Genomic DNA, 57,581 nt, shown 5'->3' on the forward strand with positions numbered 1-57,581 from the left:
TTTGAAAGAGGGGTGTTGTCCACAACCACTCTGTTGGCCTCTCTTTTTCCCCGGACGTTCCCTCTTGGTTGCAACTTCATAGTGTCTAAGGCACACCTGTGCACTAATCATGGTGTCTAATCAGCATCTTGATATGGCACACCTGTGAGGTGGGATGGATTATCTCAGCAAAGGAGAAGTGCTCACTATCACAGATTTAGACTGGTTTGTGAACAATATTTGAGGGAAATGGTGATATTGTGTATGTGGAAAAAGTTTTAGATCTTTGAGTTCATCTCATACAAATAGGAGCAAAACCAAAAATGTTGCGTTTATATTTTTGTTGAGTGTACTTTAATATACACTGGTACAGTTCTGCCTTAGAATTGGTATGTATATTAGAAGATATACCTTACTGAATTTTCATGTATCTGTATCTAATGTGTTTACAAATGCTCATTCCATAAATTACAACACTAGTTGACTGTTTATTATGCTGCTTTGCAAATAGGATTTTTTTATTTTATTAATTTTATTAATTTTATTTTTTAACTGCTCGCCAATTGCACATGCTGCTGGACTTTCACCTCATGCACCTCACTATACTGAACTTTATTATTTGTTGTACTGTTCTTTATTATATAGGGTTTTACACATTTTAACCTCTTTACTGTTATTAATCTCCAGGCATCTAAATCGAGTGGCAAACCTCATCTAGCTGTACTGTACAATTGTATATTCAGTGAAGATATTATGTTCTGTTATTGTTGATGGTTACTCCTTTTATTTCAAGTACAGTCACAGGTGGTACTTTCTTTTGATGATGGGGTTAAGAACAGTTCATAAATATATCAGTTATTGTTACTTAAATGTAACTTAAATTGCAACAACAACAAAAACCCCTAAGATCTTTAACCTTTCTTTCTACACTTAAATATCATCTCACTTGTGGAACATAGTTTCTCTACTAATGCACTATGCTGTGCTTGTTCTTTAATCATTCACAAAAATCTTCACAGAACCCGTGGTTTAGATGTTTGTACAACCCCTGGTGGAGGATGTTCATTCAGTTGTTTAATTTTGTAGAAAAAAAGCAGATCACAGACATGACACAAAACTAAAGTCATTTCAAATGGCAACTTTCTAGCTTTAAGAAACACTATAAGAAATCAGGAAAAATAGTTGTGGCAGTCAGTAACGGTTACTTTTTTAGACCAAGCAGAGAGAAAAAAATATGGAATCACTCAATTCTGAGGAAAAAATTATGGAATCACCCTGTAAATTTTCATCCCCAAAACTAACACCTGCATCAAATCAGATCTGCTCATTAGTCTGCATCTAAAAAGGAGTGATCACACTTGGAGAGCTGTTGCACCAAGTGGACTTACATGAATCATGGCTCCAACATGAGAGATGTCAATTGAAACAAAGGAGAGGATTATCAAACTCTTAAAAGAGGGTAAATCATCACGCAATGTTGCAAAAGATTGGTTGTTCACAGTCAGCTGTGTCTAAACTCTGGACCAAATACAAACAACATGGGAAGGTTGCTAAAGGCAAACATACTGGTAGACCAAGGAAGACATCAAAGCGTCAAGACAGAAAACTTAAAGCAATATGTCTCAAAAATCGAAAAATGCACAACAAAACAAATGCGGAATGAATGGGAGGAAACTGGAGTCAACGTCTGTGACCGAACTGTAAGAAACCGCCTAAAGGAAATGGGATTTACATACAGAAAAGCTAAACAAAAGCCATCATTAACACCTAAACAGAAAAAAAACCAAGGTTACAATGGGCTAAGGAAAAGCAATCGTGGACTGTGGATGACTGGATGAAAGTCATATTCAGTGATGAATCTCGAATCTGCATTGGGCAAGGTGATGATGCTGGAACCTTTGTTTGGTGCCGTTCCAATGAGATTTATAAAGATGACTGCCTGAAGAGAACATGTAAATTTCCACAGTCATTGATGATATGGGGCTGCATGTCAGGTAAAGGCACTGGGGAGATGGCTGTCATTACATCATCAATAAATGCACAAGTTTACGTTGATATTTTGGACAATTGAAAGGATGTTTGGGGATGATGAAATCATTTTTCAAGATGATAATGCATCTTGCCATAGAGCAAAAACTGTGAAAACATTCCTTGCAAAAAGACACATAGGGTCAAAAAGCCAGAGGTGGTGCAACAAAATACTAGTGATGTGTTGGAGCGTTCCTTTATTTTTCATGATTCCATAATTTTTCCTCAGAATTGAGTGATTCCATATTTTTTTCCCTCTGCTTGGTCTAAAAAGTAACCGTTACTGACTGCCACAATTTTTTTCCTGATTTCTTATAGTGTTTCTTAAAGCCAGAAAGTTACCATTTGAAATTACTTTAGTTTTGTGTCATGTCTGTGATCTGCTTTTTTCTACAAAATTAAATAACTGAATGAACATCCTCCAAGGCCGGTGATTCCATAATTTTTGCCAGGGGTTGTAGTATTTGCCACACCCACCAGATGGTGGGAGTTAAGCAGTACATTTAACTTGAGTTGTGGATATTGGTATTGCTGTCGATACACAGTGTGTATCAAAATCGTACCAATTCCTATGCCAAGATGGCGGAAAAAGCTATCGCAATACCAGAGCCCATGTTTGCACTGGTGTGTTAGCTCTCTGTGGTTATGCGCAGAGTGATAACCACAGACATATAAAGAGTAGAAGCCGCATTCGTTGCTGGGCGCAAGAAATGCGGCCGCCATCTTGGAGCGGTCATCATAGTGATTCCATCACAAGGCACAGTGAAGGTTTGATTTTATAATCTTTTTTTTTTTTTTTTTTTATCTATCTATAATAGAGTTGCTTTGTTCTTTATTTTCTCTGTTCTGTAAAGTGTCTTTTAGCACTGTGTAAAGCGCTATATAAATATAATGCATTATTATTATTGTTAGTAATATAATAAGGTGCTGGGAGCTGCAGAGAGCTATGCAAAACACTCTTTTAGGGCTTTTAGCTGGAAAACTTTAACGAGCAAGTTTGTACATGTGTAAATATGGTTTGGGGCGGGTCGTCATGTTCTGTGTTAATTTGACAATTTACATTTACATTCATCTCATTCTCTCTCTGCTTTGTACAGCCTGGATCTCTTTCTTTCTCTGACCTGATATGAAGTATATTGATACGCTATGTGATTTATTATATATTATTTTCTGATATATAACTTTTTATACATATGTGTGTGAATTATTGATACTCTATATATGATTCATATATATATATTATAATTTTCTCTAGATATATAACTTTTATCTAATTTACACACACACACACACATATATATATATATATATATATTATATATAACACTCAACAAAATATAAACACAACACTTTTGGTTTTGCTCCCATTTGTATGAGATGAACTCAAAGATCTAAAACTTTTTCCCACATACACAATATCACCATTTCCCTCAATATTGTTCACAAACCAGTCGAAATCTGTGATAGTGAGCACTTCTCCTTTGCTGAGATAATGTTGTGAAAGTGTAGTGACACAGACCCACAACAGGGGACGTAAATGACGGGCAATGGATAAGCCAAAAATAATTTAATTTTGTGAATCGCACAACCGGAATACAGACCAAGTGGCAGTTTGAGATGTACAGTCAATTATACGAAAAGGTGACGTGTGGGCAGGCTCGAGGATAGAAGAGAACGTCTGTCCAGAGAGAGCCAGATCCCACACGGCTTCCACCGCCAACGGATCTGAAGAATACCGGAGCCGCCAAGTCCTGAGTCCCCAGGTGGCCACCGTCTCCAGCTGTCAGACCTGGTACTGCTGGCAGGAAACGAACCAGTTAATGGTGGGTGTGTGAGTACACACCCAGTAATCGCTCAATACTCAGTTCCTCCGGGAGGGAGAACCTCCACCTCCACAAACAGAAACACCCGTGCAGCTCCTGTCAGTCCGCTTCTCTGGATGGAGTGAGAGGCGAAGACGTCGCAAACCCACACTGTACACCAATCCAGCAGAAGACGTAGCCATAGGACAAACGGCTGCACACAGAACAATATTCAATAATCACAGCAGAGAAGGTTACCTGAGTGGTAACTGATTTCTCGGCGGGGAGGTGGAGTTGCAGTCCAGCTTTTATGGTGATGTGGATGATGATAGTAGAATGAGTGACAGCTGTCACTCTCTGTTGCTCCGACGCCCTCTCGTGCTTGAAGCCCACACTTCAAGCAGGGCGCCCTCTGGTGGTGGTGTGCCAGCAGTACCTTCTCTTCAGCGGCCCACACAACAGATAATCCATCCCACCTACAGGTGTGCCATATCAAGATGCTGATTAGACACATGATTAGTGCACAGGTGTGCCTTAGACTGCCCACAATAAAAGGCCACTCTGAAAGGTGCAGTTTTATCACACAGCACAATGCCACAGATGTCGCAAGATTTGAGGGAGCGTGCAATTGGCATGCTGTCAGCAGGAATGTCCAACCAGAGCTGTTGCTCGTGTATTGATGTTCATTTCTCTACCATAAGCCATCTCCAAAGGCGTTTCAGAGAATTTGGCAGTACATCCAACCAGCCTCACAAACCGCAGACCACGTGTAACCACACCAGCCCAGGACCTCCACATCCAGCATGTTCACCTCCAAGATCGTCTGAGACCAGCCACTCGGACAGCTGCTGAAACAATCGGTTGCATAACCAAAGAATTTCTGCACAAACTGTCAGAAACCATCTCAGGGAAGCTCATCTGCATGCTCGTCATCCTCATCGGGGTCTCGACCTGACTCCAGTTCGTCGTTGTAACCGACTTGAGTGGGCAAATGCTCACATTCGCTGGCGTTTGGCACTTGGAGAGGTGTTCTCTTCACGGATGAATCCCGGTTCAACACTGTTCAGGGCAGATGGCAGACAGCGTGTGTGGCGTCGTGTGGGTGAGGCGGTTTTCTGATGTCAGTGTTGTGGATCGAGTGCCCATGGTGGCCGTGGGGTTATGGTATGGGCAGAGCATCTGTTATGGACGAAGAACACAGGTACATTTTATTGATGGCATTTTGAATGCACAGAGATACCGTGACGAAATCCTGAGGCCCATTGTTGTGCCAACATCCAAGAACATCACCTCATGTTGCAGCAGGATAATGCACGGCCCCATGTTGCAAGGATCTGTACACATTCTTGGAAGCTGAAAATGTCCCAGTTCTTGCATGGCCGGCATACTCACCGGACATGTCACCCATTGAGCATGTTTGGGATGCTCTGGACCGGCGTATACGACAGCGTGTACCAGTTCCTGCCAATATCCAGCAACTTCGCACAGCCATTGAAGAGGAGTGGACCAACATTCCACAGGCCACAATTGACAACCTGATCAACTCTATGCGAAGGAGATGTGTTGCACTGCATGAGGCAAATGGTGGTCACACCAGATACTGACTGGTATCCCCCCCAATAAAACAAAACTGCACCTTTCAGAGGTGGCTTTTATTGTGGGCAGTCTAAGGCACACCTGTGCACTGATCATGGTGTCTAATCAGCATCTTGGTATGGCACACCTGTGAGGTGGGATGGATTATCTCAGCAAAGGAGAAGTGCTCACTATCACAGATTTAGACTGGTGTGTGAACAATATTTGAGGGAAATGGTGATATTGTGTATGTGGAAAAAGTTGTAGATCTTTGAGTTCATCTCATACAAATGGGAGCAAAAACCAAAAGTGTTGCGTTTATATTTTGTTGAGTGTATATATATATATATATATATATATATATATTATATATATATATATATATATATATATATATATATAGATATATATATATATATTTGTATCTTCAAATTACTAAAATAGTTGACTTAACTGCCACTATCTGTTTTCTCTATCATATATTAGTGTGTGTAAATAAATTACAGACTGCGTGAAAAATCAGTTTAATATTCAGAGTTACGTTGGGTTAAATGCGCTGACACTTCATTGTGCTGCCAAACAGCACTGAGTGGAGCTGGTCGGATGACCGCTCTAAGGTGGCGGCCTCGCGGCTCGTCAGCGTAAGTAGCTGTCGAAGCGGCGTCTACTCTTAGAATGTCTATGTTATAACTCTATGTCCAGGGTTATATCTAGTTGTTGTAACCATAACGTCCTATGGCAGTGTTTTCACAGCGTGTTTGTGCTTTGCGACCTTTACGACGATTCATTCAATGGCCCACGTGTCGGAAAACGGCAGTGAGAAGATGGCGGAGGTAGATAAAGATGCAGAGCTGCTCAAGGAGAAGGCGAATGAGTATTTTAAAGGTAATTAAAGATCGATGTTATACGAATGCTGTGGAGCAGAAGTAAATAATAGATAACTATCGGAGCGGTAAGTATCGTGGCAAAGTATTGTGCAGCTATGGGCTAGTTTAAGGGCACGTTGCTCGTGTTAAGTGAAGCTAGCGCTGCTAGCCTCACTGCAGAGGTTGCCTAGCTTAGCTAAAACTTGGCTTGCGAATCTTTCATTCAGTCTGCGCCACAGACATACTAAATGTATGTGTATTTAAGCTGCGTGGCTGTGGCTGCCATTGACCGGTTTGTTTTGAACGAGTGTTGCGCTTTCGTTGCATGTTGATGGTGACCGGAAGCAGTTTAAAAACACATGCTAACACGTTCCGTGCAGTGAGTGTGCCAGTGTGAAATATTTCGGAAGTGGGGCTGGACCATATTGGAATTCTTCTGCTGCGCATCACCACAGGCGGCGCTACGTCATAGCCCAGTGGTCACGTGACTACATATATGTAATGTTTATGGCAGCCAAATACAACACAACTTTTAAGCATATTTGTAGATAAATGTAAACTTTTTTTGATGAGGAAACTAGCTATCACCTGCACACGGCCGCTGCAGCGCATACATAAACAACAGAGAGCCTGTGTGTTTTCATCGGCCCTTCGGGTCGGTAGGTTATGAAAGACCCGGATGTAGTCATTTTCCCATATGTCGGCCCCCGCCTATACTTGCAAATGTTGATGAAGTGGTTGTCCAGAAGCAAAAGTAGTACAGTCACTTGCCCAGTTCCGGATCATTGCCAGTTCCGGATCACTGCTGTACTATTTGTGCTGCCGTTTCTCGTAATCAGCGCGAACAAGCTAATACTTGGTACCAATGGAAAGACTGATGTTTTGTCTACAAATGACCACAAGCTCCACCGGATCCAGCCATCCTTGTGATCAGCAGAGGAATCAAAATATCTAGTCTCTGTGGTATGCACACGTTTCTGATTCACTCATTCCTGCAAGTGTGAAAGTGACGATCTCAATTAAGTAGCAAAGGTGAGTTAGCCATTCAGTGTTTTTGGTTCTAGAGTGGGAAATACTTACTTACTTGGGTAGAAAATGTCAGTGTGTTATGTCTTGCTGTTTAATTGCTGCACGCATTTATCTCTGACACGAAAATTTGCTGGTTGTGGATCACTGAATCAGCAGCCTCGTGTCAGTACTTGTGAGTCGTGTACTTCGGGGGTCATCTCAACATCACGAATGGGCATGAATGTGAGGGCTTTTACTTTTTAATTCAGGAGAAATCTCACCTCCACACATTTAAAAACCTCCTTTGCTCTCCATCTTAACAATATAAGGTGCGAAATGATAGCAAGTTGGTGCATCTTGTGCTTTCCTGGCCCACTTCATTGAGTTAAAAGCTTAGGGGAGATGTCAGAATCCAAGAATGCTTATTACCACAAATTTTATTTTATCTTCTTTTGTTAAGGAATTCCACCCAATTTGAGTAAACACTTAATTTTTTGCTCATAAAAATGTATAACAGTGCCTTTTGAAACTAAGTAATTTCTCATTTAATAAGTATAATTTATATCATTTTGTGTTCAAAACACATTCTCGGCACAGTGTGTATCATTCTGCATTAGAAGGGCTCCAGCCTGTTGCCAGGAATGACCCCAAAGTGACAGAGTGTCGTGATCCATAACCGGGCAAAGTGATCCATTTCTGGCAAATATTTGCACCACACATACTGTGGCTTCACACTTTAAGTAGAAGGGCTACCCCATCCAGACTTCTTCAGCTGGATAACATCCAAATACCCAAAACAACAATACCCAATAAAGGATATTCAGTTGCATTATGGCTCCGTATAGTGGGACTTTCAAAAAAGTGATCCAGAACTGGGCAACTGACTGTACTGTTTAAATTTCAGAACGATTAATGCGTTTCATAAACATTAAACACATACCCTTATTCTTCTACTAACCTCAAATCAGTTGTAAGTGAAGTCACTTCACTCCAGGTGAACTCACCCCATTGTGTGCTTCTTGTGTTTGTCATTTCTGTCACCCCACTTCATTTAGCTGAGGTCACCTAAGTGTGTGTTTATTATATTTCTGTCACGGGACTGGACTTGTTTTTCCCTGATTGCAGGAGCTATTATAGTTAGCTATGATACATGTAAAAGTACCAAGTGATTTCTCAATTGTGTGTGTGTGTGTGTGGCATTGTGTTGAACACCTATAATCCAAATTATGTTATGTACTGGTATATTTGTCACTACGATTAATTATTACTCATCACAATGGTTACAAGATACACTGAAGAATTTGACAGCTTTTGGTACATATACCAGGATGTTGTTTTTGTACAACAATTATCTATGAAAGCAGCGTCAAAAAGCAGCTTTTTACTTATTTGAGGAAGATTGGTGTATTATACCACTGGTGTGTATAAATAATTTATTACATGACCATATCAGAATTGAAATATTGTTTTACTTGAGTGCATGATCCTTATTCGCCATCTTTGGACGGATTTCCGTCTTTTTGCAAAATCTCACCGTCTAAAAGAACTAGCAAAACATACATTTTTATTTCCTCAAATCCATACATGTCAATCTATACAGATTGTCCGTAAATTATACGTATTTTTCCGAGTTTCAGAGTCATACGGACGTACGAATAAAGTCTTATGGATATTCAGGGTTTGGTCTGCAGCGGCTCTGTAATCAAGTGTTTCTGCAGCGCGACTCCACTTTGATGCGTGAGCCATTTAAGCAATGCTTCGAACCGCTGGCTCGTGGTTCTTTGATTTGCTGCTCTTCAGAAGCGATAAGTCCGCTTCTTTACTCCTCTCAAAGCCATTAAAATATTGAGTCGCTTTTGTGTGGATTAAAGTCATTAACTGGGACTCTTGTCATGTTGTAGTCAAGAAACGAGAATCGGCCTCTGTTCCATTGACACAAAATTGCCGCTTTAAATAAAATGACACCTCTTTCCAAACGCTGTACTACAGAAAATAAACTACAATAGACTACAACGTTTTTTTGTTTGTTTTTTTTTTCTTCCCAAAATGAGACGTCCTGTGTTCTTTATGAATTAAACTGATGCTGGCATGCAGCACAGCCAGCTGTAAGAGCTCAGCTCAGATATATGGAAAGACATTCATGCCAAAATGTCTGAAAGGAAATGCTTTTGACAAAAACTACAGATTTTGTTTATTTCTATTTATGTCCAGAAATCAAGGATCCACCATGTAGAGTTTATGTCCAAAGTTTAAGGATCCAGTGCCCAATTTCATATTTATTTACTTTAAGACTCAATAAAATGTTGTTCAATTCAATTTCAATTTAATCGGCTTATAAAGCGCCAAATCACAACAAAAGCCATCTCAAGGCACCTCACATAGAACAGTTCAACATAGAAAAATTTAAATAAATAATTAAAAATGGAAAAAAAAAATCAAATACATAATTAAAAACAGAAGTAAAAGAATAAAACAGATAAAAAAATAAAAACTATTTATAAGAAAGAAAATAAAAATAGGCTTTAAGGCTTGACTTAAAAATTTACCAAGACTTTGGATTGCTGTCTTTTTTTTTTTTTTTTCTTTCATCCTAAGCATCCATGTGAGTGGGGTGACTTCACTCAAAAACACAGTGGGCTGACTTCACCTGGAATGGGCTGAATTCGCAGTGGGGTGACTTCACTATGAACTCCTCAAATCATTTAAGATAGTCATTCCCACGTTTACCTGACAGCTCAGGCGTCGAGTTTACATCCTTATTCTGACACTGGTCTTTAAACAACCATGTGACAGGACCTGGATGTTTGGGAGAAAACATTACTTGCTCCTTCCTTGTGGAAATAAGTTTAGTACTTTCATTAGCTACCCACATTAAATAAAGACCTCTTCATAGAGTTTACAGTGTCCAGTGTTTTCACTGATGTCAGAATTTTTGGTGCGCCAGCCGTTTTGGCCATGTTGGCGGCATCGGCGAGTAAACAATAGATAGGAGAGGCATACATACTTCTCTCTCCGATGGGGACATTTTCAGAAGAACTGATTGCTCTCATGCACACAGCGTCGGCCCATCAGCTTAATGTAAATAAATTGACATTAGATCTACAGAGTATTTTGCTAATCAGTTCAGGAGAAATTTGTTTTCATTTCTTGTTGTCTTTTCTGAAAGAGATATGGTTATTTAACAGAATATGACCCTGGTTAGAAATTATTTCCTGTTCCACAGTCCAGTGGTGGCAGTAATGCACCAGTGAATTAGTTGCCTACTACCATTAAACAGAAAGAAGAAGAAGAATTAATTGGCACATGCTTGCACATACAGAGTGTTTTCACTGATGTCAGAATTTTTGGCGCGGCAGCCTTTTTGGCCATTTCAGCGGCATCGGCAAGTAAACAATAGAGGAAGCAGGCGTTCTGCTCTCTCCGATGGCGACAGTTTGTGAAAACTTTGTGAGACAGCCGTAAGATATAGAGATGGACCCAGCAGTGAAGCAAGATCACACTATGAGATGAAGTAATTGGTGATGAAGATCGTGTGAAATCCCATCATCTGCTGGTCGAGAGTGAGGGTTCACTGCCTGGTGTTATGTACGTGGACATTGTGAATTATTTATTTTCACCTTGACTTCTGAAAGGACTTGGGAAAACTACAAAATCTCGGATGTCTTATCACCAGTTTGTTTGTGGCTGGGTCAGAGAAAAAGTGTCACTGATTGTGGCGGACGAATGGAAAAATAATGTTTCAACACATCCATAGTGCACAGATTATTTTTGTTGTTCTCTCTAATGGGTGCAGACAGGACGCGAGAGGGGTACCGGTGCGTACTATTGCGCACAGAAAATTTTGAAATGTTCAAAAATCTTTCACGCACAAATGTCGTGCTATGTGGCGCCATCTAATCTCCAACACTACATGTAGCTTGTCAAGTGGCTCGTGACTTTTTCTTTGCATTTTCAGTTTGCCATGTACTTTGCCCAAAAACGCAAAGTGGGCTGTCGCAGGATGTAGGATTATTGTGTCATATTTTAACCCCTTAGCTCCCTGTCCTCAAATGAGACTGCGCTGCCCAGTTAACAGCTTAGAGCTCTGACAGGTTTTAAACAGTTTAAAATGTTTGGTTCATGGTTGGTCATCCAGATTTTAATATTCAACAGACAAATGGACAGATCTGAAATAAAATGGTCTTCCAGGTTTGTGACATCACATGAAAACACTCTGTAGATCCTGATTTTTTTTTTTTTTTAGTTTTTATTTAAATTTTTTTTTTTTTTTTTTTTTTTAAACTCTTGGCACACCAAGAAAATGTAAAAGTTGTGTGGTTGGATGTCCACACAATGAGGCATATCAGCATCTTCTGACATTTTATTTAATCCTTAGTTATGCAAAAGAGCTGGAAAGGAGGGAGAGATGGCTGATTGTAATCAACTGATCCCATGTCAGGGATATCCTGTCCACTTGGGGTGAATGATAATAGCATAATTAGGCTCTAAATCTGAGAAAAATTAAATCTTCAAGTTTTATTGGAAAATATCTTTTATTCATGTGGATGAACAGCTTTGATTGTGTGTTGCATAGTAAAACGTTCAGAATTAATCTCAGCTTTCAGACTATGTAACACACATTTGTCAAGAACACTGCATAGAGAAATAATGTCTTTAAACCTAAAAAAGGAAAAGCATTTTTTGGAAATTTCTTAAACTTTTTAGTGAAATTACACCTTTTTTCATTCGGATAAGCTTTTTCTGTTAGAAAGGGGTTTGCCAAAGTCTTTACCACCACAGTTTGCTTGGTCTGTAGGACTAAATAAAAATTAAAGTGTCTTTTTGGGCTGACAGGACTGTTAATTTAGCATTTATGGACATTTAGTTGCAGTCTGAATCAGGGAGAATCCTGACAGAGCAGCTCAGTGCTCTGACTACAGCCTTTGGCAGTGGGCAGGGGGACCCATGTGACCTTTTCTGGGCTCTAGGATTGGCTGTGAATGAAAGAGCATTGAATGAATTCTGTGTGACATTCATTCCCTGATCTGTTAATACAAACATGACGAAAAAACAGTTTACACATGCGGGTGCGTCCAGCGACCCAAGATGGTCAAATATATGGGTCATTCCATATGAAAAGACCAAGGCTTCCAGTTTCATGGTCTCAGAATTGCTCTGTTTTTTTATATTTTGTGGTATGAGGTGTAAGATGAAGATTGCACTTCGTTCCAGTTAAATATCTCCACCCATTCCGATTTTATAGGCTTTTGAAAAAGGGGGCATGGCAACGTTAAGCCTTTGTTATTGGTTTGTAAGCATTTTTAAGAGGCTCTAACTCAAAAACTAAATAAGATATCAATTTGATTTTTTTCAGAATGTATTAACTCTGTCTTAAACTCTAAGAAAAAATGATTTTTACAAACATTAACCCTCCACTGGCCACACAGGATCAGGGTGAAAATTTAAATTTGAACGGTACTGAAGCAGAATCAGCCAAATATAGGCTCAATTTTTTCACATACCATTGAAGATAGTGCTTTTGCTTTTAGTTTTCTGGAAAGCACATGCGAGGGGCTTCCAAAGGAAGTGAACTCCAGACTGATGCTGTTATTTATTTCAGAGCAATGTTAACCCTTTTCAGCCTTGGTTGCCGGGCAGGGCACTTTTGGACCCTCTTTTTCACCATGTCGGTATCTTCTGATTTTCAAAAACTTTGTATCATCTAGAAGCCCTTGATATGTGCTGCTAGAAAAATTACACACTGATATAAAACAAACACCCCTACACATAGAATTAAAGTCCTCTTTTCAGGGTATATCACACTTTTTGCATATATTCTAATGTACAGTAATATGTACATAAATGTACACAATACACAGGTTTGCAAAACTGTTAAACCATACCCATGCCTCCCTCGGAATGTCCTTCTTTTCAGGCACTTTCTCACATTTGATAGTCTGTGACGGTGTTGAAAATGTTGCTTCATTTTTAAATGGCAAAGGCCGTGTGTATGCAGGGACTATGACATCTTCTTGGATGAGCTAAAGATGAAAGTGGATGCTGCATCAACAAGAGTAAAGATACAACTGCTTACATGTGCCCTTGTTTCCTGGAGTAGGAAACAGATTGTGAGCAGGTTTGGTGTTACAAACTATGTTGCAAGAAATTCTGTAAAAATGCGGAAACAGAATGGAATTCTTCCTGACTTAGTCAATAAAACTGGCAGTCGGCAAATAGCTTTAGAAACAATGAACAAGGTCTTGGCTTTCTATGAAAATGTCCGATTTACTAGAATGCTACCAGGGGCAAAAGATTTTGTAAATGTGAAAGATTTGAATGGGGAGAAGAAGCGGGTGCAGAAAAGACTTATTTTGTTGAACTTAAATGAATTGTACATTCAATTTAAAAAGCAGTACCCTGATGATAAAATAGGCTTGTCCAAATTTTGTGAATTGAGACCCAAGCAATGTGTTACTGTTGGTGCAAAGGGGAACCACTCAGTATGTGTTTGTACTATACACCAAAATGTCAAATTAATGTTAGCAAGCTTGCCAGGTGATAAAATTGATTATCATGAGTTGATGTCGAAGATGGTCTGTTCAGTGCAGTCAAAAACTTGCATGCTTCACCGATGTGAGCTATGTCCGGGAAATGAGGCACTTGTCTCTTTTCTAGAGGAATGGTTGGCTGTGGCAGGGCTTGAGGAAATTAGATTCAAGCAATGGGTTACCGTTGACAGAACAACTAGTGTAGAGTATGTTCTTGATTGTCAGGCCTACACTGAGAAGTTGGCTTCCATGGTTGATAAACTAACCATCCATCACTTTATTGCTAAGAATCAATCAATCAATCAATCAATTTTTTATATAGCGCCAAATCACAACAAACAGTTGCCCCAAGGCGCTTTATATTGTAAGGCAAGGCCATACAATAATTATGTAAAACCCCAACGGTCAAAACCAAACCAAATACCGGCATCACTGAAAGCAGCCAAAGATAACGATACGTCTTTGGGATGGTTGAGTAATTTTTTCTCTAATAGTTAAAATTTTGTTAGCAAAGAAAGTCATGAAGTCATTACTAGTTAAAGTTAATGGAATACTCAGCTCAATAGAGCTCTGACTCTTTGTCAGCCTGGCTACAGTGCTGAAAAGAAACCTGGGGTTGTTCTTATTTTCTTCAATTAGTGATGAGTAGAAAGATGTCCTAGCTTTACGGAGGGCTTTTTTATAGAGCAACAGACTCTTTTTCCAGGCTAAGTGAAGATCTTCTAAATTAGTGAGACGCCATTTCCTCTCCAACTTACGGGTTATCTGCTTTAAGCTACGAGTTTGTGAGTTATACCACGGAGTCAGGCACTTCTGATTTAAAGCTCTCTTTTTTAGAGGAGCTACAGCATCCAAAGTTGTCTTCAATGAGATGTAAAACTATTGACGAGATACTCTATCTCACTGACAGAGTTTAGGTAGCTACTCTGCACTGTGTTGGTATATGGCATTAGAGAACATAAAGAAGGAATCATATCCTTAAACCTAGTTACAGCGCTTTCTGAAAGACTTCTAGTGTAATGAAACTTATTCCCCACTGCTGGGTAGTCCATCAGAGTAAATGTAAATGTTATTAAGAAATGATCAGACAGAAGGGAGTTTTCAGGGAATACTGTTAAGTCTTCTATTTCCATACCATAAGTCAGAACAAGATCTAAGATATGATTAAAGTGGTGGGTGGACTCATTTACTTTTTGAGCAAAGCCAGTAGAGTCTAATAATAGATTAAATGCAGTGTTGAGGCTGTCATTCTCAGCATCTGTGTGGATGTTAAAATCGCCCACTATAATTATCTTATCTGAGCTAAGCACTAAGTCAGACAAAAGGTCTGAAAATTCACAGAGAAACTCACAGTAACGACCAGGTGGACGATAGATAATAACAAATAAAACTGGTTTTGGGACTTCCAATTTGGAAGGACAAGACTAAGAGTCAAGCTTTCAAATGAATTAAAGCTCTGTCTGGGTTTTTGATTAATTAATAAGCTGGAATGGAAGATTGCTGCTAATCCTCCGCCCCGGCCCGTGCTACGAGCATTCTGACAGTTAGTGTGACTCGGGGTGTTGACTCATTTAAACTAACATATTCATCCTGCTGTAACCAGGTTTCTGTAAGGCAGAATAAATCAATATGTTGATCAATTATTATATCATTTACCAACAGGGACTTAGAAGAGAGAGACCTAATGTTTAATAGACCACATTTAACTGTTTTAGTCTGTGGTGCAGTTGAAGGTGCTATATTATTTTTTCTTTTTGAATTTTTATGCTTAAATAGATTTTTGCTGGTTATTGGTAGTCTGGGAGCAGGCACCGTCTCTACGGGGATGGGGTAATGAGGGGATGGCAGGGGGAGAGAAGCTGCAGAGAGGTGTGTAAGACTACAACTCTGCTTCCTGGTCCCAACCCTGGATAGTCACGGTTTGGAGGATTTAAGAAAATTGGCCAGATTTCTAGAAATGAGAGCTGCTCCATCCAAAGTGGGATGGATGCCGTCTCTCCTAACAAGACCAGGTTTTCCCCAGAAGCTTTGCCAATTATCTATGAAGCCCACCTCATTTTTTGGACAACACTCAGACAGCCAGCAATTCAAGGAGAACATGCGGCTAAACATGTCACTCCCGGTCCGATTGGGGAGGGGCCCAGAGAAAACTACAGAGTCGGACATTGTTTTTGCAAAGTTACACACCGATTTAATGTTAATTTTAGTGACCTCCGATTGGCGTAACCGGGTGTCATTACTGCCGACGTGAATTACAATCTTACCAAATTTACGCTTAGCCTTAGCCAGCAGTTTCAAATTTCCTTCAATGTCGCCTGCTCTGGCCCCCGGAAGACAATTGACTATGGTTGCTGGTGTCGCTAACTTCACATTTCTCAAAACAGAGTCGCCAATAACCAGAGTTTGATCCTCGGCGGGTGTGTCGTCGAGTGGGGAAAAACGGTTAGAGATGTGAACGGGTTGGCGGTGTACACGGGGCTTCTGTTTAGGGCTACGCTTCCTCCTCACAGTCACCCAGTCAGCCTGCTTTCCCGGCTGCTCGGGATCTGCCAGGGGGTAACTAACGGCGGCTAAGCTACCTTGGTCCGCACCGACTACAGGGGCCTGGCTAGCTGTAGAATTTTCCACGGTGCGGAGCCGAGTCTCCAATTCGCCCAGCCTGGCCTCCAAAGCTACGAATAAGCTACACTTATTACAAGTACCGTCCTGCTAAAGGAGGCCGAGGAATAACTAAACATTTCACACCCAGAGCAGAAAAGTGCGGGAGAGACAGGAGAAGCCGCCATGCTAAATCGGCTAAGAGCTAGTAGCTACGCTAAGCTAGCGGATTCCTAAAAACACGCAAAGTGAATAATGTGTAAATAATTTAGAGGTGATTCAGCAGAAGGAGTGCTTTAGTTAAGGCACGTAAAGATTACACTGGGAAACAAATCGTAATCTAGATAACTAGATCAATCTAACTGCGCAGATTAAACAGCTAACAGATACAGAAAAACACCGCTGTGCTCCGGAACAGGAAGTGATACAATACCGCAATGAGAGCCAACCACCAGTATAATGCGCCGTAGCTACTAGCCAAATCACAGAATCAGGGAGCTTTTCTGGAAAAGCTAAAAACTAATGTGAGGGAAGATGAATGCATCATTCTGCTTGACTTTGCTGAGAATTACTCGTTTGTAGTACAGGATGCAGCACAAGGTTACCACTGGGATAATTCCCAAGCAACCCTGCATCCCTTTACTGTGTACTACAAGATGAATGATTCCCTGCATTGTCGAAGCATATGTGTAATCAGCAATCGCTTGCAACACGACACAATTGCAGTTCATTATTTCCTCACTCAGGTTGTGCCCCTGATCAAAACAGGTATCCCTACAACTTTAAGCAAAGCATATTACTTCAGCGATGGGGCAGCCTCCCAATATAAAAATTTCAAGAACTTTTGCAACCTTCTCCATCACAAGGAAGACTTTGGCATGGAAGCAGAATGGAATTTTTTTGCCACTTCTCATGGAAAGAGTCCTTGCGATGGAATAGGGGGCACAATCAAGCGGGAGGCAGCCAGGCACAGTATGAAAGCAATTGCTTCGGGTCATGTATTTACTCCCCATGACTTATTTGAGTGGGCTCACGCAAATATCATGGGGGTTGAGACAATTTTTGTTGAGAGTGAGGATGTTCAGAAGCACTCAAAGCAGCAGCTGAAGAGATTTGAGGAGGCTAAGAAAGTTCTGGGTACCAGGGGTAACCACTGTTTCAGTGTAACTAGGAATGGTACCATTCTCATCAAACGTTTGTCGCGTGAAGAGGAGGTCAGATTTGAGTGCGGTACCCCTATACCTGAGCCTCTAAAACTGGCAGACTGTATCCCTGGTCATTATGTGGCCTGCTTGTATGATGGCCATTGGTGGTTGGCAAATATCATTGAGCAATCTCAAGAGAATGACAATGTCAAAGTTTCATTTATACACTCAAATGGACCAGCCTCAAATTTCCACTGGCCTAGTAGGGTGGATGAATGCTGGGTACCTTTGACTCACATTCTCTTGATGGATGCTCCAGACACCACTGGACTTGGAAGGAACTATGTTTTATCTAGTCAAGAAGCTTCCAGAGTGCAGGCATGGTTTGACAGCCTAAAGTTGGCAACAGAGTAGAAGTCAATAATTACAGAGTAGCCTGGCAAAATTGTGGGCTTTTTTTGTCCAGAACCAGAGGTACAAGGGTTGATTTTGAACAACAGAATGCATTAGGATGTTAACATAATTAGTTAGTTCAAGGTTTACATATTTTATATTTAAAAAAAATGAAAAAGAGCTGTTGTACATGTATTATTTATGCATTTTAGGTAACTGTGCACCATAACTCCTATGTATTGTGTACATTTATGTACATACGACTGTACATTAAAATATATGCAAAAAGTGGGATATACCCTGAAAAGAGGGCTTTAATTCTATGTGTAGGGGTGTTTATTTTATATCAGTGTGTAATTTTTCTAGCAGCACATATCAAGAGCTTTTAGATGATACAAAGTTTTTGAAAATCAGAAGATACCGACATGGTGAAAAAAGGGGTCCAAAAGTGCCCCACCCGGCAACCAAGGTTGAAAAGGGTTAACATTGCTCTGAAATAAATAACAGCATCAGTCTGGAGTTCACTTCCTTTGGAAGCCCCTGGCATGTACTTTCCAGAAAACTAAAAGCAAAGCACTATCTTCAATGGTATGTGAGAAAATTGTGCCTATATTCGGCTGATTTTGCTTCAGTACCGTTCAAATTTAAATTTTCACCCTGATCCTGTGTGGCCAGTGGAGGGTTAATGTTTGTAAAAATCATTTTTTCTGAGAGTTTAAGACAGAGTTAATACATTCTGAAAAAATCAAATTGATATCTTGTTTAGTTTTTGAGTTAGAGCCTCTTAAAAATGCTTACAAACCAATAACAAAGGGTTAACGTTGCCATGCCCCCTTTTTCAACAGCCTATAAAATCGGAATGGGTGGAGATATTTAACTGGAACGAAGTGCAATCTTCATCTTACACCTCATACCACAAAATATTAAAAAAACAGCAATTCTGAGACCATAAAACTGGAAGATGTTCTCAATTTGGCTCATTTCATATGGAATGACCCATATAATAAGTCTCTTTTATTCACACAAATAACTGCACATTTCCTCTCGCTTCATTTCCAAGGTCACAGTGGAGGGAACAACTTGTCTTTGCTGTTACCAAGTTCAGCACTGAGCGCAGTCCAGGTTTTAAAAGTCTATGAACACATGGCTTCACGTGAAATAGGCAGTCGATCCTTTTTCGATCATCAGCAGTGGCGTATCAGTCTTGCTGTTTTATAGCGTAGAGCTGATTCACATACTGGTCAAATATTTGATATTTCTGTATTGCAAATCTTTATTTTATTTATTCATTCATTCATTGTTTGTTTATGATCGATTATGAAATATTTTGAGAAATGTATTTTCTATTTTTCTGTAGCTGTGGGTCATAATTCTAAAAAATGTAACTTTAGAAAAGCCTTTTTGTCTTTGTTTTTCTCTTCAATAATTCAATCATTTTTAAACATTTGTTCATACAAAAATGGTTTGAATTTATTTCTGAACATGTTTTAAAAATGTGTGCTTAAAAAATAGGTGTGTTTGTAATTCTGACCACAAATAAACACACATATATCTAGCAGTCAGACAACAAATAAAGTTGTTATTGTTTTTTTTTTTTCTAATGTTTTTTGTTATCTGCCTTCCTCATATGCTGTACAAGTTCTTGCTGGCTCCACTTGGTTTTTGTGGGCATACAGTAGTGGAAATATGGCAGAGTGTGACGAGGGTTTTGGAAAGTAAGGGGATGGGACATAAACTTACCGGGTAAATGCATATGTCTTGGACTTCATCTACATGGTCCATTAGGAAATACAAACAGTATGGTTCTGTGTATTGAATCTTTCTGGAGGGGTAGTTCCCAAATACTGAGTGACCATGCAGTAAGGAGACAAGTGAGGGAAGACACTCAAGACTACTCTGTTGGAGTTACAGGCTTAAGTAGTGATCAACAAATGTTGCACCGCCATTGCCAGTTTCGCCAATTACTTCACCAGTCACAGATTTATAGTGGAGTGATGGAGAGAAGGATTGTAAAACAGGGAAACTGATCAAATGTAGGCTCATCTCCCATGTGATGTCTGGAAAACTGTCACTGAAATTTCATGTCTTTTTATTTATTCATGTATCCATCCATCTACCACTCCACCATGAAGCAAGTGGTGATGGCATAGCACTGTTGATATTTAATTGAACTAAACACATTATTCATGTTGCTTTTGTTTTTCAGAAAAAGATTATGAAAATGCAATCAAGTACTACACAGATGCACTGGAGCTCAATCCGTCCAATGCCATCTACTACAGCAATCGGAGCCTGGCATACCTACGCACTGAGTGCTATGGCTACGCCCTGGCTGATGCTACAAAGGCCCTGGAGATTGACAAGCAGTACATTAAAGGATATTATCGCCGTGCCACCTCAAACATGGCCCTGGGCAAGTTTAAGGCTGCACTGAAAGACTATGAAACGGTGAGGAATGCATCAGTTTTGACTCACAGTAGCTGTACATACTTCACCACCAGATATCTCTTATGTTAGACACACGTACTCTCTGGAGTAAAGACATGGACGAGTTTGCAAGAGTGCTCTGTGATAGGGCCGCAAATAATGATTCTTTTCATCGATTAACTATCATTTAATTGATCAGCTGTTTTCTTGATTAGTCATTTAGTTGTTAGGTCCATAAAATGTCAAGAAAAAGGTGAATGTTCATCAGTATAATCCAGAGCCCAAGATGTTGCCAAATTTCTTGTTTTGTCCACCCAAAGATATTCATGTTACTGCCAAATTGGAGGAAAGCAGCATGTAAAATTAATCAGAATATATTCACATTTTAAGAAGATCAAAGATTTTGGATGTCAAATTAAAAAAGACTCAAAGATGAATCAATTGTCATATTGGCTATTGGTTAATTTAATAGTCGATTAATCGTTGCAGCCCCACTCTGTGAGCATTGTGACAGAGCTTAAAAGGAGGTCACAGTCAAGACCTTGTTGCCGCCAAAACTTATATTCATTCAAAAAATTGACATGTTGAATTGTATATGTAAACTTTCATAACGTTCATGTATTAATTAGGTTTGTCTCAATAATTATTATATTGACGTACATATTGTTTGATATATTAAGATGACAGTTGTTTTTCTGTCCTTGATATACTGCCATTTACCTGCTCTCTGTGTGAGGCACTCATGCAGCAGGGAGTCAAATCGAAGCGACTGCATCATTCCTGTCAGAAAGTTCGGAAGAATAAATAGAACTAGCGTGCTGGTTGTGAGGATCCACGGGCTCTAGATTGAGTAGTGTTCCTTAAATGGGTAGCTGACTTTTTCAAATTTTTAAATTGTGCAAAATTTCTGTAATGAGTTGGAATGGTGCGTTAGTCCAGAATGTTTATAGAACCTTAGACCAAAACACTTTTTTGAAGAACTCAACCCTTTTATTTCCTGTTAATTACAGTGGGGAATAAAAGCATTTGATCCACTGATTTTGCAAGTGTTTCCACCTACAAAGAATGGAGAGGTCTGTAATTTTTATCGTACTTGTAGGTACACTTCAACTTTGACAGAATCTAAAAAAATAAAATTCATAAAAGCACAGTTTGATTTTTAAATAATTAATTTGCATTGTATTACATGAAATAAGTATTTGATACAATAGAAAAATGGACCTTAATATCCATCCATCCATCCATTTTGTTCCGCTTTATCCGGAGTCGGGTCGCGGGGGCAGCAGCTCAAGCAAAGCTGCCCAGACTTCCTGATCCACACACACCTCCCCCAGCTCCTCCGTGGGAACCCCAAGGCGTTCCCAAGCCAGCCGAGAGATATAATCCTTCCAGCGTGTCCTGGGTCTTCCCCGGGGCCTCCTCCCAATGGGACGTGCCCGGAACACCTCTCCAGCGAGGCGTCCAGGGGGCATCCAGAAAAGATGCCTGAGCCACCTCAACTGACTCCTTTCGACGTGGAGGAGCAGCGGCTCAACTCCGAGCTCCTCCCGAGTGACCGAGCTCCTCACCCTATCTCTAAGGGAGCGCCCAGCCACCCTGCGGAGGAAACTCATCTCGGCCGCTTGTACCCGCGATCTCGTTCTTTCGCCATGAGCCAAATCTCATGACCATAGGTGAGGATCGGAACGTAGATCGATCGATAAATCGAGAGCTTTGCCCCCCTACTCAGCTCGCTCTTCACCACGACGGTCCGATACAGCGACCGCATCACTGCAGACGCTGCACCGATCTGTCTGTCGATCTCACGCTCCATCCGTCTCTCACTCGTGAATAAGACCCCGAGATACTTAAACTCCTCCACTTGAGGCAAGGACACTCCACCGACCTGAAGAGGGCAAAGCACCTTTTTCCGGTCGAGAACCATGGCCTCGGATTTGGAGCTGCTGATTTCCATCCCGGACGCCTCACACTCGGCTGCAAACCGCCCCAGTGCACGCTGAAGGTCCTGATTTGACGAAGCCAACAGAACCACATCATCCGCAAACAGCAGAGACGAGATTCTGTGGTTCCCAAACCAGACCCCCTCTACACCCTGGCTGCGCCTAGAAATTCTGTCCATAAAAATAATGAACAGAACCGGTGACAAAGAGCAGCCCTGGCGGAGGCCAACATGCACTGGAAACAGGTTTGACTTAATACTGGCAATGCGAACCCAGCTCCTGCTGCGGTCGTACAGGGACCGGATAGCCCTTAGCAAAGGACCCCGGACCCCGTACTCCCGGAACACTCCCCACAGGGTGCCCCGAGGGACACGGTCGAACGCCTTCTCCAGATCCACAAAACACATGTGGACTGGTTGGGCGAACTCCCATGAACCCTCGAGCACCCGATGGAGCGTGTAGAGCTGGTCCAGTGTGCTGCGACCAGGACGAAAACCACATTGCTCCTCCTGAATCCGAGGTTCGACCATCGGTCGAATTCTCCTCTCCAGTACTCTGGAATAGACCTTACCGGGGAGGCTGAGGAGTGTGATCCCCCTATAGTTGGAACACACCCTCCGGTCCCCCCTTCTTAAACAGAGGGACCACCACCCCGGTCTACCAATCCAGAGGCACTGTCCCCGATCGCCACGCGATGTTGCAGAGGCGTGTCAGCCAAGACAGTCCCACAACATCCAGAGACTTAAGGTACTCGGGACGGATTTCATCCACCCCAGGAGCCTTGCCACCGAGGAGCTTTCCAACCACCTCGGTGACTTCTGCCTGGGTAATGGATGAGTCCTCCTCTGGGTCCCCAGTCTCTGCCTCCTCTTCGGAAGACGTGACGATGGGATTAAGGAGATCCTTGAAGTACTCCTTCCACCGCCCAACAACATCCCCATTCAGAGTCAACAGCTCCCCACCCGCACCGTAAACAGTGCCGGTGGAGAGCTGCTTCCGCCTCCTGAGGCGTCGGACGGTTTGCCAGAATCTCTTCGAGGCCGACCGGTAGTCCTCCTCCGTAGCCTCCCCGAACTCCTCCCAGACCCGAGTTTTTGCCTCTGCAACTGCACGGGCTGCGGCACGCTTGGCCTGCCGGTACCTGTCAGCTGCCTCTGGGGTCCCACCTACCAACAAAGATAAGTAGGACTCCTTCTTCAGCTTGACAACATCCCTTTCTTCCGGTGTCCACCACCGGGTTCGGGGATTGGCCGCGACAGGCACCAGAGACCATGCGACCACAGCTAAGAGCGGCCATATCAGCAATGGAGGTGGAGAACATGGTCCACTCGGACTCCATGTCTCCAACCTCCCCCGGGATCTGGGAAAAGCTCTCCCGGAGGTGGGAGTTGAAGACCTCCCTGACAGAGGGTTCTGCCAGTCGTTCCCAGCAGACCCTCACGATATGTTTGGGCCTGCCAGGTCTGACCGGCTTCCTCCCCTCCCAGCAGATCCAACTCACCACCAGGTGGTGATCGGTTGACAGCTCTGCCCCTCTCTTTACTCGAGTGTCCGAGACACGTTAACATTTGGTACAGAAACCTTTGTTTGCCATCACAGAGGTCAGATGTTTCCTGTAGTTCTTGACCAAGTTTGCACACACTGCAGCAGGGATTTTGGTCTACTGCTCCATACAGATTTCAATTTAATATATTTCACTTATATAGCGCCAAATCACAACAATGTTACCTCAAGGTGTTTCACACCTTGTAAACACCAAACTCTTATAAAGAAGGAAAAAAAATACCTGAGCATGTGCAGGAAAACTTTGATGTAATCTCAACATAAATAAATAAAAACATAAATAACATAAATTAGCATCTTGTATTTTTATTCCAACTGGAGTTAATTTTAGTGTGATGATGGAATTTATCCTATTTTCTCCTCCTCAGTCACATTTTGTGCTTGAACTTAAAACCAACTGCATTACCTCACGATCTAAAATAAATACTTTTTAAAAATAAAAGCTTATTAAAGTTCAGAGTTCTCACCTGATTAATGTGAGAACCTGCGCATTGAGACGCTGCTCCGTTCAGCCCACTCCCCCCTTCTCCCTCGCACTCTCCCTGCCTGTGTGAGTCAGCTCAGAAGAACTGGAGGCCATGATAAGAAACTGAGGAAGTTTTACAGCCGAACAGATAAGAGGCAGTACTACAGTCAGCGAGTAGGTGCCTGGTGGAATAGTCTTCCTCAAGAAGTGATTGATGCTCCTGCGACAAATTCATTTAAAAGCCGATTGGATGATTATTTCAAGGATCACCCTGTGGTCCACAACTACAGGGCGCTCGACTGTCCAGTCAACCCATATATGATGGTGGACCAGGTCTAAGAAGAGCAGCTTTCCAATAAGAATCCTTGTGGATTCCTTCCAAGCCGAAGAGGATATGTATATGTATGTTTGTATGTATAGCTGTCTGAGCAGCTCCGCACACACACAGACAGTTCGTATGAAAAGCTCCGCATTTTAGACTGCTTTCAGCAAGTATTCCACAGCTTTTTCGGATGTCTTTTTTAAAAATTGACTGTCCAAAGGCTGGATGGCTCGCTATCTAAAACTGTTGTTATTTTCGAATGGTTCAGCTGTTTAAGGCGCAAGTTTGAAAAAAAAAAAAAAAAAAAATTGTCTGACTTGTGAACACTCTTAATCACAAGACCGAAAAGATTTTTTTTAACTCAGTCTAGCAGGGGAAAATATCTACTAGACATAGGCCAAACGTTAATGGTCCATGACCTCGGACCAGTATCAGTATGCCAGCCATACGAAAGGGAAAATAAGTGCGTTTAAGTCTGGATTTGAAAGTCTACAGAATTTGACTGTTTCATTGACGCAGATCATTCCAGATCTTCTCCACATCTCTCAGGTTTCAAGTTTCACCTCCCTCCAAAGATTTTCTGTTGAGTTCAGGACTGGAGACTGGCCAGGCCACTCCAGGACCTGAAAATGCTTCGTCTGGAGCCACTTCTTAGTTGCTTTGGCTGTGTTTCGGGTCATTGTCACACTGGAAGATCCAATGCTCTTACTGAGGGAAGGATGTTGTTTGCCAAAATCCCACGATATGTGACCCCATTAATTCTCCCTTCAGTACGGTGCAGTCGTCCTGTCCCCTTTTCAGAAGAGCACCCCAGAGTATGATGTTTCCACCCTCAATCTTCACGGTTGGGACAGTGGTCTTGGGGTCGTTCTCATCCTTCAAACACGGCAAGTGGAGTTGATACCAAAAAGCTCTATTTTGGTCTCATCTGACCACATGACCTTCTCCCATGCCTCCTCTGGAGCATTGAGATGGTCACTGGTGAACTTCAAACAGACCTGGACATGTGCTGGCTTGAGCAGGGGGACCTTGCTGCCCTGCAGGATTTTAAACCATGACAGCATAATGCGTTACTAATGTAATCTTTGTGACTGTGGTCCCAGTTCTCTTCAGGTCATTGACCAGGGTAGTTATGAGCTTTCTCAGAATCATCCTGACCTCATGAGGCGAGATCTTGCATGGAGCCCGACACTGAGGAAGATTGATGGTTATCTTGTGCTTCTTCCATTTTCTAATAATTACGCCAGCAGTTGTTGTCTTCTCATCAAGCTGCTTGCCTGTTGTCCTGTAGCCCATCCCAGCCTTGTGCAGGTCTACATTTTTTTCCCTGGTGTTCTTAGACAGCTCTTTTGCCTTGGCCATGGTGGATAGGTTGGAGTGTGTGGACAGTAGGGCTAAAACGATTAGTCGAGTAACTCGAATAAATCGATTACAGAAAATGTTCGAGACAAGTTCTGTGCCTCGAAGCTCCGTTTAGTGTTGTTGTACATATGCCAGGCCTGTGTATGACGCTGTAACGTCTCCAGAAAAAAAAAACAGAAGACAAGAGCATGCACATAAGCCGTGTAAGAGCTAATCAATGTACCACCAAAAGCTACAGCTTTCCAGTGCGACACACAGAGTAAAATAAAGCCTTTTAAGAGAGAGGGTTCACGCTGATCATCTCAAATAGACTTACTGTGTATTTAAAATGAAGCAGTGTGTTTCTTTTTTTAAAAAAACACACCAGTTTGGTCTACTGGCTGTGCTTCACCCTACGTACACTTTTAAGTCAATCAAGTTAATTCAAAAACCACCTTTATTTGGATTTGATCAGACGTTTCATCGACAGGGTGCAGAGTGTATTTATCAATGTGGCTTTTGTAGAAAAGCTGCACTCCAGAGCCCAGTTTTCACAGGCTATGTTCACGTGCAGCCTCACTGACTAGATTACACCAACCTCATGTGCTTACAGTCTGGTGTCTGGGGAGTGCTGAGCTCCTGACAGCAGACTGCCGATAGATCCAAAACTTGTAAAGATGTGAAAAAATAAATTACCTGGGAAAACAGAACGCGACACCCTAAATTTGACAATTTGTCTGATGGCGCAGCGACATTGTGACATTGCTTAAGGATAGGGATGGGTATCAATAACCGGTTCCTTTTGGGTATCGTTAAGAAATGATTCGATCCACCGACATCAATAAGTTTTTTGCTTAACGATTCCGTTATCGGTCCTTCAGAGTGGCTGTTGTTTTTGGGGGTGTTTGTCAGGAAAATTATAATTTCTCTACATTGATTGGTTAATAAGCATTTGTTGTCGTAAAAGAGTCAAATGTATTACAGATTGTAATATTTTTTAAATTTATTTTTGTTTATATATTAATAATCTAATGATTACCATAGTTATTATATACAGTTTAAGAGAAAGAGACAAAAAGAACCTGAATAAAAACACAACAGAAAATATAAAACACCTAACAATGAACATAAATAAATACATACATACATACATACATAAGTTTAATGACAAGTTTGTTTCAGTCAAACCATATTTTCAATTTGTTAATTTCTTTAGTGATTTCCTCCAGAACTATCTGCCAAATGAGAAAACTGCTGCATCCTAATAAGAGCAGAATACTACTGGAATGAATTTGAATAAGGAAAGTTTTTTTTTTTTTCTCCTCCTCACCAAAATGGATGCTGCACTCACTGCAGTTTATTGTCTGGAATAGCCCCAGATTGCATTTCAGAGCTTCTAGAATTCAAACATTTTCATGCAGGTGGTGTTGGGGGGGTAATTTGGGCTTTCAGCTTTTTTTGTTTTTCACCACTTTCATCCCTGAATATGTGAAATCGTGAGTCACTTTTGTGCGGATTAAAGTTACTAACTGGGACTCCTGTCTTGTTGCGAGAAAGAAACGAGAATCATCCTCCGTTCTGTTCATACAGCTCCAAATGCTGCGCGGCTCTCTGCCGAGTCAAGTTAGAAGGATAGAGTCCAGTCGGAATGAATAACTTCAAAGTGAAACACTGTTTTGTTTATTTTTATTTATGTCCAGAGATCAAGGATACAGTGACCAATTTCATATTTATTTACTTTAAGACTCAATGAAATACATAGAAAACCTGTAAAGCCTACTTTTAGTACAAAATTCACAAGAGGTATCGATATGGAATCGGAATCGATAAGCAGAATCGATAATGGCATCGATATCGTTAAAATCTTATCAATACCCATCTCTACTTAAGGAGAGCCCTGGACTATTGATGTTGTTTAAAAACGCAAAAGTACCTTTTATCTGATTACTTGATTAATCGATTAAATAATTGCTACAACCCCTGGCAAAAATTATGGAATCACCAGCCTCGGAGGATGTTCATTCAGTTGTTTAATTTTGTAGAAAAAAAGCAGATCACAGACATGACACAAAACTAAAATCATTTCAAATGGCAACTTTCTGGCTTTAAGAAACACTATAAGAAATCAGGAAAAAAAATTGTGGCAGTCAGTAAAGGTTTCTCTTTTAGACCAAGCAGAGGGAAAAAAAAAAATGAAATCACTCAATTCTAAGGAAAAAATTATCAATCAATCAATCAGTTTTTTTTATATAGCGCCAAATCACAACAAACAGTTGCCCCAAGGCGCTTTATATTGTAAGGCAAGGCCATACAATAATTATGTAAAACCCCAACGGTCAAAACGACCCCCTGTGAGCAAGCACTTGGCTACAGTGGGAAGGAAAAACTCCCTTTTTAACAGGAAGAAACCTCCAGCAGAACCAGGCTCAGGGAGGGGCAGTCTTCTGCTGGGACTGGTTGGGGCTGAGGGAGAGAACCAGGAAAAAGACATGCTGTGGAGGGGAGCAGAGATCGATCACTAATGATTAAATGCAGAGTGGTGCATACAGAGCAAAAAGAGAAAGAAACAGTGCATCATGGGAACCCTCCAGCAGTCTACGTCTATAGCAGCATAACTAAGGGATGGTTCAGGGTCACCTGATCCAGCCCTAACTATAAGCTTTAGCAAAAAGGAAAGTTTTAAGCCTAATCTTAAAAGTAGAGAGGGTGTCTGTCTCCCTGATCTGAATTGGGAGCTGGTTCCACAGGAGAGGAGCCTGAAAGCTGAAGGCTCTGCCTCCCATTCTACTCTTACAAACCCTAGGAACTACAAGTAAGCCTGCAGTCTGAGAGCGAAGCGCTCTATTGGGGTGATACAGTACTACGAGGTCCCTAAGATAAGATGGGACCTGATTATTCAAAACCTTATAAGTAAGAAGAAGAATTTTAAATTCTATTCTAGAATTAACAGGAAGCCAATGAAGAGAGGCCAATATGGGTGAGATATGCTCTCTCCTTCTAGTCCCCATCAGTACTCTAGCTGCAGCATTTTGAATTAACTGAAGGCTTTTTAGGGAACTTTTAGGACAACCTGATAATAATGAATTACAATAGTCCAGCCTAGAGGAAATAAATGCATGAATTAGTTTTTCAGCATCACTCTGAGACGAGACCTTTCTGATTTTAGAGATATTGCGTAAATGCAAAAAAGCAGTCCTACATATTTATTTAATATGCGCTTTGAATGACATATCCTGATCAAAAATGACTCCAAGATTTCTCACAGTATTACTAGAGGTCAGGGTAATGCCATCCACAGTAAGGATCTGGTTAGACACCATGTTTCTAAGATTTGTGGGGCCAAGTACAATAACTTCAGTTTTATCTGAGTTTAAAAGCAGGAAATTAGAGGTCATCCATGTCTTTATGTCTGTAAGACAATCCTGCAGTTTAGCTAATTGGTGTGTGTCCTCTGGCTTCATGGATAGATAAAGCTGGGTATCATCTGCGTAACAATGAAAATTTAAGCAATACCGTCTAATAATACTGCCTAAGGGAAGCATGTATAAAGTGAATAAAATTGGTCCTAGCACAGAACCTTGTGGAACTCCATAATTAACTTTAGTCTGTGAAGAAGATTCCCCATTACATTCCCCATTTAGCTGTTTTACAACTACCCTTTCAAGAATTTTTGAGAGAAAAGGAAGGTTGGAGATTGGCCTATAATTAGCTAAGATAGCTGGGTCAAGTGATGGCTTTTTAAGTAATGGTTTAATTACTGCCACCTTAAAAGCCTGTGGTACATAGCCAACTAACAAAGATAGATTGATCATATTTAAGATCGAAGCATTAAATAATGGTAGGGCTTCCTTGAGCAGCCTGGTAGGAATGGGGTCTAATAAACATGTTGATGGTTTGGATGAAGTAACTAATGAAAATAACTCAGACAGAACAATCGGAGAGAAAGAGTCTAACCAAATACCGGCATCACTGAAAGCAGCCAAAGATAACGATACGTCTTTGGGATGGTTATGAGTAATTTTTTCTCTAATAGTTAAAATTTTGTTAGCAAAGAAAGTCATGAAGTCATTACTAGTTAAAGTTAATGGAATACTCAGCTCAATAGAGCTCTGACTCTTTGTCAGCCTGGCTACAGTGCTGAAAAGAAACCTGGGGTTGTTCTTATTTTCTTCAATTAGTGATGAGTAGAAAGATGTCCTAGCTTTACGGAGGGCTTTTTTATAGAGCAACAGACTCTTTTTCCAGGCTAAGTGAAGATCTTCTAAATTAGTGAGACGCCATTTCCTCTCCAACTTACGGGTTATCTGCTTTAAGCTACGAGTTTGTGAGTTATACCACGGAGTCAGGCACTTCTGATTTAAAGCTCTCTTTTTTAGAGGAGCTACAGCATCCAAAGTTGTCTTCAATGAGGATGTAAAACTATTGACGAGATACTCTATCTCACTTACAGAGTTTAGGTAGCTACTCTGCACTGTGTTGGTATGGTATATGGCATTAGAGAACATAAAGAAGGAATCATATCCTTAAACCTAGTTACAGCGCTTTCTGAAAGACTTCTAGTGTAATGAAACTTATTCCCCACTGCTGGGTAGTCCATCAGAGTAAATGTAAATGTTATTAAGAAATGATCAGACAGAAGGGAGTTTTCAGGGAATACTGTTAAGTCTTCTATTTCCATACCATAAGTCAGAACAAGATCTAAGATATGATTAAAGTGGTGGGTGGACTCATTTACTTTTTGAGCAAAGCCAGTAGAGTCTAATAATAGATTAAATGCAGTGTTGAGGCTGTCATTCTCAGCATCTGTGTGGATGTTAAAATCGCCCACTATAATTATCTTATCTGAGCTAAGCACTAAGTCAGAAAATTCACAGAGAAACTCACAGTAACGACCAGGTGGACGATAGATAATAACAAATAAAACTGGTTTTTGGGACTTCCAATTTGGATGGACAAGACTAAGAGTCAAGCTTTCAAATGAATTAAAGCTCTGTCTGGGTTTTTGATTAATTAATAAGCTGGAATGGAAGATTGCTACTAATCCTCCGCCCCGGCCCGTGCTACGAGCATTCTGACAGTTAGTGTGACTCGGGGGTGTTGACTCATTTAAACTAACATATTCATCCTGCTGTAACCAGGTTTCTGTAAGGCAGAATAAATTAATATGTTGATCAATTATTATATCATTTACCAACAGGGACTTAGAAGAGAGAGACCTAATGTTTAATAGACCACATTTAACTGTTTTAGTCTGTGGTGCAGTTGAAGGTGCTATATTATTTTTTCTTTTTGAATTTTTATGCTTAAATAGATTTTTGCTGGTTATTGGTAGTCTGGGAGCAGGCACCGTCTCTACGGGGATGGGGTAATGAGGGGATGGCAGGGGGAGAGAAGCTGCAGAGAGGTGTGTAAGACTACAACTCTGCTTCCTGGTCCCAAACCTGGATAGTCACGGTTTGGAGGATTTAAGAAAATTGTCCAGATTTCTAGAAATGAGAGCTGCTCCATCCAAAGTGGGATGGATGCCGTCTCTCCTAACAAGACCAGGTTTTCCCCAGAAGCTTTGCCAATTATCTATGAAGCCCACCTCATTTTTTGGACACCACTCAGACAGCCAGCAATTCAAGGAGAACATGCGGCTAAACATGTCCTCCCGGTCTGATTGGGGAGGGGCCCAGAGAAAACTACAGAGTCGGACATTGTTTTTGCAAAGTTACACACCGATTTAATGTTAATTTTAGTGACCTCCGATTGGCGTAACCGGGTGTCATTACTGCCGACGTGAATTACAATCTTGCCAAATTTACGCTTAGCCTTAGCCAGCAGTTTCAAATTTCCTTCAATGTCGCCTGCTCTGGCCCCCGGAAGACAATTGACTATGGTTGCTGGTGTCGCTAACTTCACATTTCGCAAAACAGAGTCGCCAATAACCAGAGTTTGATCCTCTGCGGGTGTGTCGTCGAGTGGGGAAAAACGGTTAGAGATGTGAACGAGTTGGCGGTGTACATGGGGCTTCTGTTTAGGGCTACGCTTCCTCCTCACAGTCACCCAGTCAGCCTGCTTTCCCGGCTGCTCGGGATCTGCCAGGGGGTAACTAATGGCGGCTAAGCTACCTTGGTCCGCACCGACTACAGGGGCCTGGCTAGCTGTAGAATTTTCCACGGTGCGGAGCCGAGTCTCCAATTCGCCCAGCCTGGCCTCCAAAGCTACGAATAAGCTACACTTATTACAAGTACCGTTACTGCTAAAGGAGGCCGAGGAATAACTAAACATTTCACACCCAGAGCAGAAAAGTGCGGGAGAGACAGGAGGAGCCGCCATGCTAAATCGGCTAAGAGCTAGTAGCTACGCTAAGCTAGCGGATTCCTAAAAACACGCAAAGTGAATAATGTGTAAATAATTTAGAGGTGATTCAGCAGAAGGAGTGCTTTAGTTAAGGCACGTAAAGATTACACTGGGAAACAAATCGTAATCTAGATAACTAGATCAATCTAACTGCGCAGATTAAACAGCTAACAGATACAGAAAAACACCGCTGTGCTCCGGAACAGGAAGTGATACAATACCGCAGTGAGAGCCCTTATGGAATCATGAAAAACAAAAGAACGCTCCAACACATCACTAGTATTTTGTTGCACCACCTCTGGCTTTTATAACAGCTTGCAGTCTCAGGCATGGACTTAATGAGTGACAAACAGTACTCTTCATCAGTCTGGCTCCAACTTTCTCTGATTGCTGTTGCCAGATAAGCTTTGCAGGTTGGACCCTTGTCATGGACCATTTTCTTCAACTTCCACCAAAGATTTTCAGTTGGATTAAGATCCGGACTATCTGCATGCCATGACATTGACCCTATGTGTCTTTTTGCAAGGAATGTTTCCACAGTTTTTGATCTATGGCAAGATGCATTATCATCTTGAAAAATGATTTCATCATCCCCAAACATCCTTTCAATTGATAGGATAAGAAAAGTGTCCAAAATATCAATATAAACTTGTGCATTTATTGATGATGTAATGGTTGTAGAATACTCGATTTCAAAAATACTCTATAGCTGCAGCCCTATTGGACAGGTATCTTTTATGCAGGTAACAAGTTCAAACAGGTGCAGTTAATACAGTTAAGTGCAGAATAGGAGGGCTTCCTAAAGAAAAACTAACATGTCTTTCAGAGCCAGAATTCTTGCTGGTTGGTAGGTGATCAAATACTTTTCATGCAATAAAATGAAATCAAAAATCATACAATGTGATTTTCTAAATTATTATTATTATTATTATTATTTTAGATTCTGCCTCTGAGTTGAAGTGTACATATGATTAAAAATTACAGACCTCTCCATTCTTTGTATGTGGAAAAACCTGCAAAATCGACAGTGGATCAGATACTTATTTGCCTCGCTGGTTGCAAAGCAGAATAACTAAATACTTAAAGATTTGTCTTTTTTTTTTATCTATTTTAAAAAGCCACAACTTGAGCATTTTTAAGTTAACATTAAATATGATGGAAATGTCATTATTTTGTGTTGCATTTCATGTAATTTGATGTTATGCATGTCATAAATAAATGGTTAAAAACATTAATATTGGATGGATGTAGCATTTGCTGCAGTCTCCAAAACTTGGTATATACAGTAGCTAAAAACAGCCATCTAACAAGGATTAACAGATATCCCATAGTGTTTAAAGGATATTTGATGAATCCAGATCCGCCAAGACAAACCCATCGGCCATTACCAAAAGTGGATAGCCTCCTGCTGCTAAACAGAAGGGTAAAAATTGTTTAATATAATTATCATGAAATCCTTTCCTCAATTATTAGCATCCCATCTTTTCCCCCAGGGATGGGAAAAAATTGTATAATATAATTATCTTGAAATCCTTTCCCCAATTATTAACATACCATCTTTTCCCCCAAGGAAGGGGAAACGTTGTACAACATGCTCAGTTTTCCAACTTGCATGTTGCACAAAATGCATGTCAGGGAAAGAAAAATATGGCGGAAAGAAAAGTACGTGACACTGGGCTGTGGGACAGCAGCTTCAGTGTTGATAGGCTGAACTTGTGATGTCTAATGCCGCGTTCGCACCGGACGACATGCGACACCACAAATTTGCTTCCCTTGCCTGGCGATGGACGCGCCACCATCGCCCGGTGTGTCGCAATGCTTTCGCTGTTAAAATTCACCCCAATGCATCATCAAATAGGAGGAGCTTCCATTCCGCTTGCCGTCAAGTCAACATGACAGTCCTTGATCACACGGAGAGTGTTGCTGTGCTCTATTTGTTGTGGAAAGCTGACAAACGTCACTAGTGGTGCCGTCCCCAGGTTCACACCATCCTCTTGAGATGGTCCGAATTCAGGGAGTTTCATTATTTGCTGCAGGAGCTGCGTCTGGATGACGGCTGCTTTCAGCTGTACTTCTGTCTCTCCAGGACCCAGTTTGAGGACCTCCTCCTCTGTTCGTGTGCGCACATGTGAACAATTAAAAAAAAAATCTGGCTGCTGTGCTGCTGCTGTCTCCCCTCAAACTGTCATAATTGTTATAAACCAGTCACCATTTGTTTTATTATACATCTGTGTAGTTAATAAATAAAATAATCTTAATGGACAATTCGTTCACGCGTGCATGTGGAAAAAAAACTGGCTGCTGCGGTTCTGCTGCTCGCTTTCCCCTCAAACTCTGTCATAATTATGAAATAAAGGACAAAAGAGACATAAGTCCCGCTCACAGGTTTGCTGCCAGAGACAGGACATGTCCACACCAAGTATGAACTCCAGACATCTCCACGTCACTACATATCCAGTCCCTAATTGGTCATCGTGGCGCAACAAGACGAAAAAGTTCATTTTTTTCAACTTGGGGAGGAGGGCAACGCGACGAGATATTGCACCACAAATGTGCCAATCGCTCAAAATCGCTTCATTCGCGTCGCTTCATTTACCTCCATCATGTCGCATTGCATGGCTTGGACTTTTGTGCCGCCACAACGCGTCTTTCCATAGGGATTACATGGCAACCTGTCGCCGCCTTCGCTCGCGTGTCGTCCGTTGTGAACGTGGTATAAGAAATTTCCAAACCCAAAATCAAAACCCACATGTAAGGTTGAAAGTTATTGATGGAGTTTATGGCTATGATTTTCTGGTAATTTGAAAATATTCATAAGAAAAAAAAAAAATTGGGAGGTGATTATTTTGCTCTTTCGATGAAGAATTTTGCATTTTTCCTTGTAAGTGCCAGCCTTGCTTATCTAAAAGTAGAATCTCTCTCCAAAACCCAACTACTGTAGCTGGAGGTGTGAAAAAAGAGAGAGACTTGCCTCTGGTCACCCAGTCTTTCTGCTCCTCCAATGAGCTCCAAATTTTAATACAGTAAATGTTCAGGGCCTGTCTCTTCACTTAGGGCTGATTTGTTGGTGTTTTTCATCATTACATGTTTTGCACACTTGGCACTGGGGATGGGTATTGATAAGATTTTATTGATATTGATTCTGCTTATCGATCTGATTCCTTATCGATTCCCTTATCGATACCTCTTGTGCATTTTCTGTGTACTAAAAGTATGCTTTACAGGTTTTCTATGTCAAAAACATTTTAAATTGGTCACTGGATCCTTGATCTCTGGACGTAAATAAAAATAAGTAAAGTCTGTAGTTTTTGTCAAAAGCATTTCCTTTCAGACATTTTGGCATGAATGTCTCTCCATACCTCTGAGCTGAGCTCAGCCGGCTGCTGTACATCAGCGCAGGACGTCTCATTTTGGGAGCGGTAAAAAAAAAAAGTTTTGATCGATTGCAGTTTATTTGTATTACACCAGTTGGAAAGAGGTGTCAATTGATTTAAACGGTGTTTCACTTTGAATTTATTAATTCCGACTGGACTCTATCATTATAACTTGACTCGGCAGAGAGCGGTGCAGCGTTCGGAGCTGTGTGAACAGAACGGAGGATGATTCTTGTATCCTTCTCACAACAAGACAGGAGTCCCAGTTAGTGACTTTATCCTCACAAAAGTGACTCACGATTGACATATTCAGGGATGAAAGTGGTGAAAACCCCCCCCCCCAAAAAAGCTGAAACCCAAAATTACCCCCCAACACCACCTGCACAAAAATTATTGAATTCTAGAAGCTCTGAAATGCAATCTGGGACTATTGCAGACAATAAACTACAGTGAGTGCAGCATCCATTTAGGTGAGGGGGAAAATGACCCAACTTTCTTAACCCAACTTATTCAAATTCATTCCAGGAGTATTCTGCTCTTACTAGGATGCAGAAGTTTTCTAGCTTGGCAGATAGTTCTGGAGAAAATCACTGAAGAAATTAACAAATTGAAAATATGGTTTGACCGAAAGAAATTGTCATTAAACTTAAATAAAACAGCGATGAAGTTGAGGTGTAAGAGTCACTAGGTGTTCACAGGAAACACTTATTTATTTCTATATTTATTTATTTTCATTGTTAGTTGGTTTTATCTTTTCTGTTGTTTTGTTTCATCTAGTTCTTTTTCTCTAAAATTGTAGCATTATTAGTTATTATTACTATTATTGTTGTTATTGCTATTATTATTAATATGAATAAAATAAATTTAAAAAAAAATTACAGTTTGACTCCTTTATGACAGCAAACGCTGAGCCATTAATTATACAGAAAACAAATGCACACAAACGTGCTGAGACGCGAACAGCTTAATGCTAACTTTAACATTGAAAATGCCATAGCTATGCTAACACGTTAGCATCTGTCCCATTTTTATGTTATAAAATACATCTATCAACTGTTTCAGAAGACCATAATAGGTCGATTTAACATAAAAAAAGGTAACTATTACTCACAGACATATGCTCTTTGGGGTTTCAGTGTGGGGAAAATTAAGATAAAGCGAAATAAAACAATGAATCAACGAAGCAGGAGATTGAAGCATTGCTTCGATCTGCGAATCACTGCTTCGATTGGTTCAAGGTTAAACCGTGCTGCATAAAAGTTGATTACAGACCCACTTCAGGGTCTATAATCAATGTAGAGAAATGATCATTTTCTTGACAAACACCCCCAAAAACAACAGCCACTCTGAAGGACCCATGAGGGAATCGTTAAGCATAAAGACTGGTGATGTTGGTGGATCAAATCATTTCTTAAGGATTCTCGAAAGGAACCAGTTCTCGATACCATTCCCTACTTGGCACTTTTCCCAACCTTTATTTTGAAACTCTGAATCATCAGAAGTCACAAAGCCTGACTGCACACTACCTCCCCTCAGTACCAGATTTTATTTTATTTTATTTTTTTGCATCATCATCTCATGTCATCATCAGTCAATCGGTCACAAGTTTCTCTGATCATAGTACAGATCATAGTACAGGCCTGGCAGGCTGTCAGTTCAACAAGGCCAAACACATTATTATTATTATTATTATTATTATTATTGATTTATTATTATTATTTTTTTTTTTGAAAGATAGCTACAAATATTACTTCACAAATCGATAATAATGTGTTTGGACGCATTTGTGTAGCACTGTGCCAGCCTGTTTCGAGTAGGAGGGAAAAATGTCAGAGGGGCTTGTTCCTGTTGTAAGCCCCTCATTGACAGTCGACTTATAATGACTTAGTGGAGAGTGACACCATGCACACATTTCCTTCTGTAGACATCCTCAGTTCTGATGACATTCACATTTTCAGTGGTGGCAAGAAGAGTTTTACTTAGTGTTTTGAGAATGAGCTGGACAGTTACATCGTGGTGCTGCTTAGCCCGTGGTGGTGTTTGCTTTCTAAATCAGCACTGCACTGATTTAAAGCATGAAAAGATGAACTTCTTTTAAAACAAAAAGGGGGGGGCAGGTTGAAAAATGCCAGTGTTATCTTTTAAGTTTGATATGGCCTATACATAAAAATTTGTCAGTTGAACTGCAAACTGAATTTTAGATAATAAACTATACACTGACACCCTCTATAATTGCTGCAGTATCCTCTTCTTTGTAGCTACGCTCTTATGTATTTCCCCAAATATTTGATCCCAATAAATCAAGAAATACATGTATTCCTTCCTAATTTCTTTCTTTTTTCCTCTCTTAGGTAGTGAGAGTTCGACCAAATGACAAGGATGCAAGAATGAAGTATCAGGAATGCAACAGGATTGTGAAACAGAAAGCTTTTGAGAGAGCCATTGCCAGTGATGAGAGAAAAAAATCTGTTGTGGACTCTCTGGACATTGAAAACATGAGTGAGTATTCTGTGGTTTAGATTTCATTTATATAACTTGAATTAAATATTTAAGCCTGTCAGTGTTACAAAGAGCACTTTCTTTTATTTGCTCCATTTTGCTATATTGAATATTAGGGGAAATAATGTCATTTGGCAGACCACACTAACCAGGACTCCAGACTAACCTTTTTCTTTTAGTAGAAACACTGTTACCCCTTAAGTGCAAAAGCAGAAAATCTGGGTGGGTAAACCTTAAATCATCGTGCAGTGGAATTATTCACATTTCCCCCAACTTTATCTTTATTACTGATAAATGCTTTGGCAACCTCGGCCATTACTGTCAGAAACATTCTTTTGTGATTGGAATTAATATTCAAATACAACATTTACATGTGAAAAATAATCACTTGGAAAATAAGAAACTGGTATTGAGGCATAAAAGCGTTCTCCTTATGTGATCCTCAGATGCAGTTCTCATTGACATAAAGCTAACTGAACCACATTAGACACTTTTATTATTATTATTGTAATATCTAAATGATTATATATTTCAGCCTAGACTTTGATATTTATATTTCAGTACAAATTCTTTCATTTTACTTCTCATTTTAGAGGATAATTCCTCTAAAATTCCTTCAAATTCATAATTTAAACACAAGAATTAGTATTATTATGGAGGTGGTATTCATTTTAAAACTTATTTGGTGCATCTGTCTTAAAAACAAAACAAACTTGAAAGTTAGACATTTTTCACTGTGAGTAAATGATACTGGAATTTTGTCAAAATTTCTTTCTGATGCCAGACAGTGGACATTTTTCTGAAGCCCTGCACTGTGCTAAAAGCTCCGTGCACTCCTTGTGAAGGCAAAGAAACAGAATCTATTCCGGTGTTGCAGACCGAATGGTCCGCCCCTCAAAGTTGGTCCGTCCTGCCTCCACTGCGCATGTGTCGTTTCAGAGCTCAGCAGCTCATCTGAGACAGAGTCTCTTCGACCCAAAGCGATCAAATGGATTAATGGGATTATTAACCATCAATGACTCTGTATTGTGCATTGATTACACCCTACTTGATGTACTGTGCTGAAGTTTGGGGTAATAACTATAAAACTACATTGCAATCATTATTTATCCTTCAAAAAGAGCATTTAGACTAATCCACAATTCAGGGTTTTGGGATCATACCAATCCATTGTTTATTAAGTCAAAGATATTAAAACTTTATGATTTCATTTAAGACTGTTCAGTTGATGCATAAAGCGAAAAATAAACAATTACCTTTCAGAATTCAAGAATATTTTATGCACAGAGAAGGAATGTAAGGGGTTTGTATTATTTTAAAATTGCTGGCGCTAGGACGACTAGGAGGTGCTTTTGTGTCTCCATTTGTTGCCCCCCAAAAATGGAATAATTTACCAAGCCATGTCCAGATATCAACCGGTTCAAATATTTATACAAAGAAATGGTATTTTCTAGATATGTCTTAGATGAATGTGGTTGAGTTGTGTTATATGTCGATGCTGTTATTTTGGAACCTTTGTGTGTGTGTTTTTTTTTTTTTTTTTTTAAGTTTGTTTTGGGTGCTGTCTGAATAAATATTTGACTTATCTGTAGCTATGTGCTGTTGTTCAGATTGTGTTTGGATATAAATGTCTATGATCAGGCATATATGCCTGGATTGATTTAACTTCATACAGGGGTGTAGGCATTGATAAGCGTTGCTTCTACCTACGCCTTTAGGGACCATGTATTTTGTTTATTTTCTTATTTCTTTTCACCTTTGATTTTTCTGTTATGAGTTTGGTTGTTTGTATACAAGTAAATTTGTGTTATGCATGGTTGTCGAATAAATTCAGATTCAAATGACAAGGTAAAATCTCTTAAATCATTCTAAAGTCAGTTTTAAGCAGAAACGAGGCGAAACTCTAACGCTTTGAAATAACCTATGTGCAGTGCACGCATCAGCTAGCAGCTGGTGTAGCTGTGGCGCTCTGATCACCTCCTCCTTCTTTTATGATGAAAATGCTGACTTTATGTGTAAATGATTGTTGTACAAAAGCTTCAGATATCTGTCAGTGAGATAGATGATGACTGGAGTGCAGTTTGAAGCAGAAGCTGTGCTAATTGGTGAACTGCGGCTAATGACGCATGCATAGTCAAGGCAGGGCGGACCAATTTTTAAGGGGGACCATTCGCTTAGTGACATCAGTGAACTCCACATGCCATGTATACTGTGTGGTTATGTAAAATTTGCTTCCTTTTATATTTACCTTGTTTTTTTTTTTTAAGAGTGAGGGCATCTAAATTGAAGCCTGAGTTGACTAATCACTCCCAGACTCTCCCCTGCACTCTCTTGCACATAGCCTATACTGGCAAACTCACTAATGGAGGGATCAGCAAATTTGCAGATCACTTGTGTGTGAGTGGTGGTTGTTTTTTAAAGTACCTTCTCTGTCTCAAAATGGTCACATTTGCTGCTGTTTGCTCAGTCTGGAGCTCTGCTAACATAACACAGACTGTCATTAATAACGCTCTTCATGAACATGAATGTCATTGCAAAACTGAACTTTCATTGATTTCTTTGAGCTGTTTCTTTTTCTGAGGCAGCGTGATTATACAATAGCCATCTTTAATAGAAAAATAATGGTGAGCAGGTTTTATTTGGAGTTTTCTGAAAACAGATTAAAAATTACATACAGTATACAAGGTCAAAATATACACACTCACTAAGATTATTAAGTAATTGTGAATGTTACAAATTTTAAGTAGCCAAGGCTTCTCAACTTACTTTTAGTGATCATCATGGACTACAGTTGGTCAAATCTCTGGGACAACAATAAAAAGGGTTTATTTGACAACACCCACTGGAGAATGTTCAAAGAGCTCAAGGCAGGTCGCGGAAAGAGGATTGTAGCTTTTCAAAAGTTAGGAATCTGAGTCCATTTTTGTTTTTTGTTTGTTTGTTTTTTTGTGGTGGTGGTGGGGGGGTCACATAACCAAGGTCTGGAAAAAGACCCAAATTGAGCTGAGAGAAAACTGAAAGCCCCCACAAACAAACAAACAAGGCACAGACCTGCCATAAGCTGAAAGCTGGTGGAACAGAAGTGTCACTGTTTATAGTCAGTTCTTACACCACCATGGACAAAGCTCCTGCTCTGAAACCTTTACTTTTCAAGCTCCTCTAACGTTTGCAGCTGACCATATGGAGAAAGAAAGAAAGAATGAAACCTTCTAGAGGAAGGTTTTCTGGACAGATGAGGCAATGATTGAGTTGTATAACCTGTGACCATTACTCCGCCAAACATACGGCTGTAGAGGAATCCCTAGAACACTGAACCAACTGTTAAGTGGGTACACAGCCCAAAGCATCATGTTCTGGGCTATGTTGCTGCCAGTGGATCTGCTGCATTACACAAAGTGGATGGAATAAATGAACAACCACCACCTCAATGTTCTACAGCAAACTTTCAAAGCATCAGTTAGACATTTATGAACACAGCTGGGTGTTCTAACATGACAATGGCCCCAAACACACCGGAAGTGGTTGTGGAATGGATAAAGCAGGTAAAAATTATGCTTTGGGAATGGCCTGCTCACATTCCTGGCGTCAACCTATTGAAAATATCTCTATGGTGCGTATAAGTTGAGTCCATACTAGGAGGCCGACTTTGAATTTTTTCATATCTGTCAAAATTGTTATAAATCAAATCGCTCTTGAAATGTGAAGGTGCAAGGTTAATTTTGGTTGGAATACTGTTTTTTGTCAGATCTTGAAACATGGCCTGCAGTGTAGAAAACATTATACAACTGTATAGATGTATACTTATTATATTATAAAGTAAAATCTTAATTCAAAGCATCAATTGTGACAGGAGAACACAAATGGACAGCTGTAAATAAAATGGGTTATACAAAATTAAACACAACACAAAAACAAAACCAAAAGAAGTCTAAATTGTGACCAATGACAAAACGTCTAAGTTTTACAGTAGAACACACTGAATGTGTTGGTTGACTCCACATAAATGGTAGGTTATACAAAATAAAAACCCAAGAGAACCCTGTATTTGTTAGATGACTTCAAATAAGTTAAGAACTTAAAAAGACTAAATTCTGACTTTTCAAAATGTTTAAAGTTTTACAGAAAAACACTGAGTTTCCTGGTCAACTCCCAATAAAGGAAAAAACAATATATACTTACACACACACACAGAGAGAGAGTTATGTTGAAAATAATAGCAGTGTAAAGCTCAAAATCCTTATAATGGCTTTTATTTCTATACTTGCAAATACATTAGGAACATTACACATTCTATTTCAAATCAAAGCTTGAAGAAAAATGAATCAAATTTATTACTGTACAGAAAGTGAAGAAAACTGCCTATTGGGTGTTCAATTTTTTTTTTTTTTTTTTTAAGCAGTATCTGCATTTTTCTTTACAAACTCAAACATTTACTGTATGCAGTGTATCCGGAAAGTATTCAGTGCTTCAGTTTTTTTTTTTTTTTCACATTTTTTTATGTTACAAGCCTTCTTCCAAAATGGATGAAATTCATTTTTTTCCCTCAACATTCTGCACACCCATTCTGCAGTACCCCATAAGGACAATGTGAAAAACATTTTGATAGATTTTTGCAAATTTATTAAAAAACAACACAAACAACAGCAAAAAAAAAAAAAAAAAAAAAACCTAAGAAATCACATGTACATTGCCATGAAGCTCGAATTGAGCTCAGGTACATCCTGTTTCCACTGATCATCCTTGAGATGTTTCTGCAGCTTAATTGGAGTCCACCTGGGGTAAATTCAATTGATTGGACATGATGTGGAAAGGCACACATCTGTCTACATATAAGATCCCACAGTTGCCAATGCATGTCAGAGCACAAACCAAGCATGAAGTCAAAGGAATTGTCTGAGACAGGAGTGTCTCGATGGACAAATCTGGGGAAGGGCACAGAAACATCTGCTGCGTTGAAGGTCTCAGTGAGCACAGTGGCCTCCATCATCTGTAAATGGAAGAAGTTTAGATCCACCAGGACTCTTCATAGAGCTGGCTACCCATCTAAACTGAGCAATCGGGGGAGAAGGGCATTAGTCAGGGAGGTGACCAAGAACCTGATGGTCACTCTGTCAGAGCTCCATTACTCAGTGGAGAGAGGAGAACCTTCCAGAAGGACAGCCATCTTTGCAGTAATCCACCAGTCAGGCCTGTATGGTATCCTGTGAATCACTGAACTAATATTTAGTTGTATCACCACTGCTTCTGAGAACTGCTTCACATCTGTATTGCATGTACTCGACCAACTTCTGGCACCTGTGAACAGATATTCCAGCCCAGGATGATGTGGGGTGACATCAAAACAACTTGTATGACTTGTTCAGTGGTGCCCAGGTTTCAGCCCTTCTTACCTTAGTGGCAGTGTCACACTTAATTATTCTCAAGTCTTTTGCAGTTTATTTGTGTCTTCGCCACATGTATCTTGTGACTCCGTTGTCTATTTGCAACAAAATATTTGATTGCTTAGCAAATATGACTCAATAACGTTTTGATGCTATCAAAATATGTAAATTGCAGTCAGATTACGCATGGACCACCGTCGGATGGGTGTCCCATTTCGATGGCGCCTGGAGAATTGTGAACATGTGTGTCACACTCAGGGCCATCAGCCAATTTTGACCAACTGTGTGGACTTACACAGATGGCTGTCAGAACACATCGGACACCTTTCAGTGTGTGTCAATTCAGAAATCCTATGCCACTTTGCGTGATTCCAGCTATGTATGACGGGGGTATAAAAGTTTGCACGATACTCACTATTTTGATGTCGTTGTGGTGCAAAAAGCTAAAATGACAAATATCACATCTGCCCAAATTTTACCTGAATATAGGTGTGCTGCATGTATGTTTTTGACCCTCTGACTTTTCTTTTGAAAGGTGATGTTCTATCATTTTGCCCCAGAAAAAGAACACATCAAAGAAACTACTGAAAGGCCCAGTACTGCCATTGCATTCACTCATGACATTCTGATCTGAAATTAAAATGTTACAGCAATTGAGGATGACTACGTTGGCCCAAAACTTGAAGATGGGAAGGTTACGTTGAAGTTTATGAAGGAAATGATGGACTGGTTTAAGGAACAGAAGAAACTTCACAGAAAGTGTGCTTATCAGGTGAACATCTTCTATGATCATGACAAATACACATTAAAGCCAAAATGAGCAGTCTGTTGTAATTAGTTTTTTTTCTTGTGTGTGTGTTCATTCAGATTTTGGTGCAGGTGAAAGATGTTTTATCCAAACTTCCAAGTCTTGTTGAAATTACATTAAAAGAGGTGAGGACTTGACTGATAACTTGTAAAGTTTTCAATATCATTTGTTTGTATTTTTTCATAGGCAGTGAGTTTCACAGAAAGCTCATAATTATGTTTGATGTTGTTGGCAGGATTGTTTACCCATTGTTCTATAGTTGTCCTTTGCTCTCTTCCACAGACAGAATCAATTACTATATGTGGTGACACACATGGACAATACTATGATCTTCTCAACATGTTCAAGTTAAATGGCTTACCCTCAGAGACCAATCCTTATGTATCCTTTCTCTTTGTCAGTTTTTAAATGTCTTGCATGTTCTTTTTTTGAGGATTGCGACACTCTGTGTTTAACACAATGATATTGGCCACAAAAGCCCAAAAGTGTCATAGTACTTGACCACAGAATTCAGCTCTTCAATGGCGACTTTGTGGACCGTGGCTCTTTTTCTGTTGAGGTTATTCTTACCCTCTTTGGCTTCAAGCTGCTCTATCCTGACTGTTTCCACTTGCTACGAGGTGAGAATGCTCACTTTGTACCTCTGCATTTATCTGTTTTGTTATCAGCAGCTGTTAATGTGTTATGGTACCTTTACACTTGCATGAATTTGAGCCGCACACTGGTATGCAATATGCTGTGCCAGGGAGTAAATTACTTGTAAACTGTGCGTGGGTTTGTGCAAGTGCCCAAAGAAAATTTTGAAATGTTCGAAATCTTTGGCATGCATTAATTTTGTGAACGATACGTGAACATTGCGCAAACAATTCAAAAACATTGTCGCTGCGAGTTATTGTGTTGGCGGACCGCACCATGAGATGTTAAATCTATAATAAACATAATTTTACAGATACTCATAAGAAGGAATGAAAATGCAATTGTTTTACCAAGCCATTGCAATACTAATATTACAAATAATTACTTTTGAGACTATTCCAAATGCATTCTCCATTCCATGAAGTGCACAAGAACAGCTGCCGCTGTACAAAATTCCTCTGTGATTCTGGAAGCGAATAAAGGTCGTTTCATCAGCCAAACTCTGAGCAAATGATTTATCCGCTACGAAATAATTATTTTGTATAATGCAGCACTTAAGCACAGCATCCAGTGGAACACAGTGTGTCACATTGGCACGACGAATTGTGCGGCAGTGCCGGGGTTAAATGTGGGCAAGTGTCAAGGTGCCTTTACACTTAATGTATGTAAATTGCCATAATGTCTTGATAATATTTGCGCCACAAATAGGATGGCATAAACAAATATGCAAAGTAGATTTAATAATTTGCATAAGACATCTCCAACAGCTACAACTCAAGAATTTTTGACAAGAAATTCTGTTTACAGAGATATGTCATATATGGAATAAGAGTCTGTTTTGCAAGCATCAGTAATTTTTCGCAATATTATAGGTAGGACATTAGGCAATTAAGATCTTCTGAGATCCGTCCTGTGGGTTTGAATGGGCATTAAAGAAAGCTTGATGGCACATGACATCTCTTTTGGTGGACCTGTCTTTCGGCTGTGCTTCCTCCCTTCTCAGCATAATTTTTACTGCTTTGTAGATGATTCGTGTAGTTCTATTCTTTTGGTGTAAAGTATAGATAGACCTAAACAAGGCAGCCCATGGCTGAGCATTCTGTCAGCCCAAGCTAAAGCATTCATGTATAACTTGCACTGAATCAAAAGAGATGAAGAGAAAAGTTAAATGACTTAGATGGAATGGACATTCAAAGGGTAAAAGAAATGAAATTTTTAGGAGTTACGATTGATGAAGATTTTACATGGAAGTCACACATAAATTACATAAAAGGAAAGATAGCGAAAGCCATTGTTGTTTTGCATAAAGTTAAATATTCATTAAATAGTTATGGATTATTAACATTGTACAATTCATTGATTGTTCCATATTTGACATATTGTGTAGAAATCTGGGGATCAACATGTACAACTTATACACAACCTTTATTTTGCAGAAAAGAGCTTTAAAAGTGATTGGCAACAGTCGATTTAGAGATCCATCTAATCCATTGTTCATTAAGTATAAGGTACTTAAATTTCATGATTTAGTTGATTTGAAATTACTACAAATAATGTACCAAGCGAATAACAATACCTTACCAATAAACATTCAAAATATGTTTGAAAAAAGAGTAAGTAGTTATAATTTGAAGGGCATAGAAGTCTTTTAAAAAAACAAGATTCAGAACCAAGATAAAGGAACGGAGTATTGCAGTGAATGGTGTAAAATTATGGAACAACCTCAACAAAGAAATCAAAGAATCAAGGTCGCTTAAATTATTTAAAAAACTTATTAAACTTGATGTATTTCGTAAGTATGAAACTATGAAATAAGTCAGTGGGCTGTGACAAAGCCAAAAATGTAATCTGTTAATAATGTTTAGAATGTTTGAAGTTTAAAATGTAATCTATTAGGGATGTAGTCTTTTAAATAATGGTTAAAATTAGGAAAGAAGTCGGTGGCATGTGACAGTCATAGAAATGCAATGATGTCGATTGATGATGCTTTGCAAGATTGTATTGTAAAAAAGGGGCAGAATATATAAGACTTGTTCTTCCAAACTGCTCCTTTTCGTTCATTGGTTTGTAATGTTTTGTTAATTTTGCTTTTCTGTTTCTCTTTTAAATGAATGAAATAAATCCTCAATTAAAAAAAGAAAAAGATGGCCTAAACGTTCACAGGGTGGGAATGATTACGCATGTAAATTTTGGAAGAAACTGAACAGGGGTTACCAACATTGTTCAACAGTGCTGTAATGTAGAGTCCACAGTATTTCAGGGCTCCATAGTAAAGCTTTTCCGCTTGACAATGGTGAGTGATTGGTGTTATCAAGCGAGTGAACCTTGCACCTGCGTTGCCTAATGCTGCAAGCAGAGCATGTAGGTGGAGCGATGAGCGAAAATTCTCATCGCCGGTCTAGCTGTATTCACTCCCTGCTCCACTGCAAACCGTGCTGCTCATTATTGTTTCCCACTATGGTCAATCTTCACCCCGTTCCAATTAAATCACTTGCCGCTTGCTGAAAAAGAAAAAAAAAAACCTTTGACCTGGGGTGTGCTTTCTGGGAGGTGATAGCCATATTAGCTAAATGACTCACTGCTGCCAGATGTATGTTATAGTTTGGTCCATGCAACAGTGAGGCAGTCGCCATGTCCTTCCCATAGACTGTGTGTGCATGTATTCATATATATATATATATATATATATATATATATATATCTCATTGGGTTTCTGTAGAGACCTTGAACAGCTGAAATGACCCTTGTCTGAGCATCGCCATGTTGAGAGTGTCGCCTGCACTGATTCACGATGAACTCATTAATGCATAAAGGGGCAGAGCGTGGGTGGCTCAATATCTGAAGAAAAAGCATGAACACACCACTGTCTTTGAGTCAGATGCGCGAGCTAACAGGCTAACCTTGATTCGGTTTTTTATTAAAATCATATTTTTGGTGATTGCATGGTGGTTCTCCTAACAATTTCATATGGACAGTAAAGAATTTGAGCTGCATATTTCCTTAGTAATCATGCATTAAGTGGGCCTAACAGATAAGGCTACCGACAGCTGCTAAAAGTGCTAACTCCTTAGCATACAATGTGAAATAAGCGTGAATATTGCAACAGAGACATCTTAGATGATCTGTTCGGACATTTCACCACACAAAACACTGTATTATTCCAGGTGTTTGTAATAAAATGCTCCAGACAGACACAGCAGCAACATGACAGTGAGTGGCGAGTCAATGGGCTCAGCTACTGTCACTCAAAGCAACCACTCCCGCAATTATACAGAACTTTGTGGATTAAAATGTCTTAAACTAAGACATTTAGAAAAAAAAAAAATACCCCTCATACAGTTGTCATGGAGGCGGAAACTATCTGTAGAGACCAAAACTGTTTATTGTACCAGGCTGTAAACATTTTTATTAATCCTCTAAAGTGAGACATTTTAAAATTGGCTTCTATGAGAATGTGCTCTGTTTTGGAGTCAGTCAAGGAACTGTACTTCTGGGTTGGAGTCAAAAGATGCGCTTGAGTGTTGCCGCTTGGTCTGTCCCAACATAACCTCATGCAGATCGGGGGAAACCCCTATGTGATCTATGACATTGCTACCAAGTATAGATCATTGATCACTTGAATTTCACCCCTTCAGGAGTTGGAATTCTAAATTGTTTTCAGACGGTGTGAATTTTGATCATATTGGCAATATCATTCTATGAATCCCTTATTTAAATGCTAAGGAATGAAATTATAGTGGTGCCAAAAAAGTATTTTTTTTTTTTTTGTTTTTTGTTTTTTTTACTTAAATCTTAAAAAAAAAAAAAAAAAAACAAAAACAAAGGCTAAACTGGCTTGAGTTGTGACTCTTGCAGTCAATCAGTGTGTCAATAAACAAAGTTTAATTTCAAACTACATTATGTGATGTTATCTTGGTGAGGACTCATTACAAATACTATACAAAGTAAATGTAAGGGGGGAAATCTTTGTGACATGTTTGTGTGGGGAAAAAGAAAATCTGTTGTCATATTGGATTTTAGATTCCTCAAATATCCCACTCTGTATCTGTTTTTAAATTTCTGTATTGGTAATGTTCTCATCGATACACAAAGAAGTCTTTGCCATAACCTGTGGTAAAAATTCAGTCACTTTCTACATTCATCACAGAAATGGATATCTCAGAGGAACCTAATTTAAGTGCCTTTTGTGAAATTTTAATGAGCTGATCTTGTAGCAGTTTATACACAGCCAAAACATATTGAACAAAATACTGTGACATTTGACAGTATGAATTTTTTTTTTTCCCTCCTTCTTTAACAGGTAACCATGAGACAGACAACATGAACCAGATGTATGGATTTGAAGGGGAGGTTAAAGCAAAGTACACAGCCCAGATGTTCCAGTTGTTCAGTGAGGTCTTCCAGTGGCTGCCTCTTGCACAGTGTATTAACAACAAAGTCCTAGTAAGTCAGTTAAATGCTGTCACAGGAACACAGTTTATTCTTAACATTTATGAAACTGGACTTGTAGGCAAAACACAAGTGATGTGTACATTTACTGCAAAAAAGAAAATTGACACACTGACGTGCACCCCCTGCCAACTTGTGATGGCATAGTGTCATCTACACTGCACCATGGGCTTGAACCACAACAAAGTAACAGAAAACTTAGGAGTTTGGTGTCTACATTAATAAGTGAAATCACCTGGTGGAGGGGTGGTTGCAAAGAAAACCTGCACCCTTGTGGCCATTTCTGGAATACCCCTATTCTACAGTGATGTATGTTTTCCAGGAATGTGAACATTTCTGTGTTATTTTTAAGAACCTACATCAAAATCCATTAATGCTGCACACCCAGTAGCATGGCGGTAATGCACTGTGTTGGTTTGCGAACCGCCAATAAACCCGAAAGAAGAATGGTTATTTTTGTTTTCCTGGTCTGCGTCAGAATTACTGTGTCACTGTGTCAGAGCTCCAGCATTCCTGTGTGGAGAGAGGAGAACCTTCTTTAAAAAACAACCATCTTTGCAGCAGTCCATCAATCAGGCCTGTATGATAGGCATCAGAATGGGGTGACAGTTCATCTTTCAGTACAACAATGACCCTAAGCACACAGCCAAGATATCAAAGGAGTGGCTTCAGGACAACTCTGTGAATGTCCTTGAGTTGCCCAGCCAGAGCCTAGACCTGAATCCAATTGAACATCTCTGGAGAGATCTGGATCTGAAAATGTCTGTGCACTGATGCTCCCCATCCAACCTGATGGAGCTTGAGCGGTGCTGCAAAGAGGGATTTCTTCATTTTTAAATTTTTAATTGCAAAAATAAAAAAAAAAAAAAAAAAAACTTTTTTCATGTTGTCATTATGGGGTCTTATGTGTAGAATTTTTGGAATAAGGCTGTAACATAGCAAATTGTAGAAAACGTGAAGTGCTGTGAATACTTTCCGGATGCACTAAACAAAAAAGAAATACAAAACATGTTCAATGATGTAGAAATGTTCCAAATGTATGTCCATGTATAAAGTAAGTCCCTTCGGCTGCTCCCTTGTTTGCACTTGGGGTCGCCACAGCAAATCCAAGTTGGATCTGCATGTTGAATTGGCACAGGTTTTATTACCATAACTTAAGGGGTGAAAATGAATTACATGAATGTTCATATGCAAATTTGTTTGCAAACATTATAAATGTGTGTGCAGACTATTGCAGATGTAAAGAGTTGCACTGTTGTGCCACATTGGCACAGTTCCACAGGCATGTATGGGGTACAAACCATGTTGGCACCATGGGTACCCCCCCCCCCCCCCCCCAACTTTACTCTTTTTCCTCTTTTTTTTTTCCTCCCCTCTGTCTTAGGTTATGCATGGGGGTTTGTTCAGTGAGGATGGAGTCACAATGGAAGATCTGAGAAAGATTGACAGGAACAGGCAGCCACCAGACTCTGGTAATACTGTAGGCTCATATTGAATGTACTGTAGAGTTAAGGTGCCGTTCTATCAAGAAGGTATGCGTGTCAACACTTTCCACTCTTGTCTCCACAGGTCCCATGTGTGATCTCCTCTGGTCAGATCCACAGCCTCAAGTAAGTTAGCTCAGCCTCAAGTAGTTAACCCACTCATGCCTCAAACAATTTGACCATAAAACTGAATGGTTTTGTTACATGTAAGGCACCAGTCCAACTTTCCTTCCTTTGGCCAAACAGAATGGTCGGTCAATCAGTAAACGGGGGGTAAGCTGTCAGTTTGGGCCAGATGTGACGGCACGCTTCCTGGAACAGAACAAGTTGGACTTCATTGTGCGTAGTCATGAGGTCAAAGCTGAGGGATACGAGGTCACTCACTCAGGAAAGTGTATCACAGTGTTCTCAGCCCCCAACTACTGGTGCGTACACACATCAGCTGGTGTGTTGAGTCAGCTAGAACCAATACCGGTGCTACATTAATGGTTTATGTTGGTGATGCTGTGCTGCTTTCTCTTCTGTCCTAGTGATCAGATGGGAAACAAAGGAGCTTATATCCACCTCATGGGATCTGACCTCAAGCCAGAATTTCACCAGTTCACTGCTGTGGTTAGTATCGTAAAGTGACAACATGTGAAGAACTTTAGTGCTTTGATGATTTTGAAGCTTCCACAAGTTCCCAATAAATTTGAAAGGCCTCAACAATGAAAACGTAATATTAAACTGTATAAGCCCTAAAAAGTGCAGATAATAGTTAGTATAAAGTACCAGAAATGAATTTTCAACAGTATCTTGCTGCAGATTTTCCCCCAATGACTTTAATTTTAATAACATAAATCACACTATCCTGTATATTGTTCACTTGTAACAGCATATCCTATGTGTTCATTCAGGATTGAATGGCTTTGAATGCATCTCTCTCTGTCTGTCTGTCTGTAAATCAGGTGGTTAAGTAATATAGGCATATTTAGTTAGCAGCTAATCTGGTTTGATTGGTAATAAAGTGTCTTTAAAATCAGTCAGTCAGTATTTGAACGTTACCCAGTTGATAAAAAGTCAGTCAAATCATGTCTTACATAACAAGTAAGAAGATGCTGGCATTCTTAATGTAGATTTATTGTATCTCAAAAATGATACACTCATAGACTCACTCACATTACTGCCATACTAGACACATGGAATAATTACTACTAATAGTTATGAAGTAATTATTCCAAGTCTCCAGTATGGCTTGTATGCCAGTATATACAGTAGTGTTCAGAATAATAGTAGTGCTATGTGACTAAAAAGATTAATCCAGGTTTTGAGTGTATTTCTTATTGTTACATGGGAAACAAGGTACCAGTAGATTCAGTAGATTCTCACAAATCCAACAAGACCAAGCATTCATGATATGCACACTCTTAAGGCTATGAAATTGGGCTATTAGTAAAAAAAAAAAAAAAGTAGAAAAGGGTACGTTCACAATAATAGTAATGTGGCATTCAGTCAGTGAGTTCTTCAATTTTGTGGAACAAACAGGTGTGAATCAGGTGCCCCCTATGTAAGGATGAAGCCAGCACCTGTTGAACATGCTTTTCTCTTTGAAAGCCTGAGGAAAATGAGATGTTCAAGACATTGTTCAGAAGAACAGCGTAGTTTAATTAAAAAGTTGATTGGAGAGGGGAAAACTTATACGCAGGTGCAAAAAAAATTATAGGCTGTTCATCTACAATGATCTCCAATGCTTTAAAATGGACAAAAAAAAGAGACGCGTGGAAGAAAACGGAAAAGAATAACCAGAAAGGCTCACCCATTGATCAGCTCCAGGATGATCAAAGACAGTCTGTTGTTACCTGTAAGTGCTGTGACAGAAGACGCCTGTGTGAAGCTAATTTATTTGCAAGAATCCCCTGCAAAGTCCCTCTGTTAAATAAAAGACATGTGCAGAAGAGGTTACAATTTGCCAAAGAACACATCAACTGGCTTAAAGAGAAATGGAGGAATATTTTGTGGACTGATGAGAGTAAAATTGTTCTTTTTGGGTCCAAGGGCTGCAGACAGTTTGTGAGACGACCCCCAAACTCTGAATTCAAGCCACAGTTCACAGTGAAGACAGTGAAGCATGGTGGTGCAAGCATCATGATATGGGCATGTTTCTCCTACTATGGTGTTGGGCCTATATATCGCATACCAAGTATCATAGATCAGTTTGGATATGTCAAAATACTTGAAGAGGTCATGTTGCCTTATGCTGAAGAGGACATGCCCTTGAAATGGGTGTTTCAACAAGACAATGACCCCAAGCATACTAGTAAACAAGCAAAATCTTGGTTCCAGACCAACAAAATTAATGCCTCGCAGATGTGAAGAAATCATGAAAAACGGTGGTTATACAACTAAGTACTAGTTTAGTGATTCACAGGATTGCTAAAAAAGCAATTTGAACATAATAGTTTTGAGTTTGTAGCTTCAACAGCAGATGCTACTATTATTGTGAACACCCCCTTTTCTAATTTTTTTACTAATACCACAATTCCATAGCCTTAAGAGTGTGCATATCATGAATGCTTGGTCTTGTTAGATTTGAGAATCTACTGAATCTATTGGTACCTTGTTTCCCATGTAACAGTAAGAAATATACTCAAAACCTGGATTAATCTTTTTAGTCACATAACATTACTATTATTCTGAACACTACTGTATAATATATATATTTAAAGGTAAAAATATATACCAGCATGAAGGTAAGTAATTACTGCTCATGATGTAACCAGAGGTAGACACGTGCGTGGTGATGTTTCCAGTCTAATCACTATCTCACTTGCTGTAAACTCGGACCTCTTCCATGACTTATTTTCTACAGCTATGACATTTCTGCAATATATAAGCATTTAGGCGCTTCTATGTGAACTTAATACATAAACATATTTAAATTAATTCTTGTCTATAAAGTCAAGGTTTTCTTCCTCCTGCAGGGAATTGATGGTTTTATATCACAGTAAGACAGAACGTTCTGTGGAGAAGCAGTGGTGGCCATTTTTTTTTTTTTTTTCTGGGAACTCTAGATGGCAGTGTCTAAAAAAAAAAAATGTTCAAAGGAAACTCAAATACATTGTGGCTTAAGCTCTTTTTTTTAATAGACGGTGCCATCTAATGGGCTCAGAAAGAAATGTCAAATGCTTCATGAGCCTCACATGGCCATCAAAAGTGTACACTTTTGCTCAGGGAATAATGTTCAGGTTGTTTTACAACTGTCACCTAAAATTCCTGTTTTAATAAAGCATTTTAGAGCTGCATTAATATAGAATATTAGTATATGAAGTCAATTATATTAATTTAAAGTGTATTAAGTATTCTTGTGACAATGTTTCTCCATAAGACAAACTAATTTTACACTGTTGACCTTTTGTTAAAAGTGTACCCTGATCATTTTTCTTCCCATCCTCTGCAGCCTCATCCAAATGTCAAGCCCATGGCGTATGCTAACACGCTAATGCAGCTGGGAATGATGTAGAGTCTCAAACTAGTCTGTCTGTGAAATCAACGATGTCCCATCTCACCTGAACCATCCTGGCCATCTTACGCCCTGCGGTGCTCAGACACAGACTTGTTCGTGCTTGGCTTAAGGGATCCCTGGGATAGACAAATGTCCACTGGCAGTATGCATCAACTTCATGGTGTAGTTCAGATGGGAAGAGATTACGTAGACCAGCCCAGTCAAGAAATGGGCACATTGTTTCAAAGTGGGGGCTAAAAAACAAACACTTTTTGACTATTCATTTGCCTCATGTTGCATTCTGTCAATGGGTAAAACAAATCTGGAGCAGCTTTTTTTTAGAATGTCTGAGCTGCTCGGCAGACGGTTGTACCAAAGATCTGTAATGAAAATGATTTTTTTTTTTTTTTTTTTTTTTAAATGAGTGAATTATGGATCGTGGCATTGTACATCTGTCCTGCACACACAGCTTAGAGCGTTGTGAAAGGAGCTGAGAACAGCATGTTGGTCAGTATTTCTCACAGCATCCCCCCCCCCCCCCCCCCCACAGGATTAAGAAACTTTATCCCCCCCCCCCCCCCCCCCCCCGCCAAAACAAAAAAGCTATTTGATGATTTAACCCCAAATCCACTCTGATGGATGCTTTTTCATTTTAGTTGTGTATTTAGCTGGTGCAGTCATGTAACTGGTACTGTTAATTTTGCACTGCTTCCTGAGGTGGAAGAAACTGCTGCTGTCTACATGTTCATCCTCGACCGCCATTGGGCCACTTGCTTGGCAGCTCCAACACTCAGCTCTCCAAGTTACACTGATGCACTTCAGCCTGCAGTACGTGTTTAACAGTGACTTACCCATATGTGGATTTGTTCAATACACAAATTTCCAGAATGCAGTCCTGTCTTCAAGCACACAGCTGCATTGTTCAATGCCCTCAACTTTTTAGAGAAAAGTACACTGATGTATATGTATATATACTGTATCATTTAAAGTCCATGTAATGTTTGAGAAAATTATTGAATTAAAAAAAATCCAATCCAGTGGATTTTTTTTTTGTTTTTGTTTTTTTTTTTTTAAATGGAAAAATCAAGTTGGTGTCTGTTGGCATAAATATTTTTTCATTTACAGTTAATGTCAGGCTTTATGGTCAGTTTTTTTTTTTTTCTGACAGTTAAAAAATGTTTAACATTTTCTTTACTCTGAAATTGCTGCTTCAACATTGAAAATTTCCAAAAATGTTGGCATATTTACTCTGAAATCACGAATTGTTATATATTAAACAATGTTTTCTCATTTGTGCAATGGGAAGAGTATTTTATGAGGTGAAAGGTGCAACATTTCATCTTTCACTTCAAGAAATATATTCTTTCCATTGCGAGAATGAGAAATCACTCAGTATTTATTTTAACACCTAAAATTGATGCTTGCCATTTTAGAGAATATATAAAGTTGACTGTGTGTGCGTGTATGTGTTTGCTATGCACAGCCACGATAATTAAGCAGTCCACATCAAACTTGTTATGGTGACTGGGGGAACCAAGGGGGAGCTCACTGTGCCCCTTAGGCTGAAATGTTACATGCACACCCACACTTGTGGTCAACCTTGTATATTAAATCACGACCTGCTCACTGGAGCCCTTATTTTCGTACTTCACGTGGTACTCATGTCAGGTAGCAAGCATCACACTTTACTTAATACGTAGTAGCAGCTGACTAAGGTGTACTTTACAATCCGAACAGGCCAGCATGTGCTTTATCAATTAAAATGTACCTGCTGTGTATGGCATGCCAGAGCATTGCAGTGATATGACATGCTGTCACCTTATCATTCACTTGAGTCTCATGAATGTCACAAATTGCTGTATGAAAATTAATAACATGCAATGCAATTTACTACACCTTAAAGGTGTAGTGTGTAGAATAGGTAGCTCAGCTAGTTAATTAAACAAGCGAAAAGGGACTTCCTTTTTGGTGTGTGTCACTGGTACTTTGACATAAAGAGGTTCCAAACAGTCCAACACAAACTTTAAATAGCTATCCAATCCAAAATTGTTCTTAGTCAACTTGCAAAAGCAGTCGGATAGTTCAAAAACAAAACTGACGAAGTAGTTCATACCTGATGCTGTGTAAGAACAAATCCTGCCATGTTTGTTTTGAAGATGAGTGCTGTCGCCGCTAGTGTGCAATACCCCAAAACATATCGAACCAAAATTGCATAGTAAATGGAACACAATGGTAAAAGGTACGAATAATCCATTTCATGTGATGTACAAGCCACCTTTCAAATGACAAGGATTTATTTATGCTTTATATATGTGTGTGTGTAATGTAATTTTTGACAAAGTGTTGAGTATCATCTGGCAAAACTATCCAATTGTAAACCCCCAGTAAAAACTGGAAAAATATCAAACAAAAGTTTCTAAAGAGGGCCTGGTCATATTTTTATGACGTCACGAAACACGTTTATGACACGTGAATGAGTTTCAAATCAAGGTTCATTTCTTGGCGCTTCGTGTGAGTGACAAAACGCGTGGAGCTCACTGATTTGTAAAGTCTGGATTGGTGGCGTCCCGGAAGTGAATAATCTACCATATTGTCTCTCCCAAGAATAAAGTTTTATTTTGAAATCTTGCGAGTGAACAATTGCGCTCCCTGCTACAAATTAAATATAAATGGATATATGAAAGGTGTAAATTGCAGCTCTAGAACAACGTGTGATACAAGTCGTGAACATTACTTTGGGTAAAATCAGACAAAATAGTGTGTGGTACATTTTACATGTCATAAAATAACTGCACAACGTGTCATAACATGATTAAACACGCACTACGTGCACAAGAAGTATGCAATAAAAACGAGCATAATCTCTTAAAATGCGTGTAATTCTGCGATGCACAGGCGATGTTTTGGGTGAGGTGATATGGCGGACAGTGACTTGATTGGCTGAGCTCTGGCACCGCCCACACGACAACGCTCAGCACGTTGCACTTAAGTGAACGGGTGTCGAAGAATGGTTCATTTATTGGTGCTTCGTGAAGCCAGTGAGCCATCTGCTAGCCAAAATGTAAAACATTAAAAGCTGTAAACCCCTAAAAATGTTGTGTAACTCGTTTAAAGCGCTGCTAACCTATTTAAACTGAAGATTAA

The 57,581-nt window shown here is 39.8% G+C and overlaps 1 protein-coding gene across 1 annotated transcript; it reads left to right on the forward strand.

The window, feature by feature from the left end:
* The first annotated feature begins 6,169 nt into the window (after nucleotides 1-6,169).
* On the forward strand, nucleotides 6,170-54,636 carry ppp5c (protein phosphatase 5, catalytic subunit). Its single transcript, XM_034168603.1, has 13 exons — nucleotides 6,170-6,269; nucleotides 20,128-20,369; nucleotides 38,051-38,198; nucleotides 44,230-44,351; nucleotides 44,447-44,512; nucleotides 44,670-44,768; nucleotides 44,902-45,007; nucleotides 49,324-49,466; nucleotides 50,857-50,944; nucleotides 51,042-51,082; nucleotides 51,203-51,381; nucleotides 51,487-51,568; nucleotides 54,393-54,636. Exons 1-13 carry the CDS (start codon nucleotides 6,176-6,178, stop codon nucleotides 54,453-54,455), a joined length of 1,473 nt encoding a protein of 490 aa, XP_034024494.1. The 5' UTR covers nucleotides 6,170-6,175; the 3' UTR covers nucleotides 54,456-54,636.
* Nucleotides 54,637-57,581: the final 2,945 nt, after the last annotated feature.

This window comes from Thalassophryne amazonica, chromosome 4 (assembly GCF_902500255.1).
Source record: "Thalassophryne amazonica chromosome 4, fThaAma1.1, whole genome shotgun sequence".
Classification (NCBI taxonomy): domain Eukaryota; kingdom Metazoa; phylum Chordata; class Actinopteri; order Batrachoidiformes; family Batrachoididae; genus Thalassophryne; species Thalassophryne amazonica.

Bases quoted from the DNA above. Each gene is read 5' to 3' on its own strand.
- ppp5c (XM_034168603.1), top strand. From the start codon at position 6,176: ATGGCCCACGTGTCGGAAAACGGCAGTGAGAAGATGGCGGAGGTAGAT. The intron at 6,270-20,127 runs GTAATTAAAGAT...TTTGTTTTTCAG, and splicing joins GGCGAATGAGTATTTTAAAG to AAAAAGATTATGAAAATGCA. The intron at 38,199-44,229 runs GTGAGTATTCTG...AAAATGTTACAG, and splicing joins TCTGGACATTGAAAACATGA to CAATTGAGGATGACTACGTT.